The 72,089-nt window shown below is 45.1% G+C and overlaps 2 protein-coding genes and 1 long non-coding RNA gene across 3 annotated transcripts; 1 reads left to right on the plus strand and 2 right to left on the minus strand.

Annotated features, from left to right (window-relative positions):
- Positions 1-8,544: 8,544 nt before the first annotated feature.
- Positions 8,545-9,550, minus strand: LOC119291021. Its single transcript, XR_005142150.1, has 2 exons — positions 9,043-9,550; positions 8,545-8,887 (listed from the first exon to the last, which is right to left on the minus strand). It is a non-coding gene; the product is annotated as an uncharacterized LOC119291021 (long non-coding RNA).
- A 3,823-nt stretch (positions 9,551-13,373) lies between these two features.
- On the plus strand, positions 13,374-16,581 carry LOC119292750. The gene is made up of 7 exons (XM_037571469.1): positions 13,374-13,522; positions 13,643-13,704; positions 14,756-14,853; positions 15,007-15,090; positions 15,181-15,261; positions 15,351-15,455; positions 15,757-16,581. Exons 1-7 carry the CDS (start codon positions 13,374-13,376, stop codon positions 15,781-15,783), a joined length of 606 nt encoding a protein of 201 aa, XP_037427366.1. The 3' UTR covers positions 15,784-16,581.
- An 8,458-nt stretch (positions 16,582-25,039) lies between these two features.
- LOC119291022 (endo-1,4-beta-xylanase 5-like) lies at positions 25,040-28,179 on the minus strand. The gene is made up of 5 exons (XM_037569708.1): positions 27,898-28,179; positions 27,770-27,801; positions 26,664-26,993; positions 26,486-26,587; positions 25,040-26,385 (listed from the first exon to the last, which is right to left on the minus strand). The coding sequence occupies exons 1-5, from the start codon at positions 27,995-27,997 to the stop codon at positions 25,264-25,266; spliced, it is 1,686 nt and encodes a 561-aa protein (XP_037425605.1). The 5' UTR covers positions 27,998-28,179; the 3' UTR covers positions 25,040-25,263.
- Between the last annotated feature and the right edge of the window lie 43,910 nt (positions 28,180-72,089).

Raw genomic sequence — 72,089 nt, forward strand, 5'->3', positions numbered from 1 at the left:
TGTTGTCGGGGAGGGAACCACCCCCCAACAGCTCGTCACAGGTAAGCCGCCTGCTTCCTGGCACTCGCCATTCTTGCTATATGACTTTTTTCCTTCTTTCTGTTTTGAGCTTCAGCTTCGGTTTCGCCTTATTCCCCTTTTCGGTTTTCAGATCTCCCTTCGATGGACCAGACGAACGTCGACGCCATCATCGAGGAGTCCGCCAAGGATGCTGCAGCCGAGGCTTCCAAAGTTGCTGCCGACAAGGCCGCTAAGGATGCGCATGAAAGAGGCCGCCAAGGGGTATGCCGGGGAGGCCGGCAAGGAGACCGACGACCGTACTGACGGCAACCCTGCCACAAGAGCGCCTGGCGCTACATCGGTCCCAGAGTCCTCAGCTACCGGGGAGACGGTGGTCGATGACCAACCATCAACTTCCGAATCCCCCATCCCAAGCAGATACAGAAGGTAGGCGACGATCTGTTCGTCAACATCCTAGGGACGGCAAGCACCAGAGCGCCAATCAAGGGGGAGGTTTTTGACGAAGAAGTCATCGCCGCCGCCGGCCTCCAGGTTGTTGACGAGCCAAGCGCTAGCGGCAGCGGTTCCAAGGAAGACCAGCTCCTCCAAGCTATGAGCAGCAACTTTTAGAAGCTCCAGGCGCTTCACCGTGCCCGCAAGAAGAAACTGGACTTCAGGGTGGCGGTTGTTGACGCGGCACAGGCAAACTTCAAGGAGTGCAACAGGCAGATGCAGACCTGGTTTGCCGAGGCCCGACAGGAGCTGAAGACCAGCCAGGAGCAGCTGAGCGAGCGTTGGAATGAGCTCCTCATGAAGCAATCTAACATTGAGAAGGCCCAGGAGGAGGCCGCTGCACAGGCCGCCAAGGATGACGCCCAACTAAGGAAGCGTCATGTTCTGCTCGACGCCCAAGAAGAGGACCTTGCTGCTCATGAAGAGGCGCTTGCCGCCAAGCTCCGCGGCAAGGATGAAGAAATTGAGAAGCTTGTCGCGCGGTGGACCCAGGAGCTGGAGCAGAAGCATAAGGACACACTCGATGCTCTGGTCCTGGATCACGCCGGCAAGTTGATGGAGGCCGTCGACACCACCGAGGCTGCGGAGGCCGCCAAGCAAGGAGGTCTCGACGCTGAAGAGCAACATAAACAAGACTTTGTACACCTTGGCGGAGTTGCAGGTCGCCATATCTGACAAGACCAAACTGCTCTCCAAGGCCAACGACTCCATTGCCGATCTGAAATTGAAGCTGTCCACCCTGGAGAGACCCTTAAGGGCAGCAGGGCTCATGAGAAGACACCCTGGCCAAGCACCTCCAGGATGAGAAACTACTGATTAAGAGGTGCTGCTGCCACCCACAACGATTATTTGCAGGGCATGGAGATCTGGACTGCGTGCCTCCTCGATGTTGCGGAGAGGCTCACCACGCAACTGTCCATCATGGGCATGCCGAGCTTCAGGTTCTCCCACGAAGAGAGGGTGACCCAGAGCACCAGGCTGACCATGTTCTTCGAGGCCATCCTTGATGCCCTGAAGCTGCTGCACTCCAACTAAGCAACCCATCTGGCCAACGAGTCCCGGAAGCTTTGCCAGGGCGTCCTTCTCAAAGTGCTCACCAAGGTGGCATATTGGAACCCCGGCCTCGACCTCACCAACGTGCTTGAAAGCTTGCCGGAGGATGCGGACCGCCAAGTGCCTGAAGAACTTGTCACGCCCATCGTTAGTAGGGTCGACCACGTCAAAAAGGTGGAAGGCCAGCACCGGGACTAGCTGCTTCACTTCTCCTTGCCGCTGTGAACTCATGCCCAAGATAATTTTATCTTAAGTTAGAACTGCGGCAATCATTGATGTAATATAACTTGTTGTGTGTTGAATGCTTGCTATCTTCCTTGTTTGATCCCCCTTTGTATGGCATACACCCAAAGCTTATTTGGAAAGGCTTGCCGGTGCCCGCACCCTTGCCGCGAGCGCATTGAGGAACGGATCCTTAGCAGCCTGCTGGGGGTGTCGCTGCCGGCAAAACACCTTGCCGCTCTTAGTGCAGCCACTTTCACTACTGAGCGGACTCGAAACAAAACAAGGGTGCAACCAATTGTGACAGGGTTCCTTCGCGTACAAGTTTTCCATACAAGAATCGAAACCATTCGAGAAAACTAACCTTGCATTTAAAAGAAAATCACTCAAGGTTTCACGCGACTTAGCTTTTTGCTGTTGTGCTCTTTTCCGCAAGATGCCACTTCGTACGGCGCCCGTTGGTGCCCATTCACATTGGAGCACTTTGAACTTCAGGGCTAAGTAAAGACAATGCTCCGGACTTCGGATACTACTAGACTCCGAACACGCACATGACAAAATGGAGAACTCGCCTCGCAAACCGAAGACTACGGGATATGTGGATGCCAATCATGAACCCTGACATTGGAGGCTGGTTCGGGGGCTACTGAGGGAGTCCTGGATTAACGCGTCCTCGGGCCCAAGGCTTATTGCTTTTGGGCCGGGATGATGGGCTACTGTGGAGCCGAGATAGGGTGTGGACTCGTGACCGGATAGGAGATCTTCGGAGTCGTGGTGCGCCCTCCAAGTCAAGATTTAGCATGATCTTTCCTTTGTTGTAACCGATCGCATGTAACCCTAACCCTACTGGTGTCTATATAAACCAGAGGATTTTAGTCATTAGGGCTAGAGCAACATCCAATCCCTCATCAAGCTAGGGTTTAGCTCGCCTGATCTCGAGGTAGATCGACTCTGTAATCATACCATACACATCAAATACAATCAAGCAAGACGTAGGGTTTTACATCTTAGAGAGGGCCCGAACCTGGGTAAAGACCGTGTTCTTCGTCCATTGTTCCCCATCGATCCTAGATCCACCGCTCGGGACCCCCTACCCGAGATCCATGGATTTTGACACTGACATCAAGCTCTTCTATGATTGAGCTCGGACCTTACTTTGGCCCCGCCAGACCAATCAAGTCGGCCGAGGAAGAGGTCTCCTCACAAGATATCTCCACTCGTTACGAGAGCCTCGGGAATCCGACATTGAGATAAATGAACCCAAAGAAAGGTCAGAGCCAAACATAGCATCAGAATTAGAAGCCGACATGGAGGATGGAACTCGCCTACGAAGCCGAAGACTCAAACTTGTGAAATCATCTCGAATAATACGGTCAGTGTCTTCGGCTTGAAGATTAGTTTGGGGGCTACTGTTGGTGTCCTGGATTATGGGGTGCTTGCCAGGTCGGCCTACCAGTAATGGGTTGGGCCGAGGACTCATTTAAGACTATTAATGTGGCCATATCATCCCTGGCCATCGGCGCGATCAAGACAATGATCTCCTGAAGACTTGTCTTTCACTTTAAGCGTGCTTCATCAATCAGCATGCTTGTCTCTAGGGATTGTAACCGCCCCATTTGTAAACATTGGGTACCCCCGGCGTTTATATAAGTCGTGGGGTTTAGTCCTTAGGAGGATAACATTCACCTTTGGAAGGTTTAGAACTTAGACAGTACTCATACGATCTCAAGGTAGATCAATTTGCACTCTCTACCCCATCATTATCAATAATAAGAACCAGGGCGTAGGGTTTTACCTCATCAAGAGGGCCCGAACCTGGATAAAACATCGTGTCCCTACTCTCCCTATTACCATCTAGCTCTGATCATCAAGCTTGGGACCCCTACCCGAGATCTGCCGGATTTAGCACCGACACCCGTGAATAATGAAACTTGTTCATTATGCCAGTTGCCTCGTTACTGATTTTGTTCTCTTTTCTCGTTCTCGTGTTATATCTGGCGAGATGGCCAGACAATGATGGTTACCGTAACACCGATAGGGCACTAAGAATATCTCGTCATAGTAGGAGCAGCAAATCCCAATCTTTAGTTATCTAGTCCCTTGTCATACTTTTTCGCGAACCCGTAAGCCGTCGTAATAGCCCCTCTGTTACAAATGACGTTTAATAAATCCCAAAGTTCATGAATCAAGTATGAAGAAACTCGATACTCTCATGGTCTAAGTAATTATGCATACATATAATTTCCTTTGTGCTATAAACCATTAACTCGTGACGAATGTATCTCATGACATCAATTGGGTCAATTCAATACGGCCCCGTTTGATAGCTCAGTTTTTTCTCAGTATTTCGAGAATACTGCAGTATTTGGGATTACCATGGTTTAAATTACTATGGGGTGTTTGGTTGCCACTAAAAACTATGATTTTAATATTGTAGTATCTGCAAAACTGTGGTATTTTCTTTGTTTTTAAAAAAGAACGATGGACCTCTTTTTTTTAAAACTGAGCTGGTGAAAGAAACGCCTAGTCGTCATCTTCCTCCTTGCTCCAAGCCGTTCTCCCCTCCTCCTCCATCCTCCTGTTGCTTCTGGTCGACAACCTTGTTTTGTTGGATCTCGTTCATGAACACCTCTCTGTGCCGGCGCTGATCCCTGCCTCCCGTCGTTCCCCCTCCAGGCCCATCACGCCAGCCGTGAGGCACGGAGCGAGCAAGGCCCGTTGGACTGCTGGTGGAGCTTGCTACCCAGGCATGCAGCTGCAAAGCTGAGCTGCTGTAGCTCTTGTTCGTGTGATGTTTGTCCATCGGTGTCGGCTACGACATACGAGTATCCATATCCAACTAGCTCTTGCTCGAGTGATTCTAACTAGCTAAGAACACACATGTTTGTAATAGCTATCAACCAGCTAGCTAGCTATTTTACGTTGCTGCATAAAGCACTGGCCAAATAGGTCATAGTATTCACAATACTTCAGAATACTTTGATATGTCAAAACTGTGGTATCTTGTACCCATGGACTAAAATACTATACTTTTCAATACTTTGGTTTTTGCAATGCGTTGCTATCAAACACAGCCTACAAGTGTTCTTCTAACATTGTGTCTTCGAAGTTGCCGGCATATTCATGCCCATGATCAGGAAAATGGAACCATCACGCGACACTTGAGCTAGTCCTCGAGGCGATACAAGGAATCTATTTATCTGTTTATTATCCCAAACGTGCACATGAGTTTTCCTCCAAGTCTCGTGGTTATTGCAGACTTGAGAATCATTATAGTTATACTTCCTCCGTTCCTAAATATTTGTCTTTTTGAAGATTTCGAATGGACTATACATACGGATGTATATAGACATATTTTAGAGTGTAGATTCATACATATTGCTCCGTATATAGTCACTTATTGAAATCTCTATAAAGACAAATATTTAGGAACGGAGGGAGTAGTATAAAACATAAACATCAATTACAGATAATAACACCTACAACATACTTCATAGAAGATATTACATCAAAATCTTTAACCGTATCAAAACGCTCTTTCTTCATCACCAATCTCGTGAGATTCCGTCATTGTTAAAAGTTTACCATGAGTTTGTAGTAGTAACGGTCGGAAAGTCATAGTTGCAGACAATGTCAAAGAAAATACTCATCATCTTCTCCAAATTACTGACGGAGAAGAAAAACTGGCATAACATAATCTTAACAACATTAGCTCATGGGTGTGCGGGAACTATCCAGAACGGCGGTGACTCCCGGGCAACCTCACCGGGCTCGCGTACTTCCTCCGTATTGAATCCAACTTCGTACACGCACATGCGGCCATCATAGGGGTGTATCCAGTACACGCTGTTGGGCAGCAGCCCAAACTCGTTGGCCGGGCACCAGCCTGCGAAAGCATAGCTCGAGCCGCCGGCGAGGATGGCCCGGTCGCCGATGCTGTCCACCCTGATAAACCTCTTGCCCTCGAGATCCACCATGTAGACGGCGATGTCAACTATGGCTCCGGTTTGGGCGGAGGTGAAGATCCACACCATATGCACCTCGCCATCAAGGTCCAGCGAGTAGGCGAACGCCTGCGCGTACTCCTCCCCAGGCGGGACGATGACCTCGATCGCCTCCTTCATCATCATGGTTGTCAAGGTCGGCTCCGGTGAGAACTCGAGCACGCCGTACTCGGCCGCCCTGACCGACCAATAGAACTTGCCGCCGCACGCCGCGAGGCCAGACACGAACCGCTTCGCGAATTTGCCCCACGGGGTCCGCACGCCGCCCAGATCGTACACGTACCTGGCCCACGGCGACGGCGTGGCAGTACCACATGGCCGTTTCATCCAAGCCCGATCTATACCGCTCGAGAACGACCACCGTGCAGCCGCCGGGGTCCGTGGGCTCACCGGACAGCGTGCAGTCGGTGCCTGACGCCGGCGGCGAAGCCCACGGCAGCAGCGCGATCTTGTCGCCATCAGAGGCGGCGGCCCGCGGGTTCCACAGGAAGGTGGCGAGCGTCGCCGGGTCCCAGAGGAGCAGCCAGCCGCGCGATGTCACCCAGCTCCGCTTGCCGCGCAGCACCTCCTCCATCTCCTCGCAAGGGCGACGTGCGCCATCCGAAACACTATACAACGTGGTGGTGTGTTGGTCGCCGCTGTGCCCGAAGACGAGGCACGGCAATGACGACGCCGTTGCCATGGATGTGCGCCTGCTTGCGGCTACGATCCCACGGACGTTGTTATCTGTCGCGCGCGCGTGTCACCCGCCGATGCGATCGGTAAATCCCCGTCGTGTGTCACTTTATATAGGCGCGCACGTGACGGGGCGTGGGCCGACCGATGCCGAGTCGGTGCCGTGCCCCTCAATCCAGCACGAGTACGCACAATTATGCCGCGACTAAATCCACGTGATACTCGGAATCAGTTTCAAGAACACATTAACTAAACGACAGGCGATTGACTTTAGCTAATGGACCTCGATAAGTACCGACCGTTCGGTCTGGGGACCTCCCGCACCGAATGAAAGGTTCGGTAGGAGCGCTCTCTCAGGCAGAACGATTCCGTTCGATACAAAACAGCCACAGCCCGAACCCCCAAAAACGCTCCTATGGGCCTTGTCCCCGTGAAAATGAAAACAAGCCCAGTAACAAACAGAAGAACCCCCCAACGCGCAACCACACGAAGCACACATGCCTTTCCTGAATGGGCCTCCCATCTTAACAACGCCATTGTTTATGACAGAAAAAAAAAACCAATGTTTCTTACTGACTGCTATCAAGAATTGAAAAACTGAACCATGAAACATGATTTTGAATGGAAAAAAAGGAAAGAAAATTGCCATAGTGTGTGTTCTAAACAGCCATCATTATCAAAAATCAGGATGCAAAAAATTAACAGATTGTGCTTTTAGCCATGTCGATACGAGTAGACCATAATAATTATGAAACTAAGAAAAATGCCAGAACTTAAAAACACACAGGAAAATTTAGTTTGATCTGAAAAGTTAACATTGTTTCATGTAAAACAGAATATGGTAGAAAAGCATAATTTAAAAGAAAAAGCAAAATTTGCCTGGGTCATTTTTGTTGTTGCTTTTGCAAATGGACCAAAATAAAAAATCATGACAAATTCGCATTGTGTGCATGGTGGCAAGAAATGTGGATTAACAATTGCCAACATGTACAAACACAAAAAAAAGTGTTCCATGTGCGTTCAAGTAAAAATTGTCGTGTATTTAAAAGTAAAGTTGCCATGGCAATGAAGGTAAAATTTTGTCATGAAAAATAAAGTGAAATTTGGCATGGCAAAAAATAGAGTAAAATATGCCATGTATGTAAATAAATTTGACATGGCAATGAAAGGTAAAAAGTTGCCATGGCAAAGAAATAATAATTTTATCATGGAAAAGTAGAGTAAAAATTAAATTGCCATGTATGTTCTAGTAAATTTACCATGTATTCAAAAGTAAAGTTGCCATGGCAATAAAGGTAAAAAAAATTCCATGCCAAAATAAAGTGAAATTTGGCATGGCAAAAAATAAAGTAAAATTTGCCATGGCAATGAAAGGAAAAAAGTTGCCATGGCAATAAATAAAGTAAAATTTTATCATGGCAAAGTAGAGTAAAAATTGCCATGTGTGTTCTAGTAAATTTGCCATGTATCTAAAAGTAAACTTGCCATGGGAAATGAAGGTAAAAATTTGCCATGGCAAAATAAAGTAAAATTTTGACATGGCAAAAATAGAGTAAAATTTGTCATGTATGTAAATAGTAAATTTGCCAAGTATTTAAAGGGAATTTTTTGCCATGTATGTAAATAGTAAATTTGCCATGAAATCTATAATAGAAAGATCATGGTGACTACAAAAAGTTTCTGCTATGGTCCAAATTCAAAACACAATACGCCCCTGAAAACCAAAAAGATAAACTGGATGCGCATGTGAACATTATGGAAAAAAAAATGTAAACTTGCCATGTTTGGAAAACAAACATGACATGAATTTGCCATGCCAACTAAGTATGTCTCCAATGCTAAAAGATGACATGAACTTGACATGGCAACTAAGTATGTCTCCAATGCTAAAACATGACATGAACGACATGGCAACTAAGTATCTCTCCAATGCTAAAACATAACATGAATTTTCCATGGCAACTAAGTATGTCGACAACGCTAAAACATGACATGAATTTGCCATGGCAACTAAGTTTGGCATGACATGAATTATGAATTGAACATACAAGTATATGTAAAAACAGCAGGAGGGAGAACACCAAAATTATCACTTCCATCATCATCAAAAAACAAGGTATGCAATTTCTTGTCTATTGACTTACTGAATAATCAGCACTTATATGGGCACCTTGGCACAAATTTTCAAATATTTCAAACAAACAAACATACCTGAATGCTAAACAAAGTACAAATAAATCAAAGACTACGTGTAACTGAATTAACATGTGCCTCGCATCACACTGGAAATATATATGTGAATTTGTTCATCTCAAGACAAATGAGGCTAAAACAAAACCAGACTAGTTGTGCTCAAATTCAACACAAAAAGGACAGACCTGTAGACAAACCCAGCCGCCCCGAAGCACCTGCTCCGACACCTGCGTGAGCAGCAGTAACAGATCAACGAAGCATGTTTCTCTCAAAAAACTGGATATGTTCTTCTGCACAAGCACGGTAAGGATTGTGGAGAAACGACATCATGAACTAACGGCAAACAATCGAAATGGAATCATAGAGGGAAGAAGGACCAGACATTGACTTCGGCCCTAGTGAAGCATCTCCTGCACGACGAGGCAGAGGTGGCGTTCCTCTGTTGCGGTTGCGCTCGATCAGGTGGTGGACGTGTTATCCAATTCCTGCCCCGTCCGAGGCCGCCGTCTTGGAGTGGAGGAGAGGGTGATGCGGAAGCACATCCTGCATGCCCCCTTGAACAGTGGTTGTCGGCGCGTTGGCCTCGCCGCCGCTACCACCGGCGTGGCGAAGGCTCTCCCGGCATTCGTTCCTCAAGCCTAGCCAGGAGGCGCTGAGGTTGGATCCTGAACTGGCGGCGGCACGATGTGGATCTCTGAAGAGGCGGACCTGCACAGGGGCGGTGGGCGCGGGAGCTAGGCTGGGTTCAGCGGGCTCGGGCGTGGGATGATCTGCTCCTCCGGATCGGGAGCGCGCGACGGCGGATGGGACTGGTCGGGCGTGGGTGGAAGAGGAAGAGGAGTGGGAGGAAGAGGAATGGGGAAGGATAGAGAGAGGTGTCGCAGTGTGGGCGTTCGGGGACGACGCATATTTCTCTGAACGGGGACAAAACGTGACGTGGCGCCCCAAGATGCTTTACGATTTGTGCAAAATATCCAACGGTGCTGAGCTCGTTCGGGACGAGATGGTAAAAAGCTCGTCGTTCGGGCGCTATTGTTTCCGTAGCTAATAGGTCCGTCAATGTTCTAGCTCCGGGTTGTTCTAGCCGATGCAGCAAAAACAGATGTTATTTCTAGCTCAGGGTTTCACGGATTGTAGCAAAACAATCTGCTGGTTCTAGCTCCGGTGTTGGTTGGTGGCAGCAAGAATGTTCTGTTGGTTGTAACAAATCCATCTGCCGGTTCCAACTCCGGCGTCGGCCGGTGACAACAAAATTGCTTGCTAGTTCTAGCAAAACCATCTGTCGGTTCTAGCTCCGGCGTCGGCCAATGGCCACAAAAATTCTCCCTGGTTGTAGCAAAATTATCCGCCAGTTGTAGCTTTTTCTGTTGCCAGTCGCAGCAAAAATGTAGCACCGTCGTCGCCGTTGCAGCATATCTCGTCGTCGGTGGTAGCTTTTCTGTTGCGGGTTGTAGAAAAAATCGTGCACCATCGTCGCCACCACAACCTCACCGTCGTCGGTTGCGACATATCCAATAGCCGGTAGTAGCACAGTCGATCGCCGGTTGTACCACGTGCTAATATCGGGAAACATGGTACAAAACAAAACAAATCCACACCTACGCACACCCAAGATCAATATAAAGATGCATTATGGGTTGGGATCATGATCGTTATCGACTGCGAGTTGCAATGGAAGAAGACGAGTCGGTGTAGATCTTACTTGAAGTCCCTCGAACCATAGATGAATGATCCCTCGAACTGCTCACGAACTGTCCCTCAAACGAAAGATCGAAAGCACGGCCTCCACAGATTGCAAGCGTACAGTCTTCACGATCCGGCATCGCTTTGCCGTCTAGTGCTAATCGTCGCCGAAGAATTAGAGGGAGAAGAATAGGACCACATATGGCTTCTCTATTATGAGGTTTAGAGAAAACTAGAACTAGATCTAGTCTAGATCAAACTAGACGAGAACTAGAGGAGGCTTCAAAACTTATGTTCTACGGGCTAGCCCTGCCCCTCTATTTATATGTTGATCCCCGAGGTCGTAATTTGGGAGGGGCCTCCCAAAGTCGGTTTGGAACACAAAGAAGAGTCCTCCTCAGATTCCAGCAATGCCAAGGTTCCTGGCATTTCTGGAAACACCACAGACCTCCCAGGGCCAGACGCTAGGGACACTGCCGTCTAGTCCCTGACCTCCACAAAACCTCCTTTTGCACCGATCTAAACCCTCATGGGCCTTACCCCTTGGCCCAACAAATGTGTCCTCGCACCGGAACGGTTTTGAAAACATCTGAAACTCTTTCGGAACTCTCTTAAAACTATTACTTATATTCCCCGAACTATTTAGAGAATATTTTCTCATAACTCTTGTTCCACTAACACTCAACAGATCGTGATTCCCTTAAACTTGTGACCCTGTAGGTTCGGTAAAACATAGACATGAAAAAAAAATCCTTTTGTTCAATGACCGATAGCGGAACCGTGGACATCCATATCGGTCCCTATGAATACACAAATGACATTCAAGTGAACTTTTGGTTATCATGTGATGTTCCCTTTGCTTCGCTATATTTCACAAAACTCGGGATGCATCGGTATCCTCCTGAGTCATCACGTGCTCTCTATACTAATATCCTCATTACCGGTTTTGTTCTTCTTTCTCATGTCGTGTTCCGGCTCAGGCAAATACTGGTGATTGTGCCCGGATTCAAAAAAAGCTCGATTACCAGCGGCAAGTTGAGGACAAGAATTGGGAGGCGAAGAGGCAACCTGCAATTTATCCCCTTTAAACCAACAATTAGCTTCAATGTGGCCCCATCTATTACAAGCCCAACAACGGATCTATTGGTGCAACTGGGCCTCTGATACGTCTCCAACGTATCTATAATTTTTGATTGTTCCATGCTATTATATTACCCCTTTTGGATGTTTATGGGCTTTATTTTACATATTTATATCATTTTTGGGACTAACCTACTAACCGGAGGCCCAGCCCATATTGTTGTTTTATTGCCTGTTTCAGTATTTCGAAGAAAAGGAATATCAAACGAAGTCCAAATGGAATGAAACCTTCGGTAGCGTGATTTTTTGGAACAATATGATCCTGGAGACTTGGAGTCCACGTCAGAAGATCCTCGAGGAGGCCAAGAGATAGGAGGCCGCGCCCCCCTTACAGGATGGTCGTCCCCTGTCTCGTGGGCCCCTCGAGCACCTCCCGACCAACTTCTTTCGCCTATATAAGCCTACGTACCCTAAAACCATCGAAAATCAAGATAGATCGGGAGTTCCGCCGCCGCAAGCCTCTATAGCCACCAAAAACCTCTCGAGAGCCCGTTCCGGCACCCTGTCGGAGGGGGAATCCATCACCGGTGGCCATCTTCATCATCCCAGCGCTCTCCATGACGAGGAGGGAGTAGTTCACCCTCGGGGCTGAGGGTATGTACCAGTAGCTATGTGTTTGATCTCTCTCTCTCTCTCTCTCTCTCGTGTTATCTCTCGTGTTCCCTCTATGGCACGATCTTGATGTATCCCGAGCTTTGCTATTGTAGTTGGATCTTATGTTTTTCTCCCCCCTCTACTCTCTTGTAATGAATTGAGTTTCCCTCTTGAAGTTATCTTATCGGATTGAGTCTTTACTTTGAGAACACTTGATGTATGTCTTGCCGTGTTTATCTGTGGTGACAATGGGATATCATGTGCCTCTTGATGTATGTTTTGGTGACCAATTTGCGGGTTCCGCCCATGAACCTTTGCATAGGGGTTGACACACGTCCTTGACTCTCCGGTAGAAACTTTGGGGCATTCTTTGAAGTACTTTGTGTTGGTTGGATGAATCTGAGATTGTGTGATGCATATCGTATAATCATGCCCACGGATACTTGAGGTGACAATGGAGTATCTAGGTGACATTAGGGTTTTGGTTGATTTGTGTCTTAAGGTGTTATTCTAGTACGAACTCTTGAATAGATCGATCCGAAAGAATAACTTTGAGGTGGTTTCGTACCCTACCATAATCTCTACGTTTGTTCTCCGCTATTAGTGGCTTTGGAGTGACTCTTTGTTGCATGTTGAGGGATTATTATATGATCTATCTATGTTATTATTGTTGAGAGAACTTGCACTAGTGAAAGTATGAACCCTAGGCCTTGTTTCCTATCATTGCAATACCGTTTACGCTCACTTTTATCATTACTTACCTTGCTGTTTTTATTATTTCAGATTACAAATACATTTATCTACCATCCATATTGCACTTGTATCACTATCTCTTCGCTGAACTAGTGCACCTATACAATCGCGTAAGATACATACCGGGAGAACCCCAGCCTCCTCAGCGATTTTGAGCTCCTGGCCGTTGGATCTCTTGCTTGATTGGATTTCGGCCACCGGATCTCGCCTCGGGATGACATCGGCCGTCGGATAAAAACGCGACACTGTGGATCGAAACAGTGTCCAAACCGCACTGCCACCACCTGTAAAATCGGTGCCCCGCGAGGGCATTTTCATCATTTCCTACGTGAGGGTATAAATAGCATCAGCCCCCTGGGAGATGACCTAGCCTCTTCCTCCCTCCGGCTCTACCGCCGCACCTCTCTCTCTCCCGTACATCTCTCTCTCTCTTGAGCCGCCGCCGCCAGCCATCCTCCACATCCGCCGCTGCTGCCAACCATCCTTTCCGTCCGCCGGCTCCCACCAACCATCCTTCCCATCCACCGGCTCCCACCAACCACGATGACGGCGGTAGTAGCCACGCAGGAGGGCGGCAGATCAGCTGCGTTGGCGATGGCGTTCGTGGCGGCGGTGGAGGGCGCGGCCGCGACGCTCCGTCCGGTGTTGTCGTGCGCGCAGCAGGCAGCAGTGCGATTGGGCGCGTGGTGGCGGTGAGAAAGACAAAGCCCGTGGGCGTCATCCACGGCGTGTGCGACGCCGGCCACCGCTGGTCCAGGAGGAGCGCCCCCACCCTCTCCTCTCCTCCTTCCCTCATCACAAGCCACGACAAGGAGGGCCACCGTGGCCGAGCAGGTCAGGTGGCGCGTCCAGATCGCCGAGGAGCTGCCCACAGGTTGGCCATGGCGCGATCGAGCAGAGCACGTGAGGAGGGAGACACTGCTTCCTCTTTCACGCTGCTTATCTAGGTCTGCCTAATTTGTTTTGCTGGTACTTTGCTTGTCGTGGATTACTGCCTCACGTGTACGCAGAGCACATGTTGATGCGTGTATGGCTTCCTAATAAGCAGTTCTCTTTGGTGCATCATGTTCTTCCATATGCTTGATTGATTAGAGAGCCCTGCCACATTTATTTATGAGAGGAGGAGCTTGATAGATAGAGATTCAGTAGAAGAAACTGCTATATAGGGATGACCTTTGTATGTTTATGAAAGAAATTTTCGATGTAGGCCTCAGGCTTTCTTGGGTTTATTAAGTGAAAGAGTTAGACTAGCCAGCCAGTTCTCTTTGGAGTTTGCACATAAATCCTACATCTTCAATATGATTTTTAGGCCTCATGTTATGCCAGGGGTTTGGTTATTGTATCAGCTAGCTGATTTACCCCCTTATTTCCTTTACGTTGGTTTGATACTGTGCATGTATTAATGTTTAGTGTCACTTGGATTCAGAACAAAGAGCTGGTACACCGTATAAAAGAAAGAAGTATGCAAATCTGCAGATTCCAGATGCTATAATTTATATATATGCAAAGCATAGAGACAGTTCTAGATAGAAGTGTATTGAACTGTTGATGGTTGGAATTGGTGTGCATTGTCACCGGTCTGCTGTATCTGTCAAGACCTAGGTGTTGTATTTAGCCGAACAGACATTTGACGATTCTCCTGCGCTTGCTCACATTAGCCTAGAAACTCACCATTGTTTTCATTTCCTTTCCAAGGCCATGTATCCCCTTCTTGGTCAATAATGCCTCTGCCTTTGAACTAAAAATCTTCTGAAATCCTCCTTTTCCTTTTCCTTGGTCAATAATTTATTTGATGCTATCTCAGCTGATAGATTTTCGGCTATAGTGTTTCCTGCACAAATGTTTATATATTTGAGGGGCTTGCCACTGTCTACAAAGGTTGCTGATAAATTTATTGGCATTGTATAATCTGCAAATGTTCACAGATTTGAAGGAGTTGCCACTTATCCACAGCAATGATAGCATCAAAGAGTTGAACCGCAGCATCGAGAAACATGAGCGACGTCACGACCTTGTAATATCAGTAAGTTCTGACCTCTTTCCTCTGTAATGTTCCATGATGGTGGTTCAGTAGGCAGCACAATTGAGAAATTACTACACATCATGCTGTATTGAATTGTTTCTGTTATAGTTGCTTATTCCTCAACCTGCACTGAATATTTTCCTCAATCAGTAGTCTTACACACTTGGGGAGATTCCTTCATTGAATAACCGTATAACAATTGTGAGGCAACTTTGGGGCCTAACAAAAGATGTTTTGGTATAATGACCCCTTGTCTCTCATGTTTGTGCATGCTTATGGGGGATATCTTTTTTACTTTTGTATCTGATAAACACGATTCATTTTAAGGTTTTGTTAGAGCCTGGAACTCCTCAAGGGTCAAAGACTATAAGACAAATGCGCTCATGTATCCTTTGGATGGAAAAGAGAGTATGTGCTCAGCTCATGATTAAGTATTCAGATATTTGACATATTCCTTGACAGTGTAGTATTTAATTACATAATATTTGTGCTTCCAGAAGTGTCGCAAGAGTAAAAAATCTGCATGTGCTGCTCCAAGTAAAATGAAGAGCATGGTTGTTCAAGAAGATTTGCTGAAAAATGGTGCCTTCGTGGTTGCCCCGGTGAGTTGATCTCGTGGTGACGTTTTGTTGTTTCTTAAATATGCAGGTTGCTTACAACAAAGTAGAATTGTTCCAGATGTATTTTGCATGCTCTAAGAATTTGATCGACATCTTATATATGCCCACTCTACCGTTTTCTTTATCAAGCATGTAAAGTTAAACCACTGGTTTTATATCTCCTTTATTTATTCCATTTATATAGTCTCCAAATGCTATAAGGGATTCTGTTGGTGCTCTATTAACAGGATTGCATTTTTTGTTACTTCATAATATTGCTGACAAAATCTTATTCTGCTTTCAGTGTGAGAGCGAGTTGCATGTTGTATGAACTAAGCGCAAATTCATATTGGTCGGTTTAGCGGCTCGCTTGCATTGACAGTCGACTGTGTGTAGGCGTGCTGCCATATCTGAGGCTATAATACAACATTTTGTATTTCTCATGGAAGGATGTGCCTGTGGTCCTTAAGGATGTGGTTCACGGGGTTTGACTATGGTTTGATTGTCAAATCAAAGGTCCCAGGTGAACTTCTGCTACTTTTGGTCTTATCTCTCTACGTCTCCCCTTACAATGATTCATATTTTTCTGCCTCCATTTTGTTTCTACATACGATGAATTATCTCTTTGCCATAGTTACCTTTTTTTGTCCCCTGCATATCCAAATCGAAAAATACTTGTGGTTTGGTACAGTTGTATTGCAAGTCGAAAAATATTGTATGTGTTAATATCGGATGGTCCAAGTTGAAATTCAGTTTATATTATTCAATATGCATTCTAACAAACATCTTGTGTTTTGCATCATTCTAAAAAATATTAAGTTCTGGTGTTAATCGCAAGCAAATAAGGGTAAGACACATACCATTTATATGTCATTAAACGTTATCACAATTTCTATGTTATTCTATTTTACCTCTGGTACTACATTGTGATCTTTCAAGGAATTACTGCTTCCTTTCTACCCCTGGTTTTCTTTTTGTAGGATATTGTAGCCTCACTAGGATGGATTAAGAGTGTCATCTGCTCCCTTTCCCTAATCAAATAGGACTTCCAAACTAATGATACTTGCACTCCTTTTTATCTGTTGATCTCTTTAATTCTGATTACAACTTATGTTTCACAAATATATGAAGGTTTCTACTCTTTTTCAGTGGTCCTTAGTTGATCTCTTTGATTTTTGATTACATATTGTCTCTCTGATTGTAAGTGATTTTGCTGTTGTTTGTAGTTGGCACTTCTCATTTCAGAAATCAGCTATCCTGGTATTTAACCATGTGAGTTTAGAGAGAACAACCAAAGGAGGAACAAGCTCAAGACATGTTTAGCAGCTTCTGCTAAGTAAGTATCCTTAGAACCTTCAACTCCAAATAAAACAAAAATTCAAGAGTATGTTCTTCACATATGAAATAGATAGATGCTGACATGCTTGCTGCATCTGATGAGATTGTGGATCAAGAAGTTAATGGACATGCTTGTGAATCATGGACAATCTCGGCCTGGTATTGTGGCTCGAGTCTGAGCTCTTGCTTGGCTTTAGGTGCAAACATGGACCTTCAGTTCACCTAGAACAAGAATCAAATCCTTGTGTCAATTGTTGTTGTGATAGGAGGCCCATGGCGTATGACCATGATGTATGCATTCACTCTGGGATCTGAGAATAATTTGTTGATCTTGTCTGAAAGATAGTGGTTCGATAGTGAATTTATCCACTTATTTGTTGATTTTTTTTTCTTTTGTTGTGTTATGTATGGAGATGCAGATTCTCAGGCTTCAGGTTTTAGTTTTGGTAGTTCGAAGTGCTATTGATTATGTTGTTGTAACTGGTCCTTGATCAGCATGGTGACTGAAGGGATGACTCTTGAAAATTAAGATCCTTATTATGAGATTGAGGTGATGTAAAACTATGTGCTCTTGGCAAAATGTGTACTGACTTTATTTGTTTTGGATTTGGTGGGTTGGACCAAGGCTCTTATACTTTATAGGGCAATGCATTATATCATTGATGTTCTGCATATATGATTGCGATGCGTGCTAAATTTAACTTCCTACTGTCGCAATGTGTTTGATCTTTATGGGCTTGGCCAAGTTGTTGGGACCGGCACCCTCACGCCAAGGCGCGATTCCGATCTAGTTTACCATTGTATTGGGTGTGTTGGGGACACAAGAGACTCTTTGTTATTTGGTTGCAGGGTTGCTTGAGAGAGACCATCTTCATCCTACGCCTCCTACGGATTGATAAACCTTAGGTCATCCACTTGAGGGAAATTTGCTACTGTCCTACAAACCTGTACACATGCAGGCCCAACAACGTCTACAAGAAGAAGGTTGTGTAGTACACATCAAGCTCTTCTCTGTTGCCGTTGCCGGGGAGGCTAGGTAAAGGGAACTCACTCACACCCCGTCAACTAAGCTCTTTTCTAGCGTTGTTGCCAGAGGTGAGTGCTTGAAGGTATATCTTTAGATCTTGCAATCGAATCTTTTTGTTTCTTGTTTTATCACTAGTTTAGTTTATAAAAGAAAATTACCAAAAAAAGGAATTGAGTTTGTCTCATACGCTTCGTCTTTTTAATATCTTTCGTGAGAATGGTAGAAAGGAAAATTGTGCTCAAGTGCTAGAAGAAGAATTACATAGAATGCTTGGTACTAGATCTTTGTGTGATGAGCATGATTGCAATGTTGTTAGTATGAATTCCTTGAATATCCATGATGCTAATGATATGCAAAGCCACAAGCTTGGGGAAGCTATGTTTGATGAATATGATATGTTTAGTCCCCCAAATTTTGATGAGAATATTTATTATGATGAAAGCATGCCTCCTATTTATGATGATTATATTGATGAAAGTGGGTTTGGAAGAGTGTCGACTTTATTTAGTGATGATTCCACTATTTCGGAAGAGGTTTCAATTGATTATGAGAACAAAGTTGCTATCTATGATGATTATTGTGATGACTTGTATGCTATTAAGAATAATGATAACCATGAAACTTGTCATCATGATTTTAGTTTTCAATTGTATTATGCCTCACATGATAATTATTTCGTTGAGTTTGCTCCCACTACTATTCATGAGAAGAAATTTGCTTATGTGGAGAGTAGTAAATTTTCTATGCTAGTAGATCATGAAAAGAATGATTTAGGTGCTGGTTATATTGTTGAATTCATTCATGATGCTACTGAAAATTATTATGAGGGAGGAATATATGCTTGTAGGAATTGCAATAATGTCAAGTTTCCTCTCTATGTGCTTAATTTTTTGAAGTTGTGCTTGTTTTGCCTTCCTATGCTTGTTGATTATTGTTCCCATAAGTTATTTGCTCACGAAATCTCTATGCATAGGAAGTGGGTTAGACTTAAATGTGCTAGTCATATGCTTCATGATGCTCCCGTTATGTTTCAATTCTTATCTTTTATGTGAGCATCATTGTCATCATCATGCCTAGCTAGAAAGGCATTAAAGAAAATCGCTTGTTGGGAGACAACCCAATACTTATCCTTACTGTTTTTGTGTGTACCACATGATTATACTAGTGTAGTAATCATGTTTTATAGCTTTTGTTTCAATAAAGTTCCAAGTAAGACCTTTAGGAGAGCTTACGGTGATAGTTGTGTTGATCCTGCTGGAAATCAAAAACTTTTTCACCCAGTAACTTAGTTTTGTTAATTCCCAGAAACGTGATTTTGATCTGATTCTTTTTTCTATGGATTGGTACACAAATTTCTTAGGACTTCCTAATTTGGTAGAATTGTTGTAGTTCTCGAAGTGTACGTTTGATACAGATTACTACAGACTGTTCTGTTTTTGACAGATTCTGCGTTCTATGTGTTGTTTGTTTATTTTGATGAATCTATGGCTAGTATTAAGTGGTATGAACCATAGAGAAGTTGGAATACAGTAGATATTACACCAATATGAATTTATAATGAGTTTATTACAGTACCTAAGTGGTGGTTTTATTTTCTTATACTAACGGGGCTTATGAGTTTTCTGTTGAGTTTTGTGTTGTGGAGTTTTCAAGTTTTGGGTAAATATTCGATGGACTATGAAATAAGGAGTGGAAAGAGCCTAATCTTGGGGATGCCCAAGTCAACCCAAGATAATATTCAAGAATAGCCAAGAGCCTAAGCTTGGGGATGCCCCGGATGGCATCCCCTCTTTCGTCTTCGTTCATCGGTAACTTTACTTGGAGCTATATTTTTATTCACTACATGATATGTGTTTGACTTGGAGCATCATTTTCTTTTGTTAGTATTTTGTGTTGTTTAGATTAATGTTTTGCATCTTTAGTTTCAATAAAAAAGTCAAGGATAGCCTTTGCCATGCTTATTTTGCTAGTATACATGTTCCTGTTTGAAAACAGAAAGTTTACCGCTGTTGTAAAAATTCCCTAAAAAAGTCAGAGCATGAGATAATGATGAAACCTTTTGCATAATGAGCTCTTACAAATTTACTACAGTGGGAATTTTATTTCATAATTTTTGGAGTTAGGGAAGTATGATGAATCTTGCATTATTTACAGACTATGCTGTTTTGACAGATTGCTGTTATGGTTGCATTGTTTGCATATGTTTGCTTGTTTAATGATTCTATTTGAGGATAGGAGTATTAAATATGCAGGGGCATTTAGTATTAAATGTTGAATAATAATTTTAATGATTTGTTACAGTAGAAAATGATAAGGTTTTGCATTGGTTTATACTAACCTATCTCATGAGTTCTTGTTGAGTTTGTTGTGGATGAAGCTTTTGAGAAATAGAGAAACCATGATATGAGAGGAATTAAGGAGACACAAAAGTTAAAGCTTGGGGATGCCCAAGGCACCCCAAGATAATATTTCAAGAAGTCTCAAGCATCTAAGCTTGGGGATGCTCCGGTGGGCATCCCACCTGTCTTCTCCAACAATTATCGGTTAGTATCGGTTGAGCCTAAGTTTTTGCTTATTCACATGAGTTGTGCTATCCTTGCAATGTCATTTTTTTAGCTTGTTGCTTGAATAAGATACTAAGATCTGAAATTCTTTAATGTTAGAGAGTCTTCACATAGTTGCGCAATTATTCGACTACTCATTGATCTCCACGTATATCTTTCGGAGTAGTTTGTCATTTGCTCTAGTGCATTACTTATATCTTTTAAAGCACGGCGGTGGTTATATTTTGTAGAAATTGCTAGTCTCTCATGCTTCACTTATATTATTTTGAGAGTCTTTTAGAACAGCTTGGTATTTGCTATGGTTATAAAGTTGGTCCTAGAATGATGAGCATCCAAGTTGGGTATAATAAAAACTATCATAGAAAGTGAATTGGATGCTATGATCAACTTGATGCTTGATAATTGTTTTGAGATATGGAGGTAGTGATATTAAAGTCATGCTAGTTGGGTGATTATGGATTTAAAGAATGCTTGTGTTGAAGCTTGTGACTCCCGTAGCATGTATGTATGGTCAACCGCTTTGTGATGAAGTTGGAGCACAATTTTATTTATTGATTGTCTTCCTTATGAGTGGCGGTCGGGGACGAGTGATGGTCTTTTCCTACCAATCTATCCCCCTAGGAGCATGTGCGTAGTACTTTGGTTTTTGATGACTTCTAAATTTTTGCAACAAGTATATGAGTTCTTTTGATTAATGTTGAGTCCATGGATTATACGCACCCTTTCACCCTTCCACCATTGCTAGCTTCTCTTGTACCACGCAACTTTCGCCGATACCATACACCCACCATACTCCTTCCTCAAAACAGCCACCATACCTACCTATTATGGCATTTCCGTAGCCATACCGAGATATATTTCCATGCAACTTTCCACCGTTACGTTCATATGACACGCATTACTTTTGTCATATTGCTCTTTGCATGATCATGTAGTTGACATCGTATTTGTGGCAAGGCCACCTTCATAATTTTCATACATGTCGCTCTTGATTCATTGCATATCCCTGTACACCGCCGGAGGCATATATATAGAGTCATATCTTGTTCTAGCTTTGAGTTGTAATTCTTGAGTTGTAAATCCATAAAAGTGTGATGATCTTCATTATTAGAGCATTGTCCTAGTGAGAAAAGGATGATGAAGACTATGATTCCCCCACAAGTCGGGATGAGACTTTGGACTTTACAAAAAAAAAGAGAAAGGCCAAAAAAAAGAAGGCCAAAGAAAAAGAAAAAAAAGAAAGAAGAAAAAAATAAAATGAGAGAAAAAGAGAGAAGGGACAATGCTACTATCTCTTTTTCCACACTTGTGCTTCAAAATAGCATCATGATCTTCATATAGTGAGTCTCATAAGTTGTCTTTTTCATACTAGTGGGAATTTTTCATTATAGAACTTGGCTTGTATATTCCTACAATGGGCTTCCTCAAATGCCCTAGGTCTTCGTGAGCAAGCAAGTTGGATGCACACCCACTTAGTTTCTTTTGTTGAGCTTTCATATATTTACAACTCTAGTGCATCCGTTGCATGACAATCCCTACTCACTCACATTGATATCTATTAATGGGCATATCCATAGCCCATTGATACGCCTAGTTGATGTGAGACTATCTTCTCCTTTTTGACTTCTCCACAACCACCATTCTACTCCACATATAGTGCTATGTCCATGGCTCACGCTCATGTATTGCGTGAAAGTTGAAAAAGTTTGAGATTATTAAAGTATGAAATAATTGCTTGACTTTTCATCGGGGTTGTGCATGATTAAATACTTTGTGTGATGGAGATAGAGAAACAGCCAGACTATATTATTTTGTAGGGATAACTTTCTTTGGCCATGTTATTTTGAGAAGACATGATTACTTTGATTAGTATGCTTGAAGTATCACCATTTTCATGTTAATATGAACTTTTATTTTGTATTCATTTGGATCTGAACATTCATGCCACAATAAAGAAAATTACATTATAAATTATGCTAGGTAGCATTCCACATCAAAAATTCTGTTTTATCATTTACCTACTCGAGGATGAACAGGAATTAAGCTTGGGGATGCTTGATACGTCTCCAACGTATCTATAGTTTTTGATTGTTCCATGCTATTATATTACCCCTTTTGGATGTTTATGGGCTTTATTTTACATATTTATATCATTTTTGGGACTAACCTACTAACCGAAGGCCCAGCCCATATTGCTGTTTTATTGTCTGTTTCAGTATTTCAAAGAAAAGTAATATCAAACGGAGTCCAAACGGAATGAAACCTTCGGCAGCGTGATTTTTTGGAAGAATATGATCTTGGAGACTTGGAGTCCACGTCAGAAGATCCTCGAGGAGGCCACGAGATAGGAGGCCGCGCTCCCCTTACAGGGTGGTGGCCCCCTGTCTCGTGGGCCCCTCGAGCACCTCCCGACCGACTTCTTTCGCCTATATAAGCCTACGTACCCTAAAACCATCGGAAATCAAGATAGATCGGGAGTTCCATCGCCGCAAGCCTCTATAGCCACCACAAACCTCTCGGGAGTCCGTTCCGGCACCCTGCCAGAGGGGGAATCCATCACCGGTGGCCATATTCATCATCCCGGCGCTCTCCATGACGAGGAGGGAGTAGTTCACCCTCGGGGCTGACGGTATGTACCAGTAGCTATGTGTTTGATCTCTCTCTCTCGTGTTATCTCTCGTGTTCCCTCTATGGCACGATCTTGATGTATCCCGAGCTTTGCCATTATAGTTGGATCTTATGATGTTTCTCCCCCCTCTACTCTCTTGTGATGAATTGAGTTTCCCTCTTGAAGTTATCTTAACGGATTGAGTCTTTACTTTGAGAACACTTGATGTATGTCATGCCGTGTTTATCTGTGGTGACAATGGGATATCACGTGCCTCTTGATGTATGTTTTGGTGACCAACTTGCGGGTTCCGCCTATGAACGTATGCATAGGGGTTAGCACACGTTCTTGACTCTCCGGTAGAAACTTTGGGGCATTATTTGAAGTACTTTGTGTTGGTTGGATGAATCTGAGATTGTGTGATGCATATCGTATAATCATGCCCACGGATACTTGAGGTGACAATGGAGTATCTAGGTGACATTAGGGTTTTGGTTGATTTGTGTCTGAAGGTGTTATTCTAGTACGAACTCTTGAATAGATCGATCCGAAAGAATAACTTTGAGGTGGTTTCGTACCCTACCATAATCTCTACGTTTGTTCTTTGCTATTAGTGGCTTTGGAGTGACTCTTTGTTGCATGTTGAGGGATTGTTATATGATCTATCTATGTTATTATTGTTGAGAGAACTTGCACTAGTGAAAGTATGAACCCTAGGCCTTGTTTCCTATCATTGCAATACCGTTTATGCTCACTTTTATCATTACTTACCTTGCTGTTTTTATTATTTCAGATTACAAATATATTTATCTACCATCCATATTGCACTTGTATCACTATCTCTTCGCCGAACTAGTGCACCTATACAATTTACCATTGTATTGGGTGTGTTGGGGACACAAGAGACTCTTTGTTATTTGGTTGCAGGGTTGCTTGAGAGAGACCATCTTCATCCTACGCCTCCTATGGATTGATAAACCTTAGGTCATCCACTTGAGGAAAATTTGCTACTGTCCTACAAACCTGTGCACTTGCAGGCCCAACAACGTCTACAAGAAGAAGGTTGTGTAGTAGACATCAGCCTCGTGTGGCCTGAAAGCGGACACCGGACATAGAAGGCCTCGCATGAATTCTAGCCGCACCCACCGCATTACTAGGCCTAGACTTATTCGGGTCAAGAGTTTGAACCGCCGAAGATGCCGCCCTTCCTAGAGTGAGATTGTTGGGGGAAGTTAACACAGCAAAAACTGACTGGTGAACTGAATCAATGCGTTCGAACATAGAACGTGATTGAGGAGGAATACCACCTGAAGAACGACCGGTGTCAAAGAAAAGGGGCTCACGAACCACAAAAGCATAAGATAGGTGATTTCTGGATCGGGAAACAACAGACCAACCCTCCTCCAAAGAACCAATGAAAGAACAGTAGTCTGCGAGCAGATCAAGGCCTTGAGATCCCAACAACAGGAAATCCGCACTAAAGAGATCGTTTGATATAATACCACCCCGAATGATTTCAAAACCAAGTTCTTTAGAAGAGACACAAAATTTGAATGCCCAATTGCGATACCTTGGAGAGGGTTGCAAAGCCACCAAAACAAGCTTGCAGAATAAGTCACACTGTGTCTTGATCGATGGTGATCTTGGACTTAGAGAATTTGAGGACCATGAAGAACGTCCTGACGTGCCTATCGGAATGATTGAGGGGGATCTGGTATTACCTACCGATATAGGCCTCAAAAGCCAAACTTGGTTCAAACCAACGATCGGAGAGCACCATATTGTGAGAAGAGACTACTGGCACGAGGACGTGGGAGCCGGAACCGGAGTAGTCACTGGCAAGGGTGTTAGTCACCGCGGCCTGCGGTGGAGGTCTAGGCGGAGGATGTTTGTGAATTACGTTTCGGCGAGGCACAATTTTCTCGAACGTGGAATATAATTTTACTTCTTGTGGAATTCTTTATGCAAAGTTGGTTGACAAGCATGTTTGTCTCTTATGATGACCATACATATAATTTCTGAACATATTGTCTAATGAATATGTGGTTGATTAGAAAAAACACACTAGCCGTGTACTAGACGAGGCGAGCTGTCACCATGTCATAATCATTTGTTTTGTTTTTTCGAAGACATAATCGTTTGCTCGAGTATATAGTTTAGTAACCACTACCCACAAGCGACGATATGTGTCATCGCAGGTAGAAGCCCGAAACAACAAGTGCGGGCAGTACAGCGTGCCACCGGCCACTCACATATACTACGACACAACCAGTGTCATATCTGAACGGTGATGTGCCTGGTCTCGTCCCCTGGGGACAGCGAGAAGGTGGCCTGCTTCGACGTGTTGCCGGCGTTCACGGTGACCACGTACTCGCCGAGGTAGCCGCTGAAGCTGTAGGCGCCGTGCACGTCCGTCGGCCCGGCGACCTGCCCCGTCTGCCACTCCTGCAGCAGGCGGTCGACGACGTCCCCGACGGGCAGGTTCTTGAGGTTCCAGTCCGTGAGGCACATCTGGTAGCACCCGTTCTCGTGCAGCGCCGTCCAGAGCATGACGCCGCTCACCGCCGGGTGCGCGTACGCCTCCCGCAGCACCTGCTCCAGGTACACGGCCTGCGTCTGCGCGTCGAACTTGTTGTTGATGTCGATCTCGGTGAACCAGATGGGCAGGTTGAGCGTGGCCAGCTTGTCGAGCACGGCCCTCATGTAGGGGATGTTGGGCTTGGAGAAGTGGCCCTCGAGGCCGATCCCCTCCAGCACGGCGCCGCCGGCCCGGAGGTCCTTGAGTCGGGCCACGTACGCGTCGACGGTCGAGGACACGTCGTCGCAGGTCTCCACCACGTTGTACTCGTTCATGAAGAGCGTGGCGAGCGGGTCGGCGTCCTGCGCCACGCTGAAGAACTCCATGGTGGCGTTGGGGCCCAGCCGCTGCTCGTAGAAGTTGAAGTGCAGCATCTCGTTGTTGACGTCCCAGTGCGCGAACTCGCCGCGGTAGCGGGTCATGAGGCTCTGGATGCGCGTGTTCACGGCGGAGCGGAGGTCGTCCGGCGACAGGCCCTTGACCCACCGGGGCGTGGCGTCCTGGTTCTCCCAGAAGATGTTGTGCCCGCGCACCATCACCCGGTGCGACCGCACGAACGCCAGCATCTGGTCCGGCACGTCGAACCGGAGCAGCCCCGACGCCGGCTCCGTCGAGTACCACTTGAGCTCGTCCTCGAACACCGCCGCGTTGAACCGGTCCGCGAACCACTTCTGGTACGCGTCGTTGCCCAGGATGGTGGAGGCGATCGCCGACCCAAGCGGGAAGTCCTTAGCCGTCTGCTGCACGGACACCGACGCGCCGACCACCCGGGTGCCGTGCGGGTCGGCGACGTGGACGGTGGCCATCCTCTTCCTCCTCTGCTTCGGCCCAAAAACACGCATCAGATTACTCGCGCTCACTCAACTGCTACTCTACGTGGGAAGGTCAAGTTGGCACGTGACAACGACAAAACTGTACCTTCCGGATCGTATCTTTCTGGTGCATCGACCATTGATCCGTCGTGAACGGCTGGAGCGAGGCGCTCGCAGTGGTGATCTTCATCGGGGTCCTATCAGCATTCTGAAATGCAAAATCAACGAGGGGGTAAGAAATCAGGCAGCACGTTCAGCGTAAAGTTCTCGGATATCAGGTGCACCTGGAAGAAGATGACGGAGGTCTGAGTTGGCCAGTCGAGGACGAAGCCACCCTTGAGGAACGCCCAGCAGTCGCTCCTGGCGAGGACCGTCCCGATGCACCGTGTGCCGGAGTTGTCCGGGGCCAGCCTCGCGGTGATCAGAGCCGAGGGAGAGCCTTCCAGCTTCACCCAGCCTGAGAAGGTGTACATTGTGGACTTGTTGAGGTTGTAGACCACGAACGCCGGGGACAGGACGCCAGTCTCCGTCGTCTTGTACCCGTTCGGGTCGTCGCCGTTGCCGTACTTGAGAATCCCGCCGTTGTACTGCGCCGGCTCCGGGCGGCCTCTGCACTGAACGCCACGTACACCACACAGATTTAATCACCACTATTCCACGAGAGATGCATGGGAGTGAACTATGCTGCTCCAGTTTACTCGTCGTCAGAGCTACCATGCAGACGCACTGAAACTTCCATCAGTCCGCTGTATACGGACAGGACAGCGACAGCGTGACACGAGACTAAAGTTCAGCTAAGCGTAATTTATATACAACTAATAAGCAGTAAGAAGATCATTTGGTCGGCCTGAAAACGCATGTGAGCAGTAGGCGTGCGCTGTGCTTGCTTCCAAATAAGAGCATCGAGCAGACAGACTGAACCAACTCGTCATGATACTTGTAGCCATTTCAGAACATACCGTAGACTAATGCTTCAATTATGCGACGGAAAGTGTAGTATAACACTAGTTGTCATTTGTTTGTGTGTGATATTTTAGCAGGTTGGTGCGGGTGGGCTTGTGGTCTCCCAGCGCACACATGGGAACAAAACTGAAATAACTGAAGAAAACGTCAGGTGCACACTGTGGGAGGAAAGGAACGTTGGTGGTCCAGTGGATTTGGGCAGGCGTCGTCATTTCATTTCGCCCCTCATTCCCTTCCTAGTAGTTAGCTCTAACCCCATGGCATGAGCTCCCCAAGAGCAATGCCCGCGCTGCTAAACAATGCAAGAACAGTTGACAAAGACCAGCTCTGTCAAACTACTACACTCCCACCAAAGAAACTCGCAGCTACTACTGAAAACTACTTCGAGAAAGGAACGCAGAACAGAGGATCGTTCAGTAAGACTTACGTCCGTGTGGGCAGTGTAATCGTACCAACCATCTGCATACAAACAGAACATATAGTTCAGACAGTGTTACATGTAAGAGAGGCTGAAAGAGGAACACGAGCAAGTAAGAGAGACAGAACGAAACTGACCAGGAGGCACGGCGGCAACGAGCTCACTGCCGCAATGCACCATCCACCACACGAGAAACGCCACCGCATGGTTCAGAGCGAAGCTACCACGGCTCCTCATCTTGCACCAGCAAGCTAGCTAGCGCCGTGCTCTCCGTCCACCCAGCTTCTCCCGCTCAAACTAACAGCTCACACACTGCCTCGCAAGCTAGCTAGCAATGAGTGGATGCTGAAGAAGAATGTATGTATGAATGTGTGTACCAGCTACCGGTATGATCAGGGCAAGGAGAGCTACTCCTCCATCCAGGGCTATATATAGCCTCCCAGGTAGAAGACGGCCGAGGCGGGGCACTTCGGCGCACCGTCGCTTGTGCGCGCCCGGGTGGCCGCTCTCCCCTCCCCGCACCTGGCGGGCCGCCATTGGCCAGCAGCGGGTCACGGGCCGCCGGCCGTGGGCGCCCACCACGTCGGTACGCGCGGAGGAAGCGGTGCGTGCGCGCCTTCCTTCCTTCCCCGGTCTGAGTGCCCTTGTGGTGCTCTCCAGCGCCGGGCCTAGCCAGCATGCCCTGTTCGCCCAGTGGGTTGGTTCACATGCGCGCGGTAAGATCATATCACAGGTCTGCCTGTGAGCAACCCCCGCCTCGTTCCGGTGTCTCGTACCGGTCCCGTCCGTGCCCGGCGCCACGGGAGGGAATTGTACCGCTGCGACAGTGCTGGACTGGAACTTTCTCATGTCGTTTCGTTCTTCCGTTGCGTCGGGTTTCACGGCCCGTGCGCGGGTTAAATTCTAGTGGTGGCGGTGTGGTGAGTTCACGGTCGCGGACGGGTTGTCACGTCTGTCGTGCTGCGTGGTGCCGTGTCCGGGAGTCGGGCGAGTTAATAGCGCTAGGATTGTTGCACTGTAGTCGTCCGGAGTTCATCGTTCGTGATGATAGGGGATCGCGTTCCCTGCAGGGCACAGCTAGGGTCGACGTTGCATTAACTAACCAGCAGCAAGCATGTGACGCAATGGAGATGGAAAGCAACACGTGACACGCCCGTCTAAGGAAGGGAAGCTGACCATTTAGTGCTCTAGATAGCAGCCAGTTGGTGGTTAGAGGTGGTTTATTACGAATTTACATTTGACAACATTGGTATTCTGCCACAGCCAATACTTTTATTTGGAAAAAAAGGGCAAGTAGCCGGTAAAACAAAAGCCTACTGTCCCGGCATAAGATTACACAAATAAGTTGCACCCGCCAACCCCTAATTTGCCTCGCATCGGATTTTGGCCATAATTATAGTAGACGTAGCAAACTCATTGTTGAAGATTCTTGTATTTTGCTCGTTCCACAACTCACAAGACAAAAACATCGTAATAGAAACCATAGCCTTACGACAGACAAAGCCACCAACGAACCCTGGCGAACCACAAAGATTTGACATCCTCAAACCCATGCCAAGCATTCCGGTGTAATCCTTCTAGTTGAAGTCAGCCGCACACTATACACCACACCCTAGTGAAGAATCTGCATTGGAAGAGGAGATGTGGCACTGATCCGGAACTAGGTTGCATAGCGGACAATTGCCACAATTTGGCCAACCATGTTTAGCCAGGCAGTCGTGCGTCCAAACTCAATTCTGAGGATCAATAAGGCAAAGAACTTGCGCTTTGGGGGTGCCCAGCTCTTCTAAATCGTGCTCTTGAAGCTATTACCACCATTTGGAAATTAGTGACGCTATTTTACTTCAAATTTTGACCTAAAACAACGGCTTGTTTTTTGAACGGAGGGCACTCTTTGAGTTCAGGACGAACAAAATGCATGACTGAACAACTTCGCCGGACCAAGGGAAAGCAGGGCTAGGTTTATTTTCTGAAAGACAGCGGGGCTAGTAAAATGTTTTGGTCACGACTTCATCATAATAATATTAGCCTTCTCTTTCCTCCTCCATAATAAAACATCCCAAGCTTTCCTCTTCTTTCGCCGGCGCTGCCGCCGGTGCCTCATCTTCGGTTGGAAATATGCCCTAGAGTCAATAATATTTACATTATTATATTTCCATATTCATCATTAAGAGTTTATATTTCATGCTATAACTACTATGATCCTGAAATATGCGATTCAGTGGAAAACTCATACGCATGTGTGGAATGATAAATGATTAAATAAAAAGGTTCCTATTCTTGCCTCTGGGACTAGCTCAAGTGTTGTTGGTGATCACGTTTTCCGGATATTATCATATCGTTAAGTGTAACGATAGTTCTAAAACAACATTGAGATTATGACGTTGGAAGAATGATCATATTGAATCGACCAAACCTTTTTTGTTGTGAATTGGATTAATATCGTTTGTATTCAATTGTAGTAACACGGAGTGTTAATATATGATCTTGCTCCTTAGACCATGAGAGTATCGTGGTCATTTCTTACCGTACGGTGGACTTTGAGGTTGCTCAAACGTCACCGTGGGAGTCCTGGACTGGGGGTTCCTCGGGCGTCCGGTCTATTGGATATGGGCCGGACTGATGGGCCGTCAAGATACAAGACAGAAGATCACCTCTCGTGTCCTATAGGGACTCCCGTATACGTGGATGGCAAGTTTAGGTGTCCGGATATGTTATTTCCTTTCTGTTAAACCGACTTTGTACAACCCTAAGCCCCTCCGGTGTCTATATAAACCGGAGGGTTAGATCGGAGGCAGGATCATAACGTTACTAGGCTAGCCAATCTAGTGCTAGCCAATACGATCTCATGGTAGATCAACTCTTGTAACCCCTATACCCTTCGAATATAATCAATCAGGAGTAGGGTTTTACCTCCATTAAGAGGGCCCGAACCTGGGTAAACATGTGTTCATTGTCCATTGTTACCATCGGTCCTCAGACATATAGCTTGCGCCCCCCTACCCGAGATCTGCCGGTTTTGACACCAACATTGGTGCTTTCGTTGAGAGCTCCGTTGTATCATCGACAGAAGGATTGATGGCTCGCCTCTTCATCAACAATGATGTTGCGTCCAGGGAACCTTTCTCATCGGACAGGTCTTTGTGTTTGGTGGCTTCGTGCTTCGTGCCAACTCGATTGGCCGCCTCGAGCAGGTCGATAGTTACACCCCCGGCCACCAGACCAGGTTTGGAAACCTGAACTATGTCGCTGACATCCGAGGGGATCTAATCTTCGAGGGGTTCGAGGACTCGGCTGCTGCTCTATCCCCCCGTCAAGAAGGCTTTTCGGATCCCCTGCTAGATCCCGTTCAGGGGTCAACACTCATACCTGCCCCGGCCTTAGATCTGGAGCGGGTCGTGATAACCCACAAGTATAGGGGATCGCAACAGTTTTGAAGGGTAGAGCCAAGAATATTCTCAAGTATTAGCAGTTGAGTTGTCAATTCAACCACACCTGAAAGATTTAATATCTGCAACAAAGTATTTAGTAGCAAAGTAGTATCGAAGTAACGGTAACGGTGGCAAAAGTAACAGTAACAGTTCTGTAGCAATCGTAACAGTGGCAACGGAGAAGTAACTAATCAAAGATCAATATATAAAAAGCTCGTAGGCAATGGATCAATGATGGATAATTATGTCGGATGCAATTCATCATGCAACAGTTATAACATAGGGTGACACAGAACTATCTCCAGTTCATCAATGTAATGTAGGCATGTATTCCGAATATAGTCATACGTGCTTATGGAAAAGAACTTGCATGACATCTTTTGTCCTACCCTCCTGTGGCAGCAGGGTCCTATTGGAAACTAAGGGATATTAAGGCCTCCTTTTAATATAGTACCGGACCAAAGCATTAGCACTTAGTGAATACATGGACTCCTCATACTACGGTCATCACCGGGAGTGGTCCCGATTATTGTCACTTCGGGGGTTGCCGGATCATAACACATAGTAGGTGACTATTGACTTGCAAGATAGGATCAAGAACTCACATATATTCATGAAAACATAATAGGTCCAGATCTGAAATCATGGCACTCGGGTCCTAGTGACGAGCATTAAGCATGGCAAAGTCATAGCAACATCAATCTTAGAACATAATGGATACTAGGGATCAAACCCTAACAAAACTAACTTGATTGCATGGTAAATCTCATCCAACCCATCACTGTCCAGCAAGCCTACGATGGGATTACTCACGCACGGCGGTGAGCATCATGAAATTGGTGATGGTGGATGGTTGATGATGACAATGGCGACGGATTCCCCTCTCCGCATCCCCGAACGGACTCTGGGTCAGCCCTCTCGAGGAAGATTAGGGCTTGGCGGCGGCTCCATGTCGTAAAACGCGATGAATCCTTCTCTCTGACTTTTTTCTCCCCGAACGTGAATATATGGAGTTGGAGTTTAGGTCGGTGGAGGTCCAAGGGGCCCACGAGGTAGGGTGCGCGCCCCAAGGGGGTGGGCACGCCCTGAACCCTCATGGACAGGGTGTGGGCCCCCTTACGTTGATTTTTTCACTAATATTTTTTTATTAGTTCCAAAACAAGTCTCCGTGGAGTTTCAGGTCATTCCGAGAACTTTTATTTCTGCACAAAAATAACACCATGCAGTTCTACTGAAAATAGCGTTAGTCTGGGTTAGTTCCATTCAAATCATGCAAGTTAGAGTCCAAAACAAGGGCAAAAGTGTTTGAAAAAGTAGATACATTGGAGACATATGAGGTCGTATTGTTCGAAGATGGGAGCGTGAGCCCCGCCGGACTCCTTCCCCTCATGGAGCTCCCAACCAAAGACCCAGATGCAATCTTGGACTTGCCTCTGTACAATCACTCCGAACTGTCGAGGTCTGCGCTCATTGGGTCTGATCAGGTGTCCCATGCCGAACTCAGCCCTGTAGATCCACAATTTCTGGTCCAACTTTCGCTCCTAGATGAAGCATTGCGTTTAATGCAGTCTCTCGCCATCACAGGGGCTTTGCCTCCGAACTGTGCCCAGCTCGGGCTGAGGGCTGAGAGAGGGGAATTTTATGCCCCACCCACCACCAACTTAATAGCCACTGTCGAGGATTTAACTGACATGCTGGACTACGCGTCTGAAGACATCAATGGTATGGACGACGATGCCGACACCGAACCGAGCCAAGTCCCACCCATCACAGGGCGTTGGACGGCCACTTCAACTTATGATGTATACATGGTGGACACTCCTGATAAAAAGGACGACGAGGATAACCAGAACCCTGGTGAGGACAAACCCGTCGATAAACCACCAAAGTGCCGCCATCAACGGCGCCACTCATGATTGCGTCGAGCGAGGGATAGTAATACCAGCACCAGAGACAATGAGACTCCGGATAATGCCGAAGATCCCGAATACCCCGTCGAGCCCACATCCGAACATGACGAAAGGGAAGAGGTCTATATAGTCCCGAACACGCTGATCACGAAGATTTGGAGGATAGCAATAATATGCCAGAATCCGAAGAGGACGTTAGCCTCGGTGATGAAGACTTTATCATCCCAGAGGAACCCCTCGAACAAGAACGCTTCAAGCGATAGCTCATCTCCACAGCACAGAGCCTGAAAAAGAAACAGCAGCAGCTCAAAGCTGAACAGGATACGCTCAATGAAAGGTGGACTAAGGTCCTAGCCGCTGAGGAATACGGCCATGAGCGACCTGCCAAAAGTTACCCCAAGCGCAAGCTACTGCCACAATTCAACGACGAAGCCCTTGATACCTGCACCCCCTTGCTGAAGAGGCATGGAGACAACAGCCATGGGATACACATATGACTTGCAACGTGACCTAGCCAATAAAGCTGGCCAGACTAGATTAATCTACGGATCGAGAGGCCGTGCCCCGACGCGATACAACGGCTATGAAGCCCGGCATGACGACCATTACTAACCTTGGGATCAGAACCAAACTCAGATGTCAGTTGATCTCCGCCATGATATCGTTCGGTTAAGTATCTCAGTAGAGAAAGCCAAAAACTGACTGTCATGATATGCGAGAGCGGGTCAGCGATCCAGTGACTTAGTGTTATACTACAAACCGTTCGTGATTTATGCCATGTTATACGAGGGGCTAGGCTTCGACCAGCCGCGTTGCAAAGGCGCTGTACTCCGGACTGCCGTTCACGCAACAAGGGGCTAGTACTTAGCGCCACCAATGGAATCTTATGGCTAAGTGAAAGTACTAAAGATGAATAGTCTGATTGCCTAGTTCACCTTGCAATACGCCTCCTACATTAGACCAAGACATTGGATAAAGTGTGGTCATGCGTTCCCGAACACCCCTGTAATATTTACATGGGGGCAGAAGCCGACGACTGGCAAACTTTCAGACTTATAAATTAAAATGGCCAAACAGGAGGATAAACTAATCATGAAGTGCAATCATAAATATTTTACACCATAAGTTCATTACACGGTTCTTACAAGCCAGACTCAACTAATCAAATATGATATCTTTTGAGCTCTGGCCCTCTATGATGCAGGCCCCCTCGAGGACCTCTCCGAAGTACTTCTCCGTCCGCCGATGATCCTTGCCTTTAGGCGGCCCTGCAGTGGCAATCTCGGTGGCCTTCATCTTCGTCCATTGTACATTGACTCAGGCGAAGGCCATCCGGGCACCTTCTATGCAGGCCGACCGCTTGATGGAGCCAACCCGAGGACACGCCTCAACCAACCGCTTCACAAGTCTGAAGTAGCTGCTGGGTATGGGCTCGGCTGGCCAAAGACGGACTATTATGTCCTTCAAGGCCAGTCTGGCCACCCTATGCAGCTCTATCAGCTGCTTCAGCTGATCACTGAGGGGCGCCGGATACTCTGGCACAAGGTATTGCGACCAGAATAGCTTCTCCGTTGAGCTCCCCTCTTTGGCACGGAAGAACTCGGCGGCGTCAGCAATACTCCTCGGCAGATCCGCAAATGCGCCTCGAGAACTCTAAACACGGGTTAGCAAAATGTATCTCTTCCTTGTAAATTTACTCTGCATTACAAAGTTCTTCCCAGCCGCTATTTGCCTCGCCTCTTGGATCTCCTGGCGAGCGTCCTGGGCCTCAACCCGAGCTTCTTTCACGCTTTCCAGTGCTTTGGTGAGCTCGGAGGCTTGTTCCGAACTCTTCTGCTCCAAGGACTCACACTTGGCGATAGTGTCCTTTAGATCTTGTTCGACCTCCCCCACCCGCGTCTCATGTCTTCATGGGTGGTTTGCTCCACCTCTAACTCATTGGCCGCTTTGTCAGCGGCCGCCTTGCTCACCTCCGCTTCCTTCTTGGCTTGGGCGGGGGTGCTCTTGAGGGACTCAACCTCGGCTGCATCAACTGTGAGTATAGTCATAACATTTAGTAAATTTAAAGACTTAGCACACATATCACTTCGGGACTTTATTAGTGTTGCATACCTTGGGTTTCGTCAAACTGCTTATTGACGCGGTCGAGTTCCTCATCGGCTAGCCGAAGCTTCCGATTGAGCTCGGAAACCTCTGCGGCTTGGGCAGTAGCCGCCAGCATAGAAGCCTGTCCAACAAGATAGTATGGTACATTATCAATTTGTTTTTGATCCTCTATCCGGATTGTTCTTATCCACACAAAGTCTCAGGGGTTACAGTCTATACATAGGTTCAGCCTTATATATCCAAACAAAAAAACTTGTAAAGATTATTACATCGCATACCTCAAAGCCCGTCAGTAGGCTGTTGAAGGCTTCGGTCAGTCCGCTCTTCGTGGACCGAACCTTTTCCATAACCGCACCCATCAGGGTGCGGTGTTCCTCCATGATGGACGCACATTGCAGTGCTTCCCGCAGAGTGTCGGCGGCCTCCGGATTGATAGAGGACGCTGATGGAGCTGCTGCTCCTCCCCCCTCTGTCGAAGGGGGGTGTTTGTCCGAACCCGGAGCCATATTGGTCTTCGGGACGGTGTTCGGCGAGGGCCCGAACTGTTGAGGCCCCCTACCCTCGGTGGTCATGGGGGTTGTCGTGCCCCGCTCTATAGCGTCCAAGGTGTTATCCCCGGGCGCCTTTTGGACGGCCTCGTACGACCCCCCTCGGCCAGGAGATGTCCTTTGGGATGACACCTCAGTGTCCTCCATGGCAGGGGGAGAAGGTATGCGATGGTTCGTCACTTTCCACCTTTTTAGGTGCCAGAGAGTTCCCCTCCGAAGAAGAGGGAATCGGGATCTCGTGCAGAGGGCTGAAAGGCAAAGAAAAGACTTGATTCATATAAAAAAGGCAGATTAAGCGATAACTGAACAAGCAAGTTTTCGATACTTACGTTTCGGCCAGGTGCTTCTCCCTTTGGATCCTCTTCGGGCTGTGTTCAGAATCTGAGTCCGGACTATTCGAGAGGACAACCCTCCCCTTCTTCGGCGTCGCTCCCTCCAGGTTCTCGGAGGTTGTCCTCTTTCCCCTCCTCGTCTTGCATGGGGAGTCGCTCTCCACTTCCTCCTCCTGCTCCTCCTCTTCGTCCTCATCTTCCTCGTGAGAGGAGACGACCTCGGTCTCTTCGGACACTGCGTCCGAAGGACCCTTGCGGCAGGGCCCTGATACGTCTCCAATGTATCTATAATTTTTGATTACTCCATGCTACTTTATCTACTGTTTTAGGCAATATTGGGCTTTATTATACACTTTTATATTAGTTTTGGGACTAACCTATTAACCGGAGGCCCAGCCTAGATTTGTTGTTTTATGCCTGTTTCAGTGTTTTGAGGAAAAGGAATATCAGACGGAGTCAAAACGGAACGAAATCAACTTGAGAAGTTATTTTTGGAAGGAAACCCACTTGATGGACTTGGACTCCACGTCAGAAGATACGGGAGGTGCTCACGAGGGTGGGGGCGCGCCCACCCCCCTAGGGCGCGCCCCCCTGCCTCGTGGGGCCCCCGAAGCTCCACCGACGTACCCCTTGCACCCATATATACCTACGTACCCTAAAAACATCCACACAGAAGATAGATCGGGAGTTCCGCCGCCGCAAGCCTCTGTAGCCACCAAAAACCTCTCGGGAGCCCTTCCCGGCACCCTGCCGGAGGGGGGATCCTTCACCGGTGGCCATCTTCATCATCCCGGCGCTATCCATGACGAGGAGGGAGTAGTTCACCCTCGGGGCTGAGGGTATGTACCAGTAGCTATGTGTTTGATCTCTCTCTCTCTCTCTCTCTCTCTCTCTCTCTCTCTCTCTCTCTCGTGTTCTCTCTCGTGTTCTCTCTATGGCACGATCTTGATGTATCCCGAGCTTTGCTATTGTAGTTGGATCTTATGATGTTTCTCACCCTCTACTCTCTTGCGATGAATTGAGTTTCCCCTTTGAAGTTATCTTATCGGATTGAGTCTTTTATGAGAACACTTGATGTATGTCTTGCGTGGGATAACCGTGGTGACAATGGGTTATTCTATTGATCCATTTGATGTATGTTTTGGTGATCAACTTGCGGGTTTCGTGACATTGGGAACCTATGCATAGGGGTTGGCACACGTTCTTGACTCTCCGGTAGTAGCTTTGGGGCACTCTTTGAAGTACTTTTATGTTGGTTGGATGAATCTGAGATTGTGTGATGCATATCGTATAATCATGCCCACGGATACTCGAGGTGACAATGGAGTATCTAGGTGACATTAGGGTTTTGATTGATTTGTGTCTTAAGGTGTTATTCTAGTACGGACTCTTTTATAGATCGATCCGAAAGAATAACTTTGAGGTGGTTTCGTACCCTACCATAATCTCTATGTTTGTTCTCCGCTATTAGTGGCTTTGGAGTGACTCTTTTTTGCATGTTGAGGGCTTGTTATATGATCTATCTATGTTATTATTGTTGAGAGAACTTGCACTAGTGAAAGTATGAACCCTAGGCCTTGTTTCCTATCATTGCAATACCGTTTACGCTCACTTTTACCACTTGTTACCTTGCTGTTTTTACAATTTCAGATTACAAATACCTTTATCTACCATCCATATTGCACTTGTATCACCATCTCTTCACCGAACTAGTGCACCTATACAATTTACCATTGTATTGGGTGTGTTAGGGACACAAGAGACTCTTTGTTATTTGGTTGCAGGGTTGTTTAAGAGAGACCATCTTCATTCTACGCCTCCTACGGATTGATAAACCTTAGGTCATCCACTTGAGGGAAATGTGCTACTGTCCTACAAACCTGTGCACTTGCTGGCCCAACAACGTCTACAAGAAGAAGGTTGTGTAGTAGACATCAAGCTCTTTTCTGGCGCCGTTGCCTGGGAGGTTAGCGCTTGAAGGTATATCTTTAGATCTTGCAATCGAATCTTTTTGTTTCTTGTTTTATCACTAGTTTAGTTTATAAAAGAAAACTACAAAAAACAAAATGGAGTTAAGTTTGTCTCATACGCTTCGTCTTTTTAATATCTTTCGTGGGTATGATGGAAAGGAAAATTGTGCTCAAGTGCTAGAATAAGAATTACATAGAATGCTTGGCATGAAATATGTGAATAATGAGCATGATTGCAATGTTGTTAGTATGAATTCCTTGAATATCCATGATACTAATGATATGCAAAGCCACAAGCTTGGGGAAGCTATGTTTGATGAAGATGATATTTTTTGTCCCCCAAGCTTTGATGAGCAAATTCACTATGATGAAAGCATGCCTCCTATCTATGATGATTATTTTGATGACACGTATGCTTTAAAGAATAATGATAACCATGAAACGTGTCATCTTGATCTTAATTTTCAATCACATGATAGTTATTTTGTTGAGTTTGCTCCTCCTACTATTCCGAATGAGTATGTGGAGAGTAGTAAATTTTCTATGCTAGTAGATCATGAAAAGAATGCTTTACGTGCTGGTTATATTGTTGAATTCATTCATGATGCTACTGAAAATTATTATGAGGGAGGAATATATACATGTAGGAATTGCAATAATGCCAAGTTTCCTCTCTATGTGCTTAAAATCTTGAAGTTATGCTTGTTTTGCCTTCCTATGCTTGTTGATTATTGTTCCCATAAGTTGTTTGCTCACAAAATCCCTATGCATAGGAAGTGGGTTAGCCTTAAATGTGCTAGTCATATTCTTCATGATGCTCCCGTTATGTTTCAATTCGTATCTTTTATGTGAGCATCATTGTCATCATCATGCCTAGCTAGAAAGGCATTAAAGAAAAGCGCTTGTTGGGAGACAACCCAATATTTACCCTTACTGTTTTTGTGTGTCCACATGATTATGCTACTGTAGTAATAATGTTTTATAGCTTTTGTTTCAATAAAGTGCCAAGTAGAACCTTTGGGAAGACTTGGGTGAAGTTTATGTGATCTTGCTGTAAAAAACAGAAACTTTAGCGCTCACGAGTTTAGCTGCCATTTTTTACTGGAGAGTGATTTTAGGTTGATTCTTTTTGAATATGATTAATAGACAAATGACTCAGGTCCAGCAATTTATTTCATGATTTTTGGGGTTCCATAAGTATACGTTTGATACAGATTTCTACAGACTGTTCTGTTTTTGGCAGATTCTGTTTTCATTGTGTTGTTTGCTTATTTTGATGCATCTATGGCTAGTATTAAGTGGTATGAACCATAGAGAAGTTAGAATACAGTATATATTACACAAATATGAATTTAGAATGAGTTCATTACAGTACCTAAGTGGTGGTTTTATTTTCTTATACTAACGGAGCTTACGAGTTTTGTGTTGAGTTTTGTGTGGTTGAAGTTTTCAAGTTTTGGGTAAAGATTTGATGGACTATGGAATAAAGAGTGGAAATACCCTAAGCTTGGGGATGCCCAAGTCACCCCAAGGTACTATTCAAGTACAACCAAGCAACTAAGCTTGGGGATGCCCCAGATGGCATCCCCTCTTTCGTCTTCGTTCATCGGTAACTTTACTTGGAGCTATATTTTTATTCGCCACATGATATGTGTTTTGCTTGGAGCATCATTTTATTTTGTTAGTGTTTGCTTGGTGTTAGTTAGAATAATGTTTTGCATCTTTAGTTTCAATAAAAAAGTCAAGGATAGCCTTTGCCATGCTTATTTTGCTAGTATACATGTTGCTGTTTGAAAACAGAAAGTTTACCGCTGTTGCAAAAATTCCCTAGAAAAGTCAGAGAGTTGTATAACTTTGAATCTTTTTGCATATTAAGATCTGATAAATTTATTACAGTGGGAATTTTAGTTCATAATTTTTGGAGTCAGGGAAGTATTGTTACTCTTGCATTCTTTACAGACTGTACTGTTTTGGCAGATTGCTGTTATGTTTGCATTGTTTGCGTATGTTTGCTTGTTTAATGATTCTATTTGAGGATAGGAGTATTACATATGCAGATACATTTAGTATGCAATGTTGAATAATAATTTTAGTGATTTATTACAGTAGAAAATGATAAGGTTTTGCATTGGTTTATACTAACCTATCTCACGAGTTCTTGTTGAGTTTGTTGTGAATGAAGCTTTTGATAAAAAGAGAAACCATGATAAGAGAGGAATTAAGGAGACACAAAAGTTCAATCTTGGGGATTCCCAAGGCACCCCAAGATAATATTTCAAGAAGTCTCAAGCATCTAAGCTTGGGGATGCCCCGGTAGGCATCCCACCTTTCTTCTTCAACAATTATCGGTTAGTATCGGTTGAGCCTAAGTTTTTGCTTCTTCACATGAGTTGTGCTATCCTTGCAATGTCATTTTGTTTTGCTTTTCTTGATGTTTGAATAAGATACCAAGTTATGAAATTCTTTAATGAGAGAGAGTCTTCGCATAGTTGCATAATTATTCGACTACTCATTGATCTTAACTTATATCTTTCGGAGTAGTTTTTGTTATTGCTCTAGTACTTCACTTAGATCTTTTAGAGCATGATGGTGGATTTGTTTTAAAGAAACTATTGATCTCTCATGCTTCACTTAGATTATTTTCAGAGTCATTAATAGCATGGTAATTTACTTAACATTAATATACTTAGTATTCAAGATATGTGAAACTTTCTTTTGAGCGCGTTGAATACTAAGATAAGTTTGATGCTTGATAATTGTTTTGAGATGTGGAGGTGATAATATCAAAGTGATGCTAGTTGGGTGATTATGAATTTAAAGAATGCTTGTGTTGAAGTTTGTGATTCCCGTAGCATGCATGTATGGTGAACCGCTTTGTGATGAAGTCGGAGCACAATTTTATTTATTGATTGTCTTCCTTATGAGTGGCGGTCGGGGACGAGCGATGGTCTTTTCCTACCAATCTATCCCCCTAGGAGCATGCGTGTAGTGCTTTGGTTTTTGATGACTTCTAAATTTTTGCAACAAGTGCATGAGTTCTTTTGATTAATGTTGAGTCCATGGATTATACGCACCCTTTCACCCTTCCATTATTGCTAGCCTCTCTAATTCCGCGCACTTTTCGCCGGTATCATACACCCACCATATATCTTCCTCAAAACAGCCACCATACCTACCTATCATGGCATTTCCATAGCCATTCCGAGATATATTTCCATGCAAGTTTCCACCGTTCCGTTCATATGACACACATTACTTTTGTCATATTGCTTTTTGCATGAACATGTAGTTGACATTGTATTTGTGGCAAGGCCACCTTCATAATTTTCATACATGTCGCTCTTGATTCATTGCATATCCTGGTACACCGCCGGAGGCATTCATATAGAGTCATATTTTGTTCTAAGTATCGAGTTGTAATTTCTGAGTTGTGAGAAACATAAAAGTGGGATGATCATCATTATTAGAGCACTGTCCCAGTGAGGAAAGGATGATGGAGACTATGATTCCCCCATAAGTCGGGATGAGAGTCCGGACGAAATATATATAAAAAAAGAGGCCATAAAAAAAAGGAGAAAAGGCCCAATAAAAAAATGAGAGAAAAAGAGAGAAGGGACAATGTTACTATCCTTTTACCACACTTGTGCTTCAAAGTAGCACCGTGATCTTCATGATAGAGAGGGTCTCATATGTTATCACTTTCGTACACTAGTGGGAATTTTTCATTATAGAACTTGGCTTGTATATTCCAATGATGGGCTTCCTCAAAAGTGCCCTAGGTCTTCGTGAGCAAGAAAGTTGGATGCACACCCACTTAGTTTATTTTGTTGAGCTTTCATATATTTATAGCTCTAGTGCATCCGTTGCATGGCAATCCCTACTCACTCACATTGATATCTATTAATGGGCATCTCCATAGCCCGTTGATACTCCTAGTTGATGTGAGACTATCTTCTCCTTTTTTTTCTTCTCCACAACCATCATTCTATTCCACATATAGTGCTATGTCCATGGCTCACGCTCATGTATTGCGTGAAAGTTGAAAGAGTTTGAGATTATTAAAGTATGAAACAATTGCTTGGCTTGTTATCGGGGTTGTGCATGATTTAAATACTTTGTGTGGTGAAGATAGAGCATAGCCAGACTATATGATTTTGTAGGGATAACTTTCTTTAGCCATGCTATTTTGAGAAGACATGATTGCTTTGATTAGTATGCTTGAAGTATTATTATTTTTATGTCAATATGAACTTTTGTCTTGAATCTTTCGGATCTGAATATTCATACCACGATTAAGAAGATTTACATTGAAATTATGTCAAAGTATCATTCCACATCAAAAATACTGTTTTTATCATTTACCTACTCGAGGACGAATAGGAATTAAGCTTGGGGATGCTTGATACGTCTCCAACGTATCTATAATTTTTGATTGCTCCATGCTACTTTATGTACTGTTTTAGGCAATATTGGGCTTTATTATACACTTTTATATTACTTTTGGGACTAACCTATTAACCGGAGGCCCAACCCAGATTTAATGTTTTATGCCTATTTCAGTGTTTCGAGGAAAAGGAATATCAGACGGAGTCAAAACGGAATGAAATCAACTAGAGAAGTTATTTTTGGAAGTAAACCGACCTGATGGACTTGGACTCCACGTCAGAAGATACGGGAGGTGCTCACGAGGGTGGGGGGCACGCCCCCCTGCCTCGTGGGCCCCCCGAAGCTCCACCGACGTACCCCTTGCACCCATATATACCTACATACCCTAAAAACATCCACAAAGAAGATAGATCGGGAGTTCCGCCGCCGCAAGCCTCTGTAGCCACCAAAAACCTCTCGGGAGCCCTTCCCGGCACCCTGCCGGAGGGGGGATCCTTCACCGGTGGCCATCTTCATCATCTCGGCGCTATCCATGACGAGAAGGGATTAGTTCACCCTCGGGGCTGAGGGTATGTACCAGTAGCTATGTGTTTGATCTCTCTCTCTCGTGTTCTCTCTCGTGTTCCCTCTATGGCATGAACTTGATGTATCCCGAGCTTTGCTATTGTAGTTGGATCTTATGATGTTTCTCACCCTCTACTCTCTTGTGATGAATTGAGTTTCCCCTTTGAAGTTATCTTATCGGATTGAGTCTTTTATGAGAACACTTGATGTATGTCTTGCATGGGATAACCGTGGTGACAATGGGTTATTCTATTGATCCACTTGATGTATGTTTTGGTGATCAACTTGCGGGTTTCGTGACATTGGGAACCTATGCATAGGGGTTGGCACACGTTCTTGACTCTCCGGTAGTAGCTTTGGGGCACTCTTTGAAGTACTTTTATGTTGGTTGGATGAATCTGAGATTGTGTGATGCATATCGTATAATCATGCCCACGGATACTCGAGGTGACAATGGAGTATCTAGGTGACATTAGGGTTTTGATTGATTTGTGTCTTAAGGTGTTATTCTAGTACGAACTCTTTTATAGATCGATCCGAAAGAATAACTTTGAGGTGGTTTCGTATGTTGGAAATATGCCCTAGAGGCAATAATAAATTGATTATTATTATATTTCCTTGTTCATGATAATCGTTTATTATTCATGCTAGAATTGTATTGATAGGAAACTCAGATACATGTGTGGATACATAGACAACACCATGTCCCTAGTAAGCCTCTAGTTGACTAGCTCGTTAATCAATAGATGGTTACGGTTTCCTGACCATGGACATTGGATGTCGTTGATAACGGGATCACATCATTAGGAGAATGATGTGATGGACAAGACCCAATCCTAAGCCTAGCACAAGATCATGTAGTTCGTATGCTAAAGCTTTTCTAATGTCAAGTATCATTTCCTTAGACCATGAGATTGTGCAACTCCCGGATACCGTAGGATTGCTTTGGGTGTGCCAAACGTCACAACGTAACTGGGTGGCTATAAAGGTACACTACGGGTATCTCTGAAAGTGTCTGTTGGGTTGGCACGAATCGAGATTGGGATTTTGTCACTTCGTGTAAACGGAGAGGTATCTCTGGGCCCACTCGGTAGGACATCATCATAATGTGCACAATGTGACCAAGGGGTTGATCACGGGATGATGTGTGACGGAACGAGTAAAGAGACTTGCCGGTAATGAGATTGAACAAGGTATCGGTATACCGACGATCGAATCTCGGGCAAGTACCATACCGCTAGACAAAGGGAATTGTATACGGGATTGATTGAGTCCTTGACATCGTGGTTCATCTGATGAGATCATCGTGGAACATGTGGGAGCCAACATGGGTATCCAGATCCCACTGTTGGTTATTGACCGGAGAACATCTCGGTCATGACTACATGTCTCCCGAACCCGTAGGGTCTACACACTTAAGGTTCGATGACGCTAGGGTTATAAAGGAAGTTTGTACCGAATGTTGTTCGGAGTCCCGGATGAGATCCCGGACGTCACGAGGAGTTCCGGAATGGTCCGGAGGTAAAGATTTATATATAGGAAGTCCTGTTTCGGCCATCGGGACAAGTTTCGGGGTCATCGGTATTGTACCGGGACCACCGGAAGGGTCCCGGGGGCCCACCGGGTGGGGCCACCTGCCCCGGGGGGCCACATGGGCTGTAGGGGGTGCCCCTTGGCCTACATGGGCCAAGGGCACCAGCCCCTAGAGGCCCATGCGCCAAGATATAGGAAAAAGGGGAGAGTCCTAAAGGGGGAAGGCACCTCCGAGGTGCCTTGGGGAGGATGGACTCCTCCCCCCTTCTTAGCCGCACCCCTTCCTTGGAGGAAGGGGCAAGGCTGCGCCTCCCCCCTCTCCCCTGCCCCTATATATAGTGGAGGGGAGGGAGGGCATCCATACCTGAGCCCTTGGCGCCTCCCTCCCTCCCGTGACACCTCCTCCTCTCCCGTAGGTGCTTGGCGAAGCCCTGCAGGATTGCCACGCTCCTCCATCACCACCACGCCGTTGTGCTGCTGCTGGATGGAGTCTTCCTCAACCTCTCCCTCTCTCCTTGCTAGATCAAGGCGTTGGAGACATCATCGAGCTGTACGTGTGTTGAACGCGGAGGTGCCGTCCGTTCGGCACTAGGATCATCGGTGATCTGAATCACGACGAGTACGACTCCATCAACCCCGTTCACTTGAACGCTTCCGCTTAGCGATCTACAAGGGTATGTAGATGCACTCTCCTTCCCCTCGTTGCTAGTCTCTCCATAGATAGATCTTGGTGACACGTAGGAAAATTTTGAATTTCTGCTACGTTCTCCAACAGTGGCATCATGAGCTAGGTCTATTGCGTAGATTCTATGCACGAGTAGAACACAAAGTAGTTGTGGGCGTTGATTTTGTTCAATATGCTTGCCGTTACTAGTCTTATCTTGATTCGGCGGCATCGTGGGATGAAGCGGCCCGGACCAACCTTACACGTACGCTTACGTGAGACCGGTTCCACCGACAAACATGCACTAGTTGCATAAGGTGGCTGGCGGGTGTCTGTCTCTCCCACTTTAGTCGGATCGGATTCGATGAAAAGGGTCCTTATGAAGGGTAAATAGCAATTGGCATATCACGTTGTGGTTCTTGCGTAGGTAAGAAACGTTCTTGCTAGAAACCCATAGCAGCCACGTAAAACATGCAAACAACAATTAGAGGACGTCTAACTTGTTTTTGCAGGGTATGCTATGTGATGTGATATGGCCAAAAAGGATGTGATGAATGATATATGTGATGTATGAGATTGATCATGTTCTTGTAATAGGAATCACGACTTGCATGTCGATGAGTATGACAACCGGCAGGAGCCATAGGAGTTGTCTTTATTTATTTGTGACCTGCGTGTCAACTTAAACGTCATGTAATTAATTTACTTTATTGCTAACCGTTAGCCATAGTAGTAGAAGTAATAGTTGGCGAGGCAACTTCATGAAGACACGATGATGGAGATCATGGTGTCATGCCGGTGATGATGATGATCATGGAGCCCCGAAGATGGAGATCAAAAGGAGCAAAGTGATGATGGCCATATCATGTCACTATTTGATTGCATGTGATGTTTATCATGTTTATACATCTTATTTGCTTAGAACGACGGTAGTAAATAAGATGATCCCTTACAACAATTTCAAGAAGTGTTCTCCCCTAACTGTGCACCGTTGCGACAGTTCGTGTTTCGAAGCACCACGTGATGATCGGGTGTTAGATTCTAACGTTCACATACAATGGGTGTAAGACAGATTTACACACGCGAAACACTTAGGGTTAACTTGACGAGCCTAGCATGTACAGACATGGCCTCGGAACACGGAGACCGAAAGGTCGAACATGAGTCGTATAGAAGATACGATCAACATGAAGATGTTCACCGATGATGACTAGTCCGTCTCATGTGATGATCGGACACGGCCTAGTTTGACTCGGATCATGTAATCACTTAGATGACTAGAGGGATGTCTATCTGAGTGGGAGTTCATAAGATGAACTTAATTATCCTGAACATAGTCAAAAGGTTTTTGCAAATTATGTCGTAGCTCACGCTATAGTTCTACTGTTTAGATATGTTCCTAGAGAAAAATTAGTTGAAAGTTGATAGTAGCAATTATGCGGACTAGGTCCGTAAACTGAGGATTGTCCTCATTGCTTCATAGAAGGCTTATGTCCTTAATGCACCGCTCAGTGTGCTGAACCTCGAACGTTGTCTGTGGTTGTTGCGAACATCTGACATACACGTTTTGATAACTACGTGATAGTTCAGTTAAACGGTTTAGAGTTGAGGCACCAAAGACGTTTTTGAAACATCGCGAAACATATGAGATGTTTTGAGGGCTGAAATTGGGATTTCAGGCTCGTGCCCATGTCAAGAGGTATAAGACCTCCGATGACTTTCTTAACCTGCAAACTAAGGAGAAAAGCTCAATCGTTGAGCTTGTGCTCAAATTGTCTGAGTGCAACAATCACTTGAATCGAGTGGGAGTTGATCTTCCAGATGAGATAGTGATGTTTCCCCAAAAGTCATTGCCACCAAGCTGCTAGAGCTTCGTGATGAACTATAACATATCAAGGATAGAGATGATGATCCTTGAGGTATTCGCGTTGTTTGACATCGCGAAAGTAGAAATCAAGAAGGAGCATCAATTGTTGATGGTTGATGAAACCACTAGTTTCAAGAAGGGCAAGGGAACGAAGGGATACTTCATGAAACGGCAAATCAGCTGCTGCACCAATGAAGAAACCCGAGATTGAACCCAAACCCGAGACTAAGTGCTTCTGTAATAAGGGGAACAACCACTGGAGCAAGATTACCCTAGATACTTGGTAGATGAGAAGGCTGGCAAGGTCGATAGAAGTATATTGGATATACATTATGTTACTGTGTACTTTACTAGTACTCCTAGTAGCACCAGGGTATTAGATACCGGTTCGGTTGCTAAGTGTTAGTAACTCGAAACAAAAGGCTACGGAATAAACGGAGACTAGCTAAAGGTGAGCTAACGATATGTGTTGGAAGTGTTTCCAATGTTGATATGATCAAGAATCGTACGCTCCCTCTACCATCGAGATTGGTGTTTGCGTTGAGCATAGACATGATTGGATTACGTCTATCGCAATACGGTTATTCATTTAAGGAGAATAATGGTTACTCTGTTTATTTGAATAATACCTTCAATGGTCTTACACCTAAAATGAATGGTTTATTAAATCTCGATCGTAGTGATACACATGTTCATGCCAAAAGATAGTAATGATAGTACCACCTACTTGTGGCACTGCCACGTAAGTCATATCGGTATAAAACGCATGAAGAAGCTCCACATTGATGGATCTTTGGGCTCACTCGTTTTTGAAAAGTTTGAGACATGCGAACCATGTCTATTGGTGTATATGCATGAAGAAACTCCATGCAAATGGACCGTTTTGACTCACTTGATTTTGAATCACTTGGGACATGCAAATCATACCACATGGGCAAGATGACTGAAAAGCCTCGTTTTCAGTAAGATGGAACAAGATAGCAACTTGTTGGAAGTAACACATTTTGATGTGTGCAGTCAAATGAGTGCTGAGGCATGCAGTGAATATCGTTATGTTCTTACTTCACAGATGATTCGAGTAGATGTTGAGTATATTTACTTGATGAATCACGAGTCTGAATTATTGAAAGGTTCAAGTAATTTCAGTGTGAAGTTGAAAGATCGTCGTGACAAGAGGATAAAAGATCTATGATATGATCATAGAGATGAATATCTGAATCACGAGTTTGGCACAGAATTAAGACATTGTGGAAATTGTTTCACAACTGATACAGCCTGGAACACCATAGTGTGATGGTGTGTCCAAACGTCATAGTTGCACCCTATTGGATATGATGCATACCATGATGTCTCTTATCGAAGTACCACTATAGTTTATGGGTTAGGCATTAGAGACAACCACATTCACTTTAAATAGGGCACCACGTAATTCCGTTGAGATGACACTGTATGAATTATGGTTTAGAGAAACCTAAGCTGTCATTTCTTAGAAGTTTGGGGCTGTGATGCTTATGTGAAAAGGTTTCAGGTTGATAAGCTCGAACCCAAAGCAGATAAAATGCATCTTCATAGGACACCCAAAAACAGTTGGGTATACCTCCTAATTCAGATCCGAAAGCAATAGGGATTGTTTCTTGAATCGGGTCCTTTTTCGAGGAAAAGTTTCTCTCGAAAGAATTGAGTGGGAGGATGGTGGAGACTTGATGAGGTTATTGAACCGTCACTTCAACAAATGTGTAGCAGGGCACAGGAAGTTGTTCCTGTGGCACCTACACCAATTGAAGTGGAAGCTTATGATAGTGATCATGAAGTTTCGGATTAAGTCACTACCGAACCTCGTAGGGTGACAAGGATACGTACTACTTCAGAGTGGTACAGTAATCCTGTCTTGAAGGTCATGTTGCTAGACAACAATGAACCTACGAGCTATGGAGAAGCGATGGTGGGCCCGGATTCCGATAAATGGCTCAAGGCCATAAAACCCGAGAGAGGATCCATGTATGAAAACAAAGTGTAGACTTTGGAAGAACTACTTGATGGTCGTAAGGCTGTTAGGTACATATGGATTTTGAAAGGAAGACAAACAATCATGGTAAGTGTCACCATTGAGAAAGCTCGACTTGTCATTAAGATGTTTTTCGACAAGTTCAAGGAGTTGACTACGATGAGACTTTCTCACTCGTAGCGATGCTAAGAGTCTGTTGGAATTATATTAGCAATTACTGCATTATTTATGAAATCTTGCAGATAGGATGTCAAAACATTGTTTCCTCGACGATTTTTGAGGAAAGGTTGTATGTGATACAACCGGAAGGTTTTGTCCATCCTGAAATATGCTAATAAGTATGCAAAGCTCCAGCAATCCTTCTGAGGACTGGAGTGAGCATCTCGGAGTTGGAATGTATGCTTTGATGATGATCAAAGATTTTGGGTGTATACAAAGTTTATGAGAAACTTGTATTTCCAAAGAAGTGAGTGGGAGCACTATAGAATTTCTGATGAGTATATGTTGTTGACATATTAATGATCAGAAATGACGTAGAATTTCTGGAAAGCATATAGGGTTATTTGGAAAGTGTTTTCAATGGAAAACCTGGATTAAGCTACTTGAACATTGAGCATCAAGATCTATAAGGATAGATCAAAACGCTTAATAGTACTTTCAAATGAGCACATGCCTTGACGTGATCTTGAAGGTGTTCAAGATGGATCAGTCAAAGAAGGAGTTCTTGCCTGAGTTGTAAGGTATGAAGTTAAGACTTAAAGCTCGACCATGGCAAAATAGAGAGAAAGGAACGAAGGTCGTCCCCTATGCTTAAGACATAGGCTCTACAGTATGCTATGCTGTGTACCGCACCTGAAGTGTGCTTTACCATGAGTCAGTCAAGGGGTACAAGAGTGATCCAAGAATGGATCATAGGACAGCGGTCAAAGTTATCCTTAGTAACTAGTGGACTAAGGAATTTTCTCAATTATGGAGGTGGTAAAAGAGTTCGTCGTAAAGGGTTACGTCGATGCAAGCTTAACACCTATCCGGATAGCTCTGAGTAGAGATACCGGATACGTATAATGGAGCAACAATTTAGAATAGCTCCAAGTAGAACAGTTATTTGGAATAGCTCCAAATAGAACGTGGTAGCTGCATCTAGGAGATGACATAGAGATTTGTAAAGCACACACGGATCTGAAAGATTTAGACCCGTTGACTATAACCTCTCTCACAAGCATAACATGATCAAACCCAGAACTCATCGAGTGTTAATCACATGGTAAATGTGAACTAGATTATTGACGCTAGTAAACTCTTTGGGTGTTAGTCACATGGGGATGTGACCTTGAGTGTTAATCACATATCGATGTGAACTAGATTATTGACTCTAGTGCAAGTGGGAGACTGTTGGAAATATGCCCTAGAGGCAATAATAAATTGATTATTATTATATTTCCTTGTTCATGATAATCGTTTATTATCCATGCTAGAATTGTATTGATAGGAAACTCAGATACATGTGTGGATACATAGACAACACCATGTCCCTAGTAAGCCTCTAGTTGACTAGCTCGTTAATCAATAGATGGTTACGGTTTCCTGAACATGGACATTGGATGTCGTTGATAACGGGATCACATCATTAGGAGAATGATGTGATGGACAAGACCCAATCCTAAGCCTAGCACAAGATCATGTAGTTCGTATGCTAAAGCTTTTCTAATGTCAAGTATCATTTCCTTAGACCATGAGATTGTGCAACTCCCGGATACCGTAGGAGTGCTTTGGGTGTGCCAAACGTCACAACGTAACTGGGTGGCTATAAAGGTACACTACGGGTATCTCTGAAAGTGTCTGTTGGGTTGGCACGAATCGAGATTGGGATTTTGTCACTCCGTGTAAACGGAGAGGTATCTCTGGGCCCACTCGGTAGGACATCATCATAATGTGCACAATGTGACCAAGGGGTTGATCACGGGATGATGTGTGACGGAACGAGTAAAGAGACTTGCCGGTAATGAGATTGAACAAGGTATCGGTATACCGACGATCGAATCTCGGGCAAGTACCATACCGCTAGACAAAGGGAATTGTATACGGGATTGATTGAGTCCTTGACATCGTGGTTCATCCGATGAGATCATCGTGGAACATGTGGGAGCCAACATGGGTATCCAGATCCAGCTGTTGGTTATTGACCGGAGAACATCTCGGTCATGACTACATGTCTCCCGAACCCGTAGGGTCTACACACTTAAGGTTCGATGACGCTAGGGTTATAAAGGAAGTTTGTACCGAATGTTGTTCGGAGTCCCGGATGAGATCCCGGACGTCACGAGGAGTTCCGGAATGGTCCGGAGGTAAAGATTTATATATAGGAAGTCCTGTTTCGGCCATCGAGACAAGTTTCGGGGTCATCGGTATTGTACCGGGACCACCGGAAGGGTCCCGGGGGCCCACCGGGTGGGGCCACCTGTCCCGGGGGGCCACATGGGCTGTAGGGGGTGCGCCTTGGCCTACATGGGCCAAGGGCACCAGCCCCTAGAGGCCCATGCGCCAAGATATAGGAAAAAGGGGAGAGTCCTAAAGGGGGAAGGCACCTCCGAGGTGCCTTGGGGAGGATGGACTCCTCCCCCCTTCTTAGCCGCACCCCTTCCTTGGAGGAAGGGGCAAGGCTGCGCCTCCCCCCTCTCCCCTGCCCCTATATATAGTGGAGGGGAGGGAGGGCATCCATACCTGAGCCCTTGGCGCCTCCCTCCCTCCCGTGACACCTCCTCCTCTCCCGTAGGTGCTTGGCGAAGCCCTGCAGGATTGCCACGCTCCTCCATCACCACCACGCCGTTGTGCTGCTGCTGGATGGAGTCTTCCTCAACCTCTCCCTCTCTCCTTGCTGGATCAAGGCGTGGGAGACATCATCGAGCTGTACGTGTGTTGAACGCGGAGGTGCCGTCCGTTCGGCACTAGGATCATCGGTGATCTGAATCACGACGAGTACGACTCCATCAACCCCGTTCACTTGAACGCTTCCGCTTAGCGATCTACAAGGGTATGTAGATGCACTCTCCTTCCCCTCGTTGCTAGTCTCTCCATAGATAGATCTTGGTGACACGTAGGAAAATTTTCAATTTCTGCTACGTTCTCCAACATCGTACCCTACCATAATCTCTACATTTGTTCTACGCTATTAGTGGCTTTGGAGTGACTCTTTGTTGCATGTTGAGGGCTTGTTATATGATCTATCTATGTTATTATTGTTGAGAGAACTTGCACTAGTGAAAGTATGAACCCTAGGCCTTGTTTCCTATCATTGCAACACTGTTTACGCTCACTTTTACCACTTGTTACCTTGCTGTTTTTACGATTTCAGATTACAAATACCTTTATCTACCATCCATATTGCACTTGTATCACCATCTCTTCGCCGAACTAGTGCACCTATACAATTTACCATTGTATTGGGTGTGTTGGGGACACAAGAGACTCTTTGTTATTTGGTTGCAGGGTTGTTTGAGAGAGACCATCTTCATCCTACGCCTCCTACGGATTGATAAACCTTAGGTCATCCACTTGAGGGAAATTTGCTACTGTCCTACAAACCTGTGCACTTGCAGGCCCAACAACGTCTACAAGAAGAAGGTTGTGTAGTAGACAACAGGCCCGTCCTTGGACCCCTTGCCCTTCTTCTTGATTTTCTTCTCCAGCACCTGATAGGGTGCCGGGACCAGCATCTCCTCCAGCTGAGGAGTGACTGGGTCTTCGGGCAATGGAGACGGACTCTTAATCCGCTCCGACTTCTTGGTCCAGCCCTGCAAAAAGGTGGGCAGATGAGTTTAGTATTGATCAAATACATATTCCAGATATATCTTCGAAAAATTAGACACTTATCAGAGTGGCCAGATTCTTGGCGTTGAGGCCGGCGTCTTCGGTCTCCATGGGCCAGCTCTTCTGCGCATTGAGGAGCTGCTTCCACATTCCCTCATGTGTTGTGCCAAGGAAATGTTGCAGAGTCCGCGGCTCCTCCGGATTGAACTCCCACATGGGGGAAATCCGGCGCTGGCAGGGGAGGATGTGGCGGAAGAGCATAATTTGCACTATGTTGGTTAGACCAACGTTTTGGCTCAGCATGTTGGTGATACGCATTTGCAGTGTCCACACCTCCGTCTGAGACCCCCAGTCGAGGCCCTTCACGGTCTAGGAGACAAGCCTCATGGGGGGTCCGGATCTGAATTCTGGGATCGCCGCCCACTTAGTGCGTCGCGACTCAGTAATATAAAACCACTCTTATTGCCAGATCTTGACGGTCTCGACGAAGGCCCCCTTGGGCCATGTGGTGTTGGGAAGCTTGCTGATCATAGCTCTGCCGCAGTCCGCGTGCTGCCCATCGACCACCTTCAGCTTCACATTGAAGACCTTCAGCCACGAGCCGAAGTGTGGGTGGATGCAGAGAAGAGCCTCACACACGACAATAAATATCGAGATGTGGAGGAAGGATTTCGGGTCTAGATCATGGAAATCTAGCCCATAGTAGAACATTAGGCTGCGGACAAATGGGTGGACTGGAAAACCTAACCCTCTAAAGAAATGGGGAAGGAAGATGACCCTTTCGCCGGGATCCGGAGTGGGAATGTTCTGACCCTTGGGAGGGAGCCTATGCACGATGGTGGCGGCGAGGTATCCCGCACTCTGGAGATCCTTTATCTCCTTCTCCGTGATGGCGGAGGCCTCCCACTTGCCTTTGGAACCAGATCCGGCCATGCTCAGAGGAGATGATGGTGGTGGTGAGAAAGACAAAAACTTTTTGGGTGCTAAGAGCTTAGGAGATTGGAAGGCAGAGGAGATTGGAAGGCGTGGGGAAGAAAAGAGAAATCCATTGCCCTCTTATAGGTAGTAAAAATGCCAACCGTCCCCCCACTTGCGCCTTGAAGCTCGCTTATTCCCAATTAAAGCGTGCGTCGTAAACGGTTGGATTACCCAAATTTTATTGATGAGCAATCTCGTATTAAGTGGGCACTATCTTTGTTTTGACGGGACGGGCCAATGGGGCTTGGCCTCGAAACATGAAACGCGGGATGTACAAATGGTTCAAAACATCGAAGGGTCAAGTCTGACGCTTCGCCGAAAAAAGTTGTCAGTAAAAGACACTATTCTTATTTTTTATATATCCTGCCTTCACGGCTAAGGGTTGTGTTAACTATAAAAAGTCGGATACAATTCTCTTATAGAGTAAAACTAATGTGTATTATTCAAGGAACCCGCCTTGCAATGCCTAAGATAATCCGCGCACCGAACACGTCGTCATTGAAGACTGGTTCAAGGGCTACTGTGGGAGTCCTGGACTTGGGGGTCCTCGGGCGTCCGGTCTATTGGATATGGGCCGGACTGATGGGTCATCAAGATACAAGACAGAATATCAGCTGTCGTGTCCGGTAGGGACTCCCGTATATGTGGATGGCAAGTTTAGGTGTCTGGATATGTTATTTCCTTTCTGTTAAACTAACTTTGTACAACCCTAATCCCCTCTGGTGTCTATATAAACCAGAGGGTTAGATTAGAGGCAGGATCATAACATTACTAGGCTAGCCAATCTAGGATTAGCCAATACGATCTCATGGTAGATCAACTCTTGTAACCCCTATACCCTTCGAATATAACCAAGCAGGAGTAGGGTTTTACCTCCATTAAGAGGGCCCGAACCAGGGTAAACACTGTGTTCTTTGTCCATTGTTACCATCGGTCCTCAAACATATAGCTTGGGCCCCCTATCCAAGATCTGCCGGTTTTGACACGGATAGTCACGTGTAACACGACGATCATAATGTCAACTTACAAGTTCATCAGAAAGTTTAACAAATTTCCGGATAGCTCAAGAGTGGGATTTGCGCCTCCAACGATGGAAATATGTTCTTAGAGCCCTCTCGGTGTGAGAGCATCAATCATCATCTGGCCAGACACAAGACACTTCTTCATGGGGATGCCGAAAACACAATAACGAGAAAGAAGAACAAACCGGTAACGAGGATTTCGGTATGTGAGCATGGTGATGACTCGGGAGGATACCGATGCATCTCGGGTTTTGTGAAGTATCGTGAACCAAAGGGAACTTCACATGATAACCAAAGTTTCACTCAAATAACATTCATGTGCTTATAGGGATCGATATGGACGTCCACGGTCCCGCTGTCGGTCATTGAACAAACGTTTTCGTTCATGTCTATGAGTTACCGAACCTGTGGTGTCACAAGCTTAAGGCAATCATGATCTGTTGAGTGTTAGTAGGACGGGAGTGATGAGAATATATTTGTGTAAATGTTTCATTAATATTTGAACTAGTTCCGAGAGGATCCGGAAGCGTTTCGGGCTCACTAAAAGGGTTTCAGTGAATATCGGGTAATACTGGGTATTACTAGGTGGAAAAAGTTTCTATAGATGTTAATATATATATATATATATACATATAATGGTCTAGATGTATTTGTAACATTTTATATTTAATTTAAATATCAATGGGCCTAAAAAGGCCAAGAGGTGGAAGGCAACTTGGGCCAAAAAAGCCAAAGTGCGAAAGTGCCTCCTTCCCTAAGGAAGGGGGCCGAATTGAGAGTAGGGGAGGAGCCCAACTCCTACCCCTTAGACCGGTGCCCCAAGGAGGCTTTCCCTTCTTGTCCAACCTATATATACTTGAGGTATTGGCCACAGTTGAATATACAAGTTTTGGAGCCATCTCTAGTTCTTATAGCCCTAGTTCTAGTTGGTCCTAGTTGACTAACTAGAGATTGTTCTAGTGCTCTAATCCTTATAATTAGAAGTCCAGTGTGGTTCTAGTTTCTTCCCTGTAATTCTCCGGCAACGATTAGCTCTTGACGGCGAAGTGCTACTGGATCGTGAAGGCTGCACACTTGCAACGAAGTAGAGAGGTCGTGCTTTTGGTCTTTGGTTCGAGGGACTATTCGTGGGAAGTTCGAGGGATCATTCATCGATGGTTCGTGTGACTCCAAGTATGATATACACCAACACGATCTTCTTCCGCTGCAACTCAGTGATGGTAACGATCTATCACAACCCGTTATGCATCTTCATATTGATCTTGGGTGTGCGTAGGCGCGAAAATTTTGTTTTCTACTACATTTCCCAACAATGGTATCAAAGCAGTTATATGAGTAGGTGCAGGTTGCGATCTAGATCACATGTGATTGTGAGGGTTGATGTTCTTGCTATGCTTCCCTCGAGTGTTGCTTCATTTCAATTCATCGATAGCATGGTGCCGCCTTGTTACAAGGTTCTAACAATCGATCGGCTCTAGCTGTCGATGGTCTGCTAGCAGTTCCTTGGGCTTCACCATAACTAAGAATAGTGAACCCTCATTTACACAAGAGGGTGCCTAAGATGGATGATCTTCTAGGGGGTCATGCATATTGACAAAGTTTAGTGTGGGGCTAGAGATTTTAATTAAGTCTCTTATTTCACACACCTTGAAACTTAATCTAGCATCAAGAGTCAGCGCCTATGTTGTGGATGTATGTAGCTAGTATTACTTGTTAAAACTGGTAAACCATGTAACTATTTTTTTACAAAACCGACTAGAGGGCGTCTAGCTTGGTTTTGCAGGGTATGCATATGATGTGGTATAGCCTTCATCATGATAATGAGTTTAAGTATGAGATGGTTATATGTTGTAATGTTAAGTGGCCTACGCGTCATGGCATGATGGTTGGAGCCACGAGATTGCCACGTTAATGTAAATATCATAGAGATAGCCTTGAGGTTACAGGTGACGGTGGCAACTTTACATAGAGGACCCCGACATGGAGAAGGTGTACTTGGCGCGAGACGAGGAGCTATAATTTCATGCCATGGCGGAATTTCTGAATATGGTGCCACACAACATTTTCTGAAATGTAAAGCCAGTCATGAGTTGATGGTGAGAACTTAAAGATAAAGAACAAAACAAAGGATGTAATGGGACTTGTATGCCTAGTGAAGTTTGGGGCTCACGACACTCTTAAAAAGTTAGATGGTTCTTCTATTGAGTGGGAGTACAAGTTATAAGATGTAGAGAAAGTTGGTCAAGTAAAGTGTTATTCTTGAGAATTATGATTAAATTATGAAACACTAAATTCTTCAGGAATTGTGCTTAAAAGTTTATCACGAGGATACTGACACGATTGCATGTTATTGCGAATTGATGCAAGAATACTACGACCTAATGTCCAACAAATTAATGAGGTTAAAATATGTGTTGAAAATTATGTAAAAGTTATGATACTTTTTCTTCAATGTATTAACTTTGAATTTATTGTCATAATTCATTTTAGAGTTTTGTACACTCTAGCCCATTGCATCGAAGTTGCAAGGAGGTTGATTATAAAAGAACAATAATTGTTCAATGTAATGTACAAAAGAATCATACTCCTATTGTGAATAGGATGTAAGTTATGAATATTGATGATAGAATTGAACATCCATAACACTGACGCTAAATGTCGCAAGACTAAAAGAATACCACATATATGTGGCATTGCATTTAGTTACATTGAAGAAACCCACATGGAGAAATTCCAGAGCAATTGATTTTGGAGTCTTATGATTGCAAATCATCTGACACTTGCAAATTCCGTCCAAATAATTATGTAAGCTAAAATATTGTTCACAAGCCATGAAGGACGAGCAGCAAAATAACTGGAAATATGCATATTGATGTATGTAGTCACATAAGTTTTGTTGCAAGCAGTGGATTTATCTATCTTCAAGACTGACTCAAGTAGATATTTATATTTACTGAGACATTAAACTGGATCTTTTGAGATGTTTCAAAGGTTTTTCCAGAATGAAGTAGAACAGATTGTAACAAAATTATGATTCTATAACTGGATTGTAGAAAGAATTTGAGTTATAAATTTAGCGAATGTCTGATGAGCTGTAAATTTTTTATAGCTTTCACCTCCTAGAAATACTACTAAGAGTAGAGTGTTTTGAGTAGATGTAACCACGCTATGTATGACATGGTGCAATCAAGATGAGATTCATTATTTCGCCAATATACTTTTTAACGTCATACTTTAGAGACTATGGCTTTTACACTGAAAAATGCGCCATCAAATTTGTTGAAATAAGTGCTACTTTTTAGGTTATCCCAAATAGTTGGGAATTCCTCTATCACTACGCCAAAGCAAAGTGTTTTGCTAGAGAGTGTAGAAATTTTGAAGAAAATGTTTTCTGCAAAAGAGTGAGTGGGAGGACAGTACAATTCAAAGAGATTACACAATCTTCATGATCAAGTCAAACAAAATAAATGGTAGAAGTGGTTCTAAAATTTCTTACCGCGACTCGTACAGAAGCCACTACATAGGATATAGAGACTTCAGTCGAACACACAGTTGAACTATACAGGTTGGAAAATTCATACAGACATGGCATGCAGACGATTGAAACAAACAATGAACTATACTACACATAGAAGCGTTGATGGGATCTGACTCCGGAATTGGCTATACGCCAAAATAATCTGAGATAGTATCCATACACATAATTCAAGTTTAGAGCTTGGTAGACCCTCTGTAAGACTTAAAGTATAAAGTCTTTAAATTGACAAAGATAAAAATGATTTATAATGCTTGACTTCTTGCAAATAGATTATGACAAGATAAAGGAGTTGATTATGACGAGATTGTCTCATAATAATAATACTTAAAAGTCAGTTTGGATTAAACTAGCAATTACTAAATATTTCAATTATGAGATATAACACATGGTTGTCAAAATGATTCCCATGAGATGGAAATGGAACCAAGGTTGTATATTTGATATGGTCCTAGGTAACTTTCTCGATCCAGAGGATGCTAGTAAGTGTGCAAACTTCAAGAGATCCAGTAATGATCTAAATCAAGCATAGTGGAGTTGGAATCTTTGTTTTGATGAATTGATCAAATAATATGATTTCACCGATAGAAACAAAGATGCTTCTATTTATAAGTAAGTGGGAGCATGATAATATTTCTAAACATTGTGTGTGCATGACACATTATTGATTGGAAATTATATAAATTTCTTGATACGGATTAAGACTATTGAAAATAGTTTTTTAGTAAAGTACTTAGGCAACATAGTCCTTGTATTAGACATAATAATATATGAAGATAGTAGTTTCTAATCATGCTTAGCCAAAATACATATTGACAAAATACTAAAGCAGTTTAGTATGAAAAAGTCAAGAAGAGTTTTCTTGTGAAAGACACATGGAAGGAGTTCTTAGCAAGAATCGATATCTTGAAATACTGATGAGTGAAATACATGATTTCGATCACACTTGTGTTAATTCCATGGTATGTAAATAACCAGATAAGTCCAGTACTCCAAGTAAGTTGTGAGTAAAGTTACCAGAAAGGTCAAATTGTTGATCATAAGACAACAATGAAAATGTCGTTGAGTACTCACGACATGTTTCTCGCATACGAAGAAAATGAAGAGATTGGTATAAGGAGTTTACATCAATACATGCTTGATGTAAGTAGTACATCGACCAAAATATTCAATTTGTGCTCCAAGCGAATTTTGATTTCAATTAAATGATTTATGGTGGCATAGTAAGTTGGAATTGGTCCAAGAAAGTTATTGTGATGAATTCTATAACAGAAGGCTGAGTATATTGTCGCTTTAGAAGCAACAATAGAGGGTGATGAATCAAAGGTTCATATATGAACTTAGTATGGTTTTTAGATGATTGTGCAAATAGAACATTGTTCTCATATAGTGGTTCTATGGCTCAATCTAAGGAATCAAAGGTCTTGTCAGTGATTCAATATATACTAAGCTTGTTTCACATAAATTATAAATTCATTTGAAAGCATGATGGATGCATAGAAATGCAAATGATACACACGGACTGAAGTTGTCATATTCTATAGGACGAACTCTATACCACAAGCAAAGCATGTACTGACACCGGATTGCCATTGGTGTGAAAGTTCAAAGTGCTAGCTAGATTATTGAGTCTAATGCAAGTGGGAAACTACTGGAAATATGCCCAAGAGGAAATAATATTTATATTATTATAGTTTCATATTCATAAGTAAGAGTTTATATTTTATGCTATAACTGTTATGATCCTGAAATATGCAATTCAGTGAAAAACTCATACGCACGTGTGGAATGATAAATGGTTAAATAAAAAGGTTCTAGTCTTGCCTCTGGGACTAGCTCAAGTGTTGTTGGTGATCATGTTTTCTGGATCTTAGGATATCGTTAAGTGTAATGATAGTCCTAATAAAACATTGAGATTATGACGTCAAAAGAAAGATCATAGTGAATCGACCCAAACTTGTTTGTTATGAATTGGATTAATATCATCTGCATTCAATTGTAATAACACATAGTGTTAACATGTGATCTTGCTCCTTAGGCCATGAGAGTATCGTGGTCACTTCTTACCATACGATGGGCTTTGGGGTTGCTCAAACATCACCTGTAGCACGGTTATCATAAGGACAACTTACAGGTTCATCGGAAAGTTTGACAAGTGGTTGGATAGCTCAAGAGGGGGATTTGCTCCTCCGATGAGGGAGAGATATTATTAGGGCCCTCTCAATGTGACGGTGCTATTTGTGAGCTGCATTGAGATTTCCTCTAATAAGAGAGGATATGCAGTATAATAGAGATAAGTGTTTCCCTCAGTTAAGAACCAAGGTTATCAATCTAGTAGAAGAATCACACAAAACCTCGTTAGTAGCACCTGCACACACAAAAGCAAATACTTGCACCCAACACAAACAAGAGGGTTGTCAATTCCCTTGGCGGTTACTTGCAATGATTAAATCTTCTAGTGGTAGATAGATAAAATGAACTACAAAAAAATAAAGGACATAAAATTTGCAGCAAGGTATTTTTGTGTTTTTATATATGATAAAAGGAGACCCGGGGCCATAGTTTTCACTAGAGGCTTCTCTTTCGAACACATAGCATACGATGGGTAAACAAATTACTGTTGGGCAATTGATAGAAAAGCGCATAGTTATGACGATATTCAAGGCAATGATCATGTATATAGGCATCATGTCTGAGACAAGTAGACCGACTCCTGTCTGCATCTACTACTATTACTCCACCCATCGACCACTATCTAGCATGCATCTAGGGTATTAAGTTAATAAAAAACATAGTAACTCCTTAAGCAAGATGACATGATGTAGATAGAGTAAACTCAAGTAACAAGAATAAACCCCATCATTTTATCCTTAATGCCAACAATACAAATACTTGTCTTGTCCCTTTATGTCACTAGGATAGAGCACCACAAGATGGAACCCATCACAAAGTACCTCTCCCATTGCAAGATTAATCTATCTAGTTGGCCAAACCAAACGGATAGATCAGAGAGAAATACAAGGCTATAACAATCATTCATAAATAAGTTTAGAGAAGACTCAAATATTTCTCATGAATATCCAGATCATAAGCCCACAATTCATCGAATCCCAACAAATGCACCACAAAAGAAGATTACATCGGATAGAACTCCAAGAAGATTGAGGAGAACATGGTATTGAAAATCAAAGAGAGAGAAAAGAAGCCATCTAGCTACTAGCTATGGGCCCATAGGTCTGTGGTAAACTACTCACGCATCATTGGTAGGGAAACAAGGTTGAAGTAGAAGCCCTCCGTGATCGATTCCCTCTCAGGCAGAGTACCGGAAAAGGCCTCCAGATGGGATCGTGGAAGAACAGAGACTTGCAGCGGCGAAAAAGTGTTTCAGGTGGCTCTCTGGTGTATTGGGAATATTTGAGAATTTATAGAGGCCGAATTAGGTCAATAGGTGCCACGAGGGGCCCACAAACTCAGCCCCCCTGGCATGCCTAGAGAGCTTGTCACTCCCTTGTGACTCTTCTGGTCTTCTCCCAATTCTTAGTAAGTCACTTCTGGTCTAGAAAAAATTAATCCAAAGATTTTTCTCCATTTCGACTCTATTTGATATTGATTTTCTGAAAAGCCAAAAATAAGCAAAAAACTGCAACTGGCAGGCACTAGGTTAATAGGTTAGTCCCAAAAAATTATATATAATCACATAATTGCATATAAAACATCCAAAATTGATATTATAATAGCATGGAACAATCAAAAATTATAGATATGTTGGAGAAGTATCAGATGGCATCAATCATCGCTTGGCCAAGCATAGGTGACTCGTCACGGGGATGCCAAAACACAATAACGAGAAAGAAGAACAAAATCGCTAACAAGGATTTCGGTATAGTGAGCAAGGGATGACTCAGGAGGATACTGACGCCTCCCAGGTTTTGTGAAGTATCGCTAAGCAAAGGGAACATCACATGATAACCAAAGTTTCGCTCGAAATAGCATTCGTGTGCTTATAGGTATCGATATGGACGTCCACGGTCCCGCTGTCGGTCATTGAACGAACGATTTTGTTCATGTCTATGAGTTACCGAACCTACAGGGTCACAAGGTTAAGGAAATCACGAATTACTTAGTGTTAGTAGGACGGGAGTGATGATAATATATTTGTGGAATCGTTTCATTAATATCCAGAATAGTTTCGAGAGGATCGAGAAGCGTTTCGGGGTCACCGGAAGGGTTTCAGTGAATATCGGGTAATGCCGGGTATTATTGATAAAATATACATAGGTGGAAAAAGTTTACAGAGATGCTTATATATATAATGGTCTAAAAGTATTTAGAACATTTTATATTTAGTTTAAATATCAACAGGGCTAAAAAGGCCAAGAGGTGGAAGGCAACTTGGGCAAAGAAAAACCTGAGTGGGAAAGTGCCTCCTTCCCCAAGGAAGGAGGCCGAATTGGGAGTTGGGGAGGAATCCAACCCCCCCCCCAGGACGGCGCTCCAAGGAGGCTTTCCCTCCTTCGTGGCAGCCCTTCTCTTCCCCTCCAACCTATATAGACTTGAGGTATTGGCCACAATTGAATATACAAGTTTTGGAGCCTCCTCTAGTTCTTCTAGCCCTAATTCTAGTTGGTCCTAGTTCACTAATTAGAGATTGGTCTAGTCCTCTAATCCTCATAATTAGAAGCCAAGTGTGGTTCTAGTCTCCTTCCTCTAATTCTCCGGCAACGATTTGCTCTAGACGGCGATGTTGGGTTATGTAGTAATTTCAAAATTTTCTTGTGGTCACGCAAGATCTATCTAGGTGATGCATAGCAATGAGAGGGAGAGTGTGTCCATGTACCCTCGTAGACTGAAAGTGGAAGCGTTAAGTAACGTGGTTGATGTAGTCGAACGTCTTCGCGATCCAACCGATCAAGTACCAAACGCACGACACCTCCGTGATCTGCACATGTTCATCTCGGTGACGTCCCTCGAACTCTAGATCCAGCTGAGGCCGAAGGAGAGTTTCGTCAGCACGACGGCATGGTGACGGTGATGATGAAGTTACCGGTGCAGGGCTTCGCCTAAGCACTACGTCGATATGACCGAGGTGGAAAACTGTGGAGGGGGGCACCGCACACGGCTAAAGATCAACTTGTGTGTCTATGGGGTGCCCCCTGACCACGTATATAAAGGAGGGGAGGGAAGAGGTGGCCGGCCCAAGGGGACGCGCCAGGTGTGGGGAATCCTACTAGGACTCCCCAGTCCAAGTAGGATTCCCCTCCTCTTTCCTATTCCTAGTAGGAGAAGGAGGGAAGGAGGAAGAGGGGAGAAGGAAGGAGGGGGGCACCACCCCCTCATAGTCCAATTCGGACCAGCCCATGAGGGGGCGCGCGGCCACCCCTTGAGGCCCTTCTCTCCTTTCCCGTATGGCCCATTAAGGCCCATTACTTCGCCCGGCGAATTCCCGTAACTCTCCGGTACTCTGGAAAATACCCGAATCACTCGAAACCTTTCCGATGTCCGAATATAGCCTTCCAATATATCGATCTTTACGTATCAACCATTTCGAGACTCCTCGTCATGTTCGTGATCTCATCCGGGACTCCGAACAAACTTCGGTCATCAAATCACATAACTCATAATATAAATCGTCATCGAACGTTAAGCGTGCAGACCCTACGGGTTCGAGAACTATGTAGGCATGACCGAGACACATCTCTGGTCAATAACCAATAGCAGAACCTGGATGCTCATATTGGCTCCTACATATTCTACGAAGATCTTTATCGGTCAAACCGCATAACAACATACGTTGTTCCCTTTGTCATCGGTATGTTACTTGCCCGAGATTCGATCGTCGGTATCATCATACCTAGTTCAATCTTGTTACCGGCAAGTCTTTTTACTCGTTCCGTAATACTTCATCCCGCAACTAACTCATCAGTTACAATGCTTGCAAGGCTTATAGTGATGAGCATTACCGAGAGGCCCCAGAGATACCTCTCCGAAACACGGAGTGACAAATCCTAATCTCGATCTATGTCAACCCAACAAACACCTTCGGAGACACATGTAGAGCATCTTTATAATCACCCATTTACGTTGTGACGTTTGATAGCACACAAAGTGTTCCTCCGGTATTCGGGAGTTGCATAATCTCATAGTCTGAGGAACATGTATAAGTCATGAATAGAGCAGTAGCAATGAAACTGTAACGATCATAATGCTAAGCTAACGGATGGGTCATGTCCATCACATCATTCTCCTAATGATGTGATACCGTTCATCAAATGACAACACATGTCTATGGTTAGGAAACATAACCATCTTTGATTTACGAGCTAGTCTAGTAGAGGCATACTAGGGACAATATGTTTTGTCTATGTATTCACACATGTACTAAGTTTCTAGTTAATACAATTCTAGCATGAAAAATAAACATTTATCATGAAATAAGGAAATAAATAATAACTTTATTATTGCCTCTAGGGCATATTTCCTTCAGGAAAATCGCTACCGGATCGTGAAGGCTTCACGCTTGCAATCAAGTAGAGAGGTCGTGCTTTCAGTCTTCGGTTCAAGGGACTCCAAGTACAATCTACACCGACACGATCTTCTTCTGCTGCAACTCGATGACGGTAACGATCGTGATCACAACCTGTCGGTGTCAAAACCGGCGGATCTCAGGTAGGGGGTCCCGAACTGTGCGTCTAAGGCTAATGCTAACAGGAGACTGGGGACACGATGTTTACCCAGGTTCGGGCCCTCTCGATGGAGGTAATACCCTACTTCCTGCTTGATTGATCTTGATGATATGAGTATTACAAGAGTTGATCTACCACGAGATCAGAGAGGCTAAACCCTAGAAGCTAGCCTATGGTATGATTGTTGTTATGTCCTACGGACTAAACCCTCCGGTTTATATAGACATCGAAGGGGGCTTGGGTTACACAGAGTCGGTTTACAGAGGAGGAGATCTACATCCGAATCGCCAAGCTTGCCTTCCACGCCAAGGAGAGTCCCATCCAGACACGGGATGAAGCTTCTGTCTTGTATCTTCATAGTCCAACAGTCCAGCCAAAGTATATAGTCCGGCTGTCCGGATACCCCCTTATCCAGGACTCCCTCAGTAGCCCCTGAACCAGGCTTCAATGACGATGAGTCCGACATGCAGATTGTCTTCGGCATTGCAAGGCGGGTTCTTCTCCAAATCCGGTGCACCTGTCGTAGCAAATAGTGTCCGGCCTCCAAGTAAGGTTGTACTCCTCGGCTTATGTGCTTCAATAATGGCCACCTCCATGTGTCGATCGAAGACGAGGGGCCGGGGCATTTTTGCATTCGCCACCCTAATCCCGTAGGTGAGCCGTCTATTTGAGGAGACGGGGATCTTCAGATCCAAATCACACCATCTTCCCCCAAGCAAGCATTCCACAGAGCGTGCCCAAAAGAGGCCATCCCATCATGACCGGTCACCGCAGCCCTGCTCGCCGCTCCCCCAGCTCGAAGCCAGGGGATTGGGAAAAGTCTTCCATCCCTCACAGCCGCCTAATAGAGCTGCAGACCAAAGGGTTCCTTCCGCCCGCATACATGGTCCCCGTTCGATCCGGACTATCCACCTATAATGGCGGGGAGCAAGCGGAGAGATTCCATAACCCATCTCGGGGGGAGCGGGTATGCCTTGTCCCATATCTGCTAAGAGGCGTCGGGTTTCCAATCCACCCATTCCTCCGCGGGCTCCTAGAGTTCTACGATCTCGAGTTGCATAATCTTACCCCTGCCTCCATACTGCACATTGCGGGCTACGTTGCCCTCTGCGAGCTGTTCCTGGGCTGCGAAGCTCGTTTCGAGCTATGGAAGAGGTTATTTTGCCTCGTCCCCCACAACCAGGAGGGATCTATATATCAAGTGGGCGGAGCCAAAATATGGCGCATCGCCCAGATCGGATACCTGTCCGGTACTCCCAAGAAGGCGTCCGAAGACTGGCCCTCGGAGTGGTTTTATGTTGATGACGTTCCCCTTCCTGACCCAGTCCGAACGGGCCTTCCTGAGTTTACCAATACTCCGCTGAAGAAACGCCAAAGCTGGCGCCATCGGAGCCCCCAGGAGGAAGAAAACAGGGAAGTCTTCTATCTGATGAGCCGGATACAAACCCTGGCCAAATCAGGATTGACAATAATTGAAGTTATGTCAATATGCATAATAAGGGGAGTGCAGCCACTTCTGTATAGGGGAAAACCCATGTGGCACTTCAATGGAGAAGACGATGCCTCCCGCTGCGGTCGCAAAGGTCCGGACTTCGCCACATCTTTGGCGAGGATACTATCTGAATTGTACAACGAAGAAGAAGAGGAGTTCCTCCGCATTAAACCGCGGGATGTATTTTCCATGTACAACCCCCGAAGCTGGGTAAGTTGTCATCTTTTACTCAACTCTATTCGTTCTTACCTTCTTTGCCACAATTATTTACCTTGCTGTTTCAAAACAAGAACTAAGGAAGGCCGTGAAAGAGTTCAACAGCCCCTCTCCGCAGCCAGAGGATCCCGGCTGGGCTCTCGACCCCGGATTTGAAGAAGATCCGGACATATCCGTGGAATTCGTCGATGGGACTTTCTATCAGGCAAGCAGTGGTGGCTCTTTAGTGGCCATCATCGCGGATTATCCCGGACTGCTTCCCGTGTCGCATGTAAGTAATGTCGGGGTTCCAAGCTTCCGAAAGGATTCCTTCGCTTTGCCGTACCTTATGATCACACGCCGTGTTTTTATAGAATGGCGGTCGGGACGCCATGCGGAACCCACGGGGGCCTCTCAGCAAGAGGCGCCTAGACAAGGTAGGCTTAAAAGGAAGGCGGTTAGGAGCGGCACACAGGCGCAGAGGTATTCATTGAACTTGCCCCGTGGTCTATTTGGTCCATTTGTCGAGGCATGACGGCTTTAATTATGTCCTGTCAAGAAGCACCAGACTATGTCCGGGGACCCTACCGGCCATGCCTCCAGCAGCCGGATTCCTGGACCGGATTCACAGGCGGAGGCTGATGTGGGGACAGTGCCAAACTGTCCTCCTGCGGAGTATATAGATATGATTTCCGCCACAAATTCAGAAGTGGAGAGCGCCATGAATCACCGGCGCCGACGGGCCGTACTCCGCGGTGGTATTTTTTTGAAGAGGCGTTCAATGCCTTCAATTCCGAACACGCCTATATCCGCGCTGCTCAAGATGGACTTGCCAGAGCAACGGACCAGTATGTGAAGGATATATAGGGAAGAGAATTTAATAAGTATGTGTAGTAGTAGCCCTTAAGACTTGAAACAGTTGGCACAACTGATTTAAGGATCATTAAATGCATAGGTTCTTGTAGAGAAGAATACCCAGTTGTCTCAAGAGACGGAGGAGTGTAAGGCCCAGATGAAGGCTAATGTAGCCGAACAAGAGGGATCCAAAAAGATTTCTTCTGGTAACAATTTCCTTCTACCAGTTTGCGTGTTCGGCATGGTTTATAAATCTGACGAAATATTTGGCAGACAATCCCGGAGGAAATCCGGAGACTGTGGGAGATAATGAGCTGCATCTGCGAAGTCAGCTGAAGGCGTTCTGACGCAGTCTATTCAGGAGAGGAATAAGCTGCAAGATGCTAATCTCCAACTGAGCGTCGAATTGAAAGATGTTCGGGCTCAGCTCGCGGACTCCGTGAAGGAGAACTGGAGGCTTTGACGTGGCATTTATAGTAAGTGCTTGAACAAACTATGGTATAGTTCGGCGAGGAGGCGTATTGACAGAGTTATGTCTACAGGTATGTTGACGGGACGCCCTGAAGAGGAGATGCCCGGTTCCGCAGGCGATATGCTGCAAGAGCTTTCACAACTGCATGAACGAGCTCTGCAGGTGATGCAGGGTATTGCCCAGGCTTTGTGGCCGTCCGCTTCCCTGCCAGGAGGCATGAGCGAGCTTGTAGAGATGCTCAAAGGAGCACAGCGGCACTTCCGATTATGGAAGGTATCAGCTTGCCGGCAAGGTGCGAGAGAAGCTTGGGCCATGGTGAAGACGCGATACGCCAAGGCTGACTCGAACCATATGGCCGAAGTTGGACCGGCTGGGCCAGATGAACAAGAGATACCCGTTAGTTTGGTGTATGATCAAGTAGCGTTAGTTGCAAAGTATTCCCAACAGGATTGTAAGTTAGACACCCTGTTGGATGGTATAGAGGAAGAGTACGACCAGTCGATATGATTATGTAATTTGAACGGGCTCATGTACTCCCTAGCCGGATTGAAAATCATTTGTCATGGCAGACCTTTCCGCTCCAGCCCCCGGATCCGACAGTCCGGGGTGTATCCGAATACCCACATAGTTATGAAAAACTGGGGTATGCATGGAAACCAGGCATAGGGGTCATAAGTGCTTGAACAAACAAGTACCCAACTAGTTATGTTATATTACATGGATAGTAAGAAACATCTTCCAGAGAGAATAGTTCCGTTAGGGGTTCCTTTCTCTGGGTACACATGCATCGATGTGCATGTCCGAACTGCGAACAGAAGCGCAGGAAACAAAACATCTAGGTATTTTTGTTGTTATGAACGAGAACATCTTTTGTTCACCGACCAAATATTCCCTTAAGAACGCTAGCTTTCGGCTTCACCCAGTCTGAGGTACACATCCGGCTCAACCGGCAGTAATAATCACAGAGGTGCTCCCCTTATGCCCTAGCCGAATTAACGGGAACGTAGGGCATAAATACAAGAGCCAGGCAACCCAGCATGGCCAAAACTTAAGTCATATCGATGCATATAATGGTGAAGAAAAGGCACATATGGAAAGAAAAATGCATATGTGGCTGGCAAGAAGCCATTAAAAGTGGTTATATTTAGCTTCCGAATAGGAAGCCCCCAGGTATAGTGTGCACGCATAATGCGGCCGGAGTGCTCAGGGCATCCGTACAGTTTTAAGGCTGTAAAAAAGGAAAAAAGGGGAGAGAAAGGAGGAAAGGGAACATAATTGAAGAAGCGGAGTGAAGGAGACGAACACTGGGTTCGGCGCTAGGCGTAGAATCTCCGGAGTCTGGCCGCTTTCCATGGGTTCGGCTCGAGTCTGTTATCAGATGCGATGCGCAGACGGTACGCTCCTCCGGTGAGAACTTTATCAATGATGAAGGGACCCTCCCACTTGGGTTTGAGATTGTCCTTCTTCTTCTCAGGTAGGCGTAGAACAAGTTCGCCAATGTTATAAGTTTTGGCCCGTACTTCTCTGCTTTGATACCTTCGAGCCTGTTGCTGATAGAATGCGGAACGGGCTTTAGCGACATCACGCTCCTCCTCCAAAGCATCTAAGTTATCCTGCCGGTCTAGCTCGGCTTCCTTCTCTTCATACATGCGCACGCGAGGTGAGTCATGAATTATGTCGTAGGTCAGCACTGCTTCTGCGTCGTACACCATAAAAAATGGTGTGTATCCGGTGGTGCGATTCGGCGTGGTCTGCAGCCCCCCAGAGTACGGAGTCGAGTTCCTCGACCCAATGCATGTCTGATTCCTTCAAGGATCACACTAGTCTGGGTTTGATGCCGCTCATAATAAGACCATTTTCACGTTCGACTTGACCGTTTGTTTTGGGGTGATAGACAGAGGCGTAGTCGAGCTTAATGCCCATTTTGCTGCACTAGGCTTTTACCTCTTCGGCTGTGAAATTCGAGTCATTGTTAGTGATGATACTGTGGGGGACACCGTAGCGGTGTACAACCTCCGATATGAAGTCTATCACTGGTCCGGATTCGGCCGTTTTAACTGGTTTGGCTTCTATCCATTTGGTGAACTTGTCCACCATGACCAGTAAGTATTTTTTCTTATGGCTTCCCCCTTTAAGGGGTCCCACCATATCCAGCCCCCAGACCACGAAGGGCCAAGTTATGGGGATCGTTTGGAGAGCGGTAGGGGGCATATGGCTCTGATTGGTGAATAGTTGACAACCAACGCAATGTTGGACGAGGTCCTGTGCGTCCGCTCGGGCTGTTGGCCAGTATAATCTTGTTTGAAAGGCCTTGCTCACGAGAGCTCGGGCTGCCGCGTGGTGCCCGCCTAGTCTGGAATGGATTTCGGCTAAGAGCTGCCACCCTTCCTCTTCCGAGATGCATCGTTGGAGCACTCCGGTGGCGCTCTTCTTGTAGAGCTCTCCTTCATGGACTTTGTAGGCTTTAGAGCGTTGCACAATACAACATACCTCATTTTGGTCCTTGGGGAGCTCTTTCCTATTAAGGTAGGCCAAGAAGGGCTCGATCCACGGGGCGATGACAACCATTATTTCGTGGGCCGAAGATGTTATTTCGGTGGCAGAGCCTCCGATTACGTCAGAAGGTTCAGAATTTGGGGTTGTGTTCAGAGCCGGACTAATAGTGTCGGACTCCCCTTCCCATGCCACGGACGGCTTGAACAACCTTTCTAAGAAGATATTAGGTGGGACGGGGTCGCGTCTAGTGCTGATGCGGGCGAGGATATCGGCCGCTTGGTTATTTTCTCTGACCACATGGTGGAATTCGAGCCCCTCGAACCGAGCTGACATTTTGAGGACGGCATTGCGATAAGCCGCCATTTTTGGGTCCTTGGCGCCAAAGTCTCCATTTACCTGAGATATTGCGAGGTTCGAGTCCCCGCGCACTTCGAGGCGTTGAATGCCCATGGAGACTGCCATCCGAAGACCATGCAATAGAGCCTCGTATTCGGTTGCATTGTTGGAGTCTGTGTATAATATTTGGAGGACATACTGCACCGTGTCTCCGGTGGGGGATGTCAAGACAACACCTGCCCCCAATCCGGCCAGCATTTTAGAGTCGCCGAAATGCATAATCCAATTTGAGTACGCGCCGTACTCTTTAGGGAGTTCGACCTCTATCCATTCGACGATGAAGTCCGCCAGTACTTGCGACTTAATGGCCCGCCGTGGTTTGTATGTTATGTCGAACGGTAGGAGCTCAATAGCCCATTTAGCAATCCGACCTGTTGCGTCGCGGTTATTTATTATGTCATTGAGTGGTACTTCGGAGGCCACCGTGATCGAACACTCTTGAAAGTAGTGTCATAGTTTCCGGGATGCCATGAAGACCGCATACGCTATCTTTTGATAGTGCGGGTACCGAGATTTGCATGGAGTGAGGACAGTGGACACGTAATATACCGGCTTTTGGAGTGGGAACTTGTGTCCGTCTGCCTCTCATTCGACGACGAGCACTGCGCTCACAACTTGGTTTGTTGCGGCTATGTATAATAGCATGGGTTCGCCAATGTTTGGCGCGGTCAGGACTGCGTTGGTGGCCAAGAGTGCCTTTATTTCTTCCAATCCGGTCGTGGCCGCATCCGTCCACTCGAAGTGTTCGGTGTGTCGAAGAAGGCGATACATGGGTAGTGCCTTTTCTCCTAAGCGGGAGATGAAGCGGCTTAAGGCAGCCACACATCCAGTTAGTTTCTGGATCTGCTTGAGGTCTGTTGGGATAGCCAACTATGACAGAGCTCAGATTTTTGCCGGATTGGCTTCAATTCCTCTATTAGAAACGATGAAGCCGAGCAATTTTCTGGAGGGTACTCCGAAGACACACTTCTCCGGGTTGAGCTTGATGTCGTATGTTTGGAGATTATCGAACATAAGCCTCGGGTCATCTATTAAAGTTTCGACGTGTCTTGTTTTGATGACCACATCGTCTACGTAGGCCT

The sequence above is a fragment of the Triticum dicoccoides genome, chromosome 4B, assembly GCF_002162155.2.
Source record: "Triticum dicoccoides isolate Atlit2015 ecotype Zavitan chromosome 4B, WEW_v2.0, whole genome shotgun sequence".
Taxonomy (NCBI): Eukaryota; Viridiplantae; Streptophyta; class Magnoliopsida; order Poales; family Poaceae; genus Triticum; species Triticum dicoccoides.

Coding starts and splice junctions, on each gene's coding strand:
- LOC119291022 (XM_037569708.1), bottom strand. CDS start 27,997: ATGAGGAGCCGTGGTAGCTTCGCTCTGAACCATGCGGTGGCGTTTCTC. Junction 26,994..27,769: donor ATTACACTGCCCACACGGAC/GTAAGTCTTACT, acceptor CGTGGCGTTCAG/TGCAGAGGCCGCCCGGAGCC. Junction 26,386..26,485: donor AGAAAGATACGATCCGGAAG/GTACAGTTTTGT, acceptor GGGCCGAAGCAG/AGGAGGAAGAGGATGGCCAC.
- LOC119292750 (XM_037571469.1), top strand. CDS start 13,374: ATGACGGCGGTAGTAGCCACGCAGGAGGGCGGCAGATCAGCTGCGTTG. Junction 13,523..13,642: donor CGATTGGGCGCGTGGTGGCG/GTGAGAAAGACA, acceptor AGCCACGACAAG/GAGGGCCACCGTGGCCGAGC. Junction 15,262..15,350: donor TCCTTTGGATGGAAAAGAGA/GTATGTGCTCAG, acceptor TTGTGCTTCCAG/AAGTGTCGCAAGAGTAAAAA.